This window comes from Cornus florida, unplaced genomic scaffold (genome assembly GCF_030987335.1).
Source record: "Cornus florida cultivar Cherokee Brave unplaced genomic scaffold, ASM3098733v1 CherokeeBrave_3.0.0_Hap2_Chr02, whole genome shotgun sequence".
NCBI classification, from domain to species: Eukaryota; Viridiplantae; Streptophyta; class Magnoliopsida; order Cornales; family Cornaceae; genus Cornus; species Cornus florida.
The window spans coordinates 2,555,906-2,627,260 of record NW_026775572.1 but is presented as its reverse complement, the minus strand read 5'-3'; the positions used below and the strand labels follow the sequence as shown (position 1 = coordinate 2,627,260).

General features: G+C 33.4%; 8 protein-coding genes across 8 annotated transcripts; 4 read left to right on the top strand and 4 right to left on the bottom strand.

Moving 5' to 3' along the window:
• Positions 1-5,127: 5,127 nt before the first annotated feature.
• Positions 5,128-6,907, bottom strand: LOC132284942 (peroxidase A2-like). Its single transcript, XM_059787087.1, has 4 exons — positions 6,454-6,907; positions 6,162-6,356; positions 5,715-5,880; positions 5,128-5,612 (listed from the first exon to the last, which is right to left on the bottom strand). Exons 1-4 carry the CDS (start codon positions 6,670-6,672, stop codon positions 5,200-5,202), a joined length of 993 nt encoding a protein of 330 aa, XP_059643070.1. The 5' UTR covers positions 6,673-6,907; the 3' UTR covers positions 5,128-5,199.
• A 14,013-nt stretch (positions 6,908-20,920) lies between these two features.
• LOC132292953 (uncharacterized) lies at positions 20,921-23,403 on the top strand. Its single transcript, XM_059790414.1, has 4 exons — positions 20,921-21,454; positions 21,671-21,747; positions 22,216-22,286; positions 22,445-23,403. Exons 1-4 carry the CDS (start codon positions 21,191-21,193, stop codon positions 23,113-23,115), a joined length of 1,083 nt encoding a protein of 360 aa, XP_059646397.1. The 5' UTR covers positions 20,921-21,190; the 3' UTR covers positions 23,116-23,403.
• Positions 23,404-26,268: 2,865 nt separating this feature from the next.
• LOC132284931 (protein VACUOLELESS GAMETOPHYTES) lies at positions 26,269-27,227 on the top strand. The gene has a single exon (XM_059787077.1). The coding sequence runs from the start codon at positions 26,315-26,317 to the stop codon at positions 27,032-27,034; it is 720 nt and encodes a 239-aa protein (XP_059643060.1). The 5' UTR covers positions 26,269-26,314; the 3' UTR covers positions 27,035-27,227.
• A 1,147-nt stretch (positions 27,228-28,374) lies between these two features.
• On the top strand, positions 28,375-35,587 carry LOC132292923 (protein NCA1). The gene is made up of 8 exons (XM_059790412.1): positions 28,375-28,642; positions 30,741-31,082; positions 31,205-31,436; positions 31,618-31,763; positions 33,338-33,425; positions 33,567-33,713; positions 34,814-34,963; positions 35,054-35,587. Exons 2-8 carry the CDS (start codon positions 30,754-30,756, stop codon positions 35,117-35,119), a joined length of 1,158 nt encoding a protein of 385 aa, XP_059646395.1. The 5' UTR covers positions 28,375-28,642; positions 30,741-30,753; the 3' UTR covers positions 35,120-35,587.
• Positions 35,588-35,985: 398 nt separating this feature from the next.
• Positions 35,986-43,053, bottom strand: LOC132292937 (nudix hydrolase 23, chloroplastic). Its single transcript, XM_059790413.1, has 7 exons — positions 42,583-43,053; positions 40,356-40,487; positions 39,397-39,473; positions 39,040-39,175; positions 38,816-38,956; positions 38,663-38,721; positions 35,986-36,744 (listed from the first exon to the last, which is right to left on the bottom strand). Exons 1-7 carry the CDS (start codon positions 42,865-42,867, stop codon positions 36,684-36,686), a joined length of 891 nt encoding a protein of 296 aa, XP_059646396.1. The 5' UTR covers positions 42,868-43,053; the 3' UTR covers positions 35,986-36,683.
• A 6,599-nt stretch (positions 43,054-49,652) lies between these two features.
• Positions 49,653-53,686, top strand: LOC132292906 (actin-like). The gene is made up of 5 exons (XM_059790411.1): positions 49,653-49,811; positions 51,075-51,147; positions 51,314-51,707; positions 52,479-53,092; positions 53,382-53,686. Exons 2-5 carry the CDS (start codon positions 51,088-51,090, stop codon positions 53,445-53,447), a joined length of 1,134 nt encoding a protein of 377 aa, XP_059646394.1. The 5' UTR covers positions 49,653-49,811; positions 51,075-51,087; the 3' UTR covers positions 53,448-53,686.
• Positions 53,687-58,172: 4,486 nt separating this feature from the next.
• On the bottom strand, positions 58,173-60,658 carry LOC132289145 (probable protein phosphatase 2C 43). The gene is made up of 4 exons (XM_059789913.1): positions 60,370-60,658; positions 59,090-59,454; positions 58,644-58,880; positions 58,173-58,550 (listed from the first exon to the last, which is right to left on the bottom strand). Exons 1-4 carry the CDS (start codon positions 60,656-60,658, stop codon positions 58,173-58,175), a joined length of 1,269 nt encoding a protein of 422 aa, XP_059645896.1.
• Positions 60,659-63,464: 2,806 nt separating this feature from the next.
• On the bottom strand, positions 63,465-64,322 carry LOC132284921 (VQ motif-containing protein 25-like). The gene has a single exon (XM_059787067.1). It carries the CDS (start codon positions 64,311-64,313, stop codon positions 63,618-63,620), a length of 696 nt encoding a protein of 231 aa, XP_059643050.1. The 5' UTR covers positions 64,314-64,322; the 3' UTR covers positions 63,465-63,617.
• Positions 64,323-71,355: the final 7,033 nt, after the last annotated feature.

Here is a 71,355-nt window from a genome sequence, read left to right as displayed (position 1 = left end):
ATAAAAATTATATTAGTAGGTGCAAAGAGTTAAAGCCTAACGCTTCCAAAATTCAAAATCTACTGAATGAACTAAGTATTGGGCTATCGAGATATCTGCGTATGTACACTTCACATAAAATAAAATTACTTAGGTTATGTGATAAGTAGTTTTTTTTCTTGTTTTTAGACTTTGAGTCATTATAACTTATGGGACTTAAAAATATTTTTTCCTTTTATAATTTGAAAAAAAAAAAAAAAAACTATTTGTTATTATTTTTTTTCTTGAACTAAATTAATTTTTTGTAATTTTTTTTTTAAAAAAATTCAAACTACTGTCATAAATAAAATTAAGTGCACAACGATGGCCTTAGGCCAATAAGTACAAAAGCAGGCCAAATGGGCTAAGCAAAGTAAGCAACAATGGGGGATAAGCTCAACCATCAAACAAAACGGATAACCACCATAAACGGCTTGTTAACTGCTAATTTTGGTTGTCTGCTAAATCATTCTAGTGATGAACCCTAAGAACAAGATGTATTGCCGGAGGGAGAAGGTGAAGCTCAATCCGGCAGCCGGCGTGGAGGAAGGCAGTGCGAAGAAGAAATGTTCCAGATTTGTCGCAGCACCATAGTACCAAAGCTTCCCAATGAAAATTCTGCACTTATATTTGATGAACCTCCAAATTGGTGAAACAAATGTGCAGTTTAAGAATAAGTGGTCATGAGATTCGGTTGAAGCCTGACACGGAGCACAAATGTGATTCAAATCAAAATAATAAATGAATTTGATTCAAATCAAAACTGAGTCCAGCTATTTCAATACTCAATAATATCTTACCCTTTAACTCATGCTCTCAAAAGTCCTAGCTCAACCTACGTTTTAGATTTTAAATTTTCAGGTAAAAAAATGGCATGCTGAAAAGCAAGTCGTGATTAAATTACATATGCATACAATTCTAAACATTTATTGTAAATGTATAAATGCCATTAACAAATTTATAAGAAAATTTCTCCAAATAACTAATATACAATAAATTTAGATATAAAGGAAAATAAACAACAAGAAAAAAAGATTGATCATGACTATAAGTATAGAATATCTGTAAATTTAGAAATATAAAATATTCATGTTAGAATGTAGTGTTAATAAAAGAAAAAAGAAGTAGCCCGCATTGCATCTCTTTAGTTAACTAGGGACACGGAGAGATAACATTATTGTTTTTTTTTTCCTTCTACCTTAAAAAAAATATATTAATAAATAAATAAATAATTGGATTATGATTGATCACGTTAACGGTTAACTGTTTTGAATATTAACCTTAATTAGAGCAAAACGACAATTTTAAATATGTGTAATATTAAGTGCGCATACTTTAATATATAAAGGGTAAAGTAACCAAAAAAAAATTATTCAATTTGAACACTGAAATACCTAAAATGCACTTAAAAAAAAAAAACCAATGATTTCAAAATTTTGGAATTTTTAAAAAAAACTTTGGAGATTGAGGGATTTTTACAAAAAAAATAATAATAAAATATTAATAATAATAATAATTTTGGGGAGTTTTTATAAAAAATAAAATTTTAAGAGTAAAATATCTAAACTGCCCTTAAGGGTTTTTTTTTTTTGTTATTTTTATAAATATAAAAATATTCAAAATTAACAATCAATGGACAATTTGTAAGAAATTTTCAAATAATAGGATTTATATGCACATATTAAATAGTAGAGTGTTTTTTTTTTTGGGACATTTTTTTATATAATTTTTTTTTTTTTTTTGACAATTTACATATATGTATAAATATTCTTGTTTCCTTCATCATTATAATTGGGTATAGTTGTCATTTTACATGTCCAAAAACAATCTCCTTCGTCAATGTTAGGGTGCTGACATGCAAGAAGTGTAAGTTAGTAATAAGAAGAAATCCAACCCTTAACCCTCTTTCTTCTTATTTATTAGGGTAAAGTGCAGTTACATGCCCTGAGGTTTGGTAAAGGATACTACTCAAATGAAACTTACTTATTTTTTAAACAAAGACACTCCTTGAGAATTCAAAAAAGGAAAAAGATACCCCTTTACATGAGAAATTGATCAAATTATCCTTTAACCGTTTAGGAGACATTTTTAACTTTACAATTAATTAAATTGGACCAATCTACCCTCATGAACAAAAAAAAAAAACTTTATATTGTTCACTTTTTTTTTTTTTTTTTTTTGTTATTTACTTTATAAATGTCACAACTTCTTAAAAATATAGACGTCTAAAATGATTTTTTGATCCAATACATATATTTCAAATAAATTATATTTTGTTACTACTTCTTTTCTTTTTCTTTTTTATTTTTAAATTAAGATGCTTAATTATTTCATTTAAAAAAATTAAACCAATCTCTTTTTTTAAGAATAAGAAATATGGTACCAGTATAACTTTATGCATATTAAATTATATATCAAATATTATTCATTTCCCAACATAAAAGAAAATAGGTACGAATATACCTTTATGCATCTTAACTTTATGCATACCTTTGTTTTATTATTATTTTTTCTCTTTTATGTTGGAAAATGTATAATATTTGATATATAATTTAATATGCATAAAGTTATATTGGTACCATATTTTTTTATTTTTAAGAAAAGATATTGTTTTAATTTTTTTAGATGAAAGAATTAAGCATCTTAATTTAAAAATAAAAAAATAAAAAGAAAAGAAGTAATAACAAAATATAATTTATTTGAAATATATTTATTGGATCAAAAAATCATTTTAGACGTCTACATTTTTAAGAAGTTGGGACATTTATAAAGTAAATAACAAAAAAAAAAAAGTAAACAATATAAAGTTTTTTTTTTTTTTTTTTTTTTTTTTTACTTTTTTTTATACATAAATTATTCATGAGGGTAGATAGGTCCAATTTATTAAATTGTAAAGTTTAAAAAGTCTTCTAAACGATCAAAGGGTAATTTGGTCAATTTTTCATGTAAAGGAGTGTCTTTATCCATTTTTGAACCTTTAGGGAATGTCTTTGTCCAAAAAAACAGGTAAGTTTCCTCTGAGTATTTTTTTATCAAACCTCAGGGGAGTGTGACTGTACTTTACCTTATTTATTAATTATTATATAAGCACTTGCCATAATTGACAAGACATGTAAGTAGCAAAATCATGTTCTAGAGTTGTGTTTTAAGGTTGTAGTTTCCAAAATGACTTGGATTTCTTAGATTCTCTTGTTTGAAAATAATTTTATAATTTTAAAGAATTACAAATTTTAAAAGGCACATAAAAAAATTATCTGATTGACAATTTTCTGAAAATTCAATTGATGAAAAAATGTCTACTTTTCATATAAGAGGCTTTTATATAAATAAATAAAAATTTGCTTTAAAACGCTATATTTGAAAAACTTAAGCATTATTTTTAAGAAATTAAACCACACATTAAACATTTATAATTTGAAATACAATTGTTGAAAAGTACCATGAGTTAATGATTTTGTAAGAATATCACTTAACTTATCATCAAAACAAATATAAGGAGTAATGATTTGCTTCGGCATCAACAAATCGCGAAGGAAATGACAATCAACCTCTATATAATTATGCTCGTTAAGAACGTGCCCATAATGCCAAGGATAATTATCCTCACGTAAGTTTGAGTTGTTTGCAATTTTATAGGTGGATGGAAAAATCTCTTCAATATGTAGAATTCAAGAATGGGTTGTTTGCGTAATTTTGAATAATTGTTTTTTTTTTTTTCCCAAGGAATAAAAATAGTTTGAAATTAATTTTATTTCATTAACAAATTTCAACAAACTATTATTTGAAATTGAGTTTAAAAATTGTCTTACTACATTTAATTATTTTTTTGTTACTCTAGGAAAAGTATTTTCAATTTACAGTATTTTTTTTTTTTGTTTTTTTTGGAGCTCTTAAACAACCTGATAAGAAATGTGATGACAGTTGGATGTTAAAAGATGGGCTACAACTTGATCTTTTATCCAAGTAGTCAACTGACTCAGAAGAGGACAACGTCTATATGGGCTACAACAGGTGCATAAGTCGGTCCAGGCCCGTAAGGCCCAGTTAAGCGATAAAAGAAACCCTCATTCTCAGCTTTTCCAATCTGTAATATCTCTCTCTACATGTATATGTGATATATATATTCTAATCTCTAGCATGTGATAATATACACAGTATGCCCTCCCTTAGTGCCCTGTTACCCTGTACATTATTGTTACTTGTGTATTATAAACTTTTACTCATTTATTAGAAAAATAGAATTTTCTTAAAAAAAAAGATAAAAGAAGAATGTAATATTCGTTGAATTAACCACCATATTTGTTCAATGCTTTAGAATTATATAGACACTAACACACACTATTTTCTAATGCATGTCAATATTGGGATATGATAATCTCACTCCATTTGATTTCTTTTTTATAAAGAAAATGTCAAAATTAGTTTTCAAATCCTGAAAGCGATTGTATTCAGTTCTTTTCCTACCTTTGACGCTTCCATGGCTGAGGCATTTTGCCTTCTTTGGGCGGAATTTTTGAGCTTCTATAGTTGTTGGTTTGAGAGCGATTCCTTGGAAGTGAGTTCTACAATTTCAAGAGAAAAATGATGCCATGTTCTCATGGATTCAATCATCTCAGATATTCAATGGTTGTTTCGCAGGTATTTCTCGTTTCGCATTAGCCATGTAGGTAGACATGACAATGAGGTGGTCCATACTGTGACGAAGTTGACTCGGAATCATTTGACCAATGATGAAATTTTGGTCCATATTCCTTTGGAAATTCTCCTTTTGGCTGATATTCAGTTGTATAAGAATGACTCATAATTTTTGCTCTGTTGTTTTGCTTTAAAAAAAAAACAGGTGAAGAAGATTTAAGAGACTTTTGTTGGATTTGGATGTAATGATGAAATGGTGGGCTATTTTATGTGAAAAGAAAAAGCTCATGTTAAAAAAAAGTAGCCACTTTCTTTTTCTTATTCAATGGCCGTACTCAAAGTGCAAAAAGACAATAAAGAGTTGCCTTTATTTTCAAATCATATTTTTAACAAAAAATTTGACAATGCTAGCTATAGCTAGCTAGCTAGTATACTACACACGCACAAAATAAAAGAAAAAAGAAAAGGCTTAAAACTGATTTTAAAGGAATACTAGTAGTATCTGTCAAGTCTTTGACTTGGAACATGAGGTTCAATTGAAATGCTTCAATTAACCTTCTTACAATCTGATCTAATCTCTCCATTGGTACCCGTCAATGGGCTAATATTGGCCATGTTAATCATGGATTGAGCAAAGCTTTGAAAGAAAGCAGTTTGGTTACTAGCAAAGGTGTTAACAATGGAGATTGTTGCAGCACCATTTGTGGAAAATAACTCTTGATCTGATAGCAGAAGGCCTCGATTGTTTTGCAAGTTAGAGAAATAGTTATTGTCAAAGGCATCGGAGGTTGTGGGGTCAAGATTTGCGAGCGTAGTCCCACTCCCATTTTGTGGACATGTTTGGCGAAGGGTGGTCAAGTATGTTGAATTTAGTGTGGGATCAGGGTTGCCGGTGCCATTGAAATTGTAGAGCCGGTTAATGAATAATCCACATTGAGCACGTCCAAATGTATGCGCACCTAAAAACAGAGAGATAGACGTTACATTTGACATATAAGTTAGAAGACATCCATTGCCATTTGCAAGGGAGCTAGTAAAAATGTAGTTGGGTATTTAATTACCGGATAGTGCAACAAGATCATTAGTGTTGAGGCCAACAGCGGAAAATTTGGCAGAAATGGAGCTTAAGCCTTCAAATGGAGTTGGAATTGAGGTATTTGCTCCTGCCTGGTTCGCTGTCCTGCTGTCCCTTCTCCCTAATAGGACATTCCATGAAGGACCACCTGACTGCACAGATCAACCAAAGGGGCCTTAATTAATTTTGTACACAATTAATTAATATTCCCTGTGTTCCAAAAATGATATTCTCTTTGGGGAACCGTAAGTCACGGTTCCCCAAACAAGACATCTAACATACCAAAGAAACGGACTAAAGTAATTGAACGGAAAATTAAAATTGTTTTCATACGAGTTTGTATAAGGTTTTAGTAAAAGCTAGTTTGTTTTCACTTCAAATGGGGAATATAAATTTCAAAAAGAAAAAACCCTAGAGAATTTTGTTAAAGTACCAAAGAAACGGAAGCTTCAGCAGCAATGGCAAGAATGTCAGCACAGGAGACAAGAGCAGGGCAAGAATTCTCAACAGCAGTTTTAATATTGTCAACTACGCTGAATCCTCGAGCAGAATTAGTGTTAGGAGCAGCATCTTTCTCACTCTGTATGGTGGTTCCATTGTTGTCTAACAAGATTGAAGCATCACATCCCTAGCTAGTACAAAAAAATCAACAATTAGATACTTAAATATGAAAGAAAACAAGTTATATATGGGCAGGAAGAGTTTAATTAATTAATTAAGCTGACATTGACAAAACAATCATGGAAATGAAGACGAATGAGGCTGGCAGCAATGCGTGGATCAGACTGCAAAGCCTGCTGAATGACAGCACGCGCAATGTTAGAAACATTTGAGCATGTCGTGGCGTAAAATGTAGCGTTCAGCTGAGCGTTTGATTCATGGAGCACCACAAATACTGCTACAAGAATGAATACCACTGCCAAAGAAGAAGAAAATGAAACCATCCTCCTCTGTCCCAACGTTGGCTTAATTAATTTATTGTTTGCAACACCAAAAACACAAAAAAAAAAAAAAAAAAAAAAAAAATTAAAAATCCTAAAATAATTATATCTCGATTGTATAGGCCACTGACCAAGAACGTGCCAATATATAGAGAAGCTAAAGTGTCATCATATTCATGTTACTTCAGTACAGGATAAAGTACTTTTGTATTAACAATGGACATTTTCCTGATCATGAATATAATAATTATAAGCATGGTCCTCAGCAAAGTCAAAGTTGGTAATATATAGTAGGGTTAAATGCAAAAAACCCCCCTAAACTATTGGGGGTTTTGCAACTAACCCCCTTGAATTAAAAAAAAACCCCTAAACTATGAATTTGTTGCAATTTGCCCACTCAGGCCACCGGAAAAGTAAAAAGACGAAACTGCCCTTCCAAGTTTGTTATATACTCAATACAACCAAACCCGAAGCCACACACACTGCAGAAATGGAAGAAGTGGCGGCAGCACTGGTGGAGATCTCTTTGCAATTCGTCAACCGTGGATGTGGAACAGAGCATCGATCATCGTCGTAGCCGCCGAGCGAGAGAGAGAGGGGTGAAGGTGATGGCAGCCGGCGCGTGAGAGAGAGCTCGGCGGTGTGGGTTGTGGATATTTCGGCTGGTAGAGAGCTCGATGGTGTAGAACAGCGACTAGGGAAGTCGCGATTCTGGCACAAATCAGAGAATGGCACAGCGGCGACGGATCTGGCGTTGGCGACAACGGCTTTTGTGCGCCGGTGATTGATAGAACAGCGGGCAAGATGGGTTGTGGATGAACTTCGGCAGTGCTCGGATGGGGGCGAGACGGTGACGGCGAGCTTTCGCAGCGGTGGGCGACGGGTTGTGGAGAGGACTCAGCCGCAATGAGGTGCTTCACGGTGTGATGGCAGCAGCGAGCTTGCCTTCGGATGATGGTGGTGGTAGTGGAGCCACCACTAATGACGACTCATGGTGCAATTAATTTGGGGTGATTACCAGTGACGACTCGTGTGTATATCTATATATATATAAATATATCGATTGAGCTTTGGTGTTTCAGTACGAATTACTGTATTTGAATTGATTCAATTGGGAAATTGTTTGAGAAACGTTTGTGGCTACGGCGGTGATGGCAGTGGCTGGACTGGTTCACTATGAATTATTTAAATTTTTTAAAATTGTGGTTCAATTGCTTCGAATGGTGGTGGCAGTGGGATTTTAGTGTGATTTGGGTTAAACGGCTTTCGGTGTGGAAGATGGGCTTGTCGGTGTTGAACCACGAACGCCTGCTGTTGAAGATGGTGAACAGTTATAGGGCGTGTTTGGGTATGCTATGGGGTCTATGGAAATTAAGGGCATTTTAGTCCTTTCATGCATATAAGGGCAGTATGGTCTTTTAAAATAAGTAAATTATTTTTAACGGCCAAAACTTGCCGGATTTTTGCCGGATGGAGTTATCTGAAACAAAATTGAATAGTTCAGGGGGTTAGTTGTAACTTTTGTAGTTTAGGGGGGTTAATTGCAATTTTGTCAATAGTTCAGGGGTTTTTTTTGCATTTAACCCTATATAGTATAACATAATCATCTATTGGAATAGGTATGGTAAAAATTCCATACCACTACTACATTTAAGGACATGGTTGTTAAATAAAGGCTACCAGTTTGGTTGTCCATGTTGTGGCAAAGTATGCTATAAACAAATCCGGTACACGAGATTTGTTACTACTTGTTTCCAACACTAGGTCTTTCTCTAAATCACTGTAAAATAATTTCACCATCATAATTTTATCCCAATAAAAAATGACATACTACTCGATCAATTGTATTATTTATGTAACATTCGTGTTGATGGTGAATTTATTTCAGAATTTACCAATCCCAAATTCCCAATACCCCCAACCAAATCAATTTGTTGACTTATATCAACTACTGCGTACAAGTAGCAGAATTATTAAATACCACAAATATTCTTCCGCAATCAGAGGGTTTTTGGGATTTGTGGGTCCTTGTATATCACTTGGACTAGTAATAGTAGTCTGCTTATGGTGATCTCATTATTTGCCCTTTGTGGATCATCAAATATGTTTTTGAGTACCTGTGCGAGCTTATACATGTGCGTGTCGGTGTATATATGCTGTATATTAATTTTGACTATTAATAACATAGGTTTTTTTTATGTGAGTTTTATATGCTGATGTCTTCATTTGTTACATATATTTCAATAATCTAGTGATTAATACTTTCCGTAAATTTTAACATGCTAGATTTTCACTACATTTATTAAATTAACTTTTAACTCTCTTCATTTGTCAAACGAGTGTGAAGTGATGTCCATACTTTTGCTGTAATTTCACCATCATCGATAAACAAATAAACCACTTAACTCTAAATAGAAATTATATTTTCATGTTCATTTTTTTTTTTCCTTAACCAGGCCAAAAGCTTATGTTAAAGATTTATTTCTCAAAAGAATTGGTTACCGTACCTACCACTTCAATCAAATTACACCAAATACTTGGTGGATGTCGTACAGGAGCAGGAGGTTGTTGTGAATGGTTGATAATTAACAACAAACTTTGAAAAGCTAAACCTAATTTGACCATAATTAACCAATCAAATTGTCTTTATATAATGCGCGTGCGGGGTGTTTAAAATTGATTTCTTAATCCAATTGAAAAGAAAAAAAAACGTTTTTTTTTTCTTTTTTTGTTTTTTTGGTCTACACCGCTTAGACTTGGCAGTAGTAATACCATATAGATTGTGCTAGGGGTGGGGCAAATAATTCGTGAATCTGCGATTCATATCCGGTCCGATTCGATTTGTGCGGATCGGATCAGATTGCTACATTCACGAATCGGTGGCTAATTCAAAAAAATTAAATTCGTAACTCACGGATCGAATTACGAATTGGACTGTTAAAAATTCGATTCGACCCTTGAATATATATATATATTTTCCAAAGAATATATTAGTTAATTTAATTAGTTAATGATAATTTAATGTACTCTAAATATGTATTATGTGTTAGTTAATAATTATTTAAATATATGAATTAATATTAATAAATTAATTTTTTATGTATTGGGTTAGGGTTCAAAAATAAATAAATAATAAATAATAATGAATAATTTAGATAAAACTCAATCAGCGGATTCGATTCGATCCGATTTGATTCATGGGATGACGAATCGGTGGCGGATTAAAATTTTTCTAATCCGTTGGGAGCGGATCGGATTAAGATTGATGCCTAATCAGATCCGATCCGATCTGTGGCCACCCCCAGGTTATGTATCTCCATGAGCTATTTTCCATTCTAGAAAGGGGAAGTGATTCATCTAAAGAACAGTATTTTTCAATTTAAAGATTAACTAGTATATAGGTTGTTTGAAATTAATGCATGGACTATATATGCAGAAATTGAAATAAAATATAAAGTATTACTTTTGAATTTTTGGGAAACAATATTTACTGTAAAATTTTACTACTGTAATTATAAAGGGTATAAAGGGTGAACTTCAAAATATAAAAGGAGAACACGTAACGATGCGATCATGGGCATTGGATTTTTTAGATTCGGTATATTTTTTTATATTGGTATTTAAATTTGAGCTTATATCATGTTTGAAACAATTAATATTGATTTGAAATAGTTCATAACATATCACCTATTATATCACTAAATTAGTAATATTATATATTTTAATATTAATTTTTATCTAAAACAGTTCTATAACAAAATGGTTGTTTTGTTATTAAACAAAAATATAATCCCAAAAGCACGTGGCATGCCAATCGGATTCTTATTTTTCCTTAAGTCCGAATTTGAGAGGCGCCCAAGAATACGACAGGCCCATTTATCGAGAGTAAACAGTTGAAGTGGCTTGGATTGGATCGAACACAGAGTCCAAGTTAATTAAGGCCTATCATGTTTATGTTGTGCTAGAATAAAGATAGGATGCGGGCCAACCCAAAACTTTCACAAATTTGTCTGGTAGGGACGACAACCCATGTCCCAACTCCCTCTCATTGTCGCTTATTAAATCCATTTATAGCATACATATAATACACACCATTAGGACACTTCATAGACATACTCTAATTAGTATGTACATTGTAAGATTGTATATCCTTTGGGAAAAAAATTCTCTCCATTTTCTCTTTCAGTGGAGGACGTCCAGTAAGCATCTAACAGTAGTGATTAACGCCACATTTTTAACATAGATTTGTCATTGACTCATCGCTAAATCAACAAGGTAAGTAAAAAATTTACTAATTTACACTTTATTTTATCATATTTACGAATATTGATTTATACGGTTATATTTTATACGATATATTATACTATTAAAAAAATACCATTCAACTTTACCTTTTTATTTAACTTAAAATACATTTTTACTTTTTCTCTTCTGTATCGAAATTTTGTTCTTATGTATATGTTTTATAAGAAAGCTATATGTATAAGTTGTGAGACTCATAAAGTGAAAATTAAATTCATTAAATATTACAATATATATATATGTTTTATACCTAAATTGTATATATAAATTGATAGTTTGATAAATACAAATTTAATTCAAGTGCCAAGTTAGCTTTTTTACCCCTAGAGTAAATGGAGAGAACTTTTTTTCTATCCTTTGTGTAATGTAATAATTTATTCATATAATATGCATTCACACGTGCAAATGTATCGTTGTACCTTTTAGCTAAACTTATTTCCCCTTTTTTTATATATAAAAAAAAAAATTTAAAAAATTAAGGTAAACTTATTTCCCCTTTTCTTTTATATATATATAAAATAAAATAAAACTTATAATCTCACTATGGATCGCTTTTAGGTCAGTACCCTTTATTGTTTGTGTTATGGGACCGTGCTATATTTGATTCACTGAAGAGATCAATATTTTGCTACAACCTGGTTAATTTGATGACGGTAATTAAGGAATATATATACATAAATGATTTACTACTTACAGAATCATGACACATAGATCAATATAGAAATGGTCAAGGTCCATCCATAATATATAGAAAATAAAAAGTATAAATACAAATTATACAGGTCAAATTATCAAAAAGAGAAAAATAAAAAATATCGGCAAAAAGGGTCAGGTTGAATTATCAATTAGGATGGTTTAATTAAACTAAATAGATATCGAAGTCGTAGTAGCCAAATGGCAGGACTTTATCAAGTTTCATGTGGTTTATTTTTCCTTAATTAGTGTGTAATAATATTTAATTAGGTGGTTAGTACATATGATCCAACTTTTGTGATATAAAATAGAGGTAGTCTTTCAATTTCCACCCTGGCGCTGTCCGTACCATTGTTTCCTGCTGGATTCCGGTAGGCGGTGACCTCCGGATATAGGCCACTTCCACCACAACTACAAGACAGCATTCTGTTTGTGCCAGTTGTTTGTTTCTTTATTTGTCGTACTTGGTGCAACTAACAAATTAATATTTCTAGAGACAGAGAGAAAAAAAAAAAAAAAAAAAAAAAAAAAAAAAAAAAAAAAGTAGTAAATTAAAATGTGGGCTTCTCTTCTCTTCTAGTGGTTGTAAATACTGCTCCACATATATATATATTGCACCCTTTTCATCCTAAGTTGGGCCCAGTGTTGGTCGTCATCTCACACGACCAAAACTTCATTTTTTCCAAGCTGACGGGATCCCACCATACCAGACCACCACCTTCATTTATAAATTAATTTTGAGTTAATAATAATATATACATCATTTTTGGATAAAAGTTAGACTTCATTTGAAATGCGTTTTGTTTTTATAATTTTTATTTTTGAATTATTACAGTCTTAATTTTGGCAACAAAAAATATGTTTGGGGCGATTTTATTTTATTTTTTACAATGCTAAAACACTTAACAGTGACCCAAAATTAAAACACCAAAAAAATTTATTTTTATTTTTATTTTGACAACTGTTCATAGCCAAAAACCATATCAGTAACGTAATACGGCCAAAAATAAAATGCCTAAAACATTATTCCCAAATGTGCTTTCAATTTTTTTTTTCAAAACACTCCTACAGCAAAAACACTGTTTCTATTTTAGTCAAAAACAAAACACCTAAAAAAACGCATGCCAAATGAACCTTTAATTTCTTCTCCTAATCCATAGATAAAATTTACAGGAGAATAGGTGAATAGAGAGATTTGCTCATTAAGTTTCATCTTCTTGAGTTAATCTGATAAAATTAAACATGCCACAAATTAAAATGCCTGCATGACCTAAAGAAGGAAGGATAGCAAAAAGTTAAAAACCCAGGTGATTCATTTATTCAACATGATTAGTAATCTTCCTAAAATTAATCTAACTGGAGATAATACTAATTAATGTAGCGAGCTAATTAACTAGATGATATATATATATATATATATGAATGAATGATCGACAGTCATTATCAGTGTTTAAGCATAGACGGCGCACTTTAGCAAGAGCAATCGAGGGCGGTCCCAGTTGTAATAATGATTCTTACCCATCATATAAAACGAAAATCACTGGCCATATATGCAATTGGTGCACGCATATAATGCAACACTTCACTTTTTCTGGGTCCATATATAATATCCTACCTAGCTCACCCCTCATATACATGTTGTGTGGTTGTGGTTGTGGACGTGGAGGTGGATGTTCTTCAACTTATATAATATTGTCCATTTCTCTTCTCTATATTGATTTTGACTTGTCTACATCTACCTACAACAAACCAACTCTCTCTATCTAGACTTTAATTTAATCACATGACCCTATTTTTTTTCCAACATGATCCAGTTGGTGGTTTGAAAGGTTAGGTTACTGGTGGTGGTGGTGATAAACCAGTGGATTGAAGTGTTACCACCAGCTAATAATATTTGTCAAACATATTCGTACACCATATGCATGCTTATCTTAATTTATTAGATGAAGATCAACAAATATATATATATATATATATATAGTGAAAGCTCAACCTGTAAAGAGCTAGCTAGCTAGTTTGTTAACAATGGACTATAATAATAAAGTCCAAATCTATATTTTCTGCGGCCATACTATTAACTCATTGTTGTGAAATGAAACTTCCCATCGATCTCGAGCATAAATGATCAATAGATCTACCAGTAGGAATAATGGTGACCCTGAGAGAGACATTAATCTTCAATTACGTAGAATTAGTGATGGATGCGTTCAACTTCAAATGCATAATTACGTCAAATTTCTCTCTTTCATGCATTTGTGTTTATTAGATCGAGTGTAAAATATCTCACATCCAAACATAATTATATATTTGAAGAAGTCAAAATATCTCATTTGATATCTTCTCCTCCCCACGCCGGAAGTTGAGGGCTAATCTTGATTGTTAGTAATGTGTGCGTGTCTAATATGCAGGTGTTATATATAGAAAATGATCTCTTGTACACTTGCTTTTACAAATTAAAATTATAAAGTAGAGTCACAAACTTTTAATATTTAATTTTAATTACATTTGGATGGAGAGATTTGAAGGGATAGTGAGAAATATGAAAAGAGAGGATAGGTTATGGTTAAGTTGTTTAAAATCAGAGAAAAAAAAATGTTAGGCAGAGGTAGAAAGTTATCTCTCATATTGTGTCTCTACGAAAAAATGAGAATATATATAAGAAGAAAAATGATACGTAGCAGTGTTTAAGTGGTATTTTTATAAATCCAAAATTGCACACAATAATTAAAAGGAAAAAATTATTATCTCTGTCTAATATGCAGGTGTTATATATAGAAAATGATCTCTTGTACACTTGCTTTACAAATTAAAATTATAAAGGAGAGTCACAAACTTTTAATATTTAATTTTAATTACATTTGGATTGAGAGATTTGAAGGGATAGTGAGAAATATGAAAAGAGAGTATAGATTATGGTTAAGTTGTTTAAAATCAGAGAAAAAAAATGTTAGGCAGAGATAGAGAGTTATCTCTCATATTGTGTCTCTACAAAAAAATGAGAATATATATAAGAAGAAAAATTATACGTAGCAGTGTTTAAGTAGTATTTTTATAAATCCAAAATTGCACACAATAATTAAAAGGAAAAAATTGTTATCTCTGTCTAATATGCAGGTGTTATATATAGAAAATGATTTCTTGTACACTTGCTTTTACAAATTAAAATTATAAAGGAGAGTCACAAACTTTTAATATTTAATTTTAATTACGTTTGGATTGAGAGATTTGAAGGGATAGTGAGAAATATGAAAAGAGAGGATAGATTATGGTTAAGTTGTTTAAAATCAGAGAAAAAAAAATGTTAGGCAGAGATAGAGAGTTATCTCTCATATTGTGTCTCTACAAAAAAATGAGAATATATATAAGAAGAAAAATGATACGTAACAGTGTTTAAGTAGTATTTTTATAAATCCAAAATTGCACACAATAATTAAAAGGAAAAAATTGTTATCTCTGTCTAATATGCAGGTGTTATATATAGAAAATGATTTCTTGTACACTTGCTTTTACAAATTAAAATTATAAAGGAGAGTCACAAACTTTTAATATTTAATTTTACTTACGTTTGGATGGAGAGATTTGAAGGGATAGTGAGAAATATGAAAAGAGAGGATAGATTATGGTTAAATTGTTTAAAATCAGAGAAAAAAAATGTTAGGCAGAGATAGGGAGTTATCTCTCATATTGTGTCTCTACAAAAAAATGAGAATATATATAAGAAGAAAAATGATACGTAGCAGTGTTTAAGTGGTATTTTTATAAATCCAAAATTGCACACAATAATTAAAAGGAAAAAATTGTTATTCTCTTAATGTCCCATCTATTTAAAAGGACATGATAGTGATTTAATTATTATCATTTCATTTGTTTTCTCATCTCTATCATTTGCAAACGATAATCTTATTATTTATTTTATTTTCTCTTCCATCTTTCTATACATAAATAAAAATTAAAATTATTGCTATCATTTTTTTTTTTCCTCTCAAACACAGCCTCAGAAAATCCATAATGTTTTAATGAGAAAATTTCAATGGTTTAAAGGTTAATGGGTGATAATAATCCCAACTCCAGGGATTCAATCTCATCATTATTGTTTTTCCAAAAGAACAACCCGCAATCATAAAACCTTCTTCAGTAATCATCCTGCATCTTAAAACTTGACATAATCATATCCCTTAAATTTTAACCAACGTCTACGCGCGCGCGCGCACAAACACGCAGGAATTATGATCCTTAGTAATATATACATACTGTATTTAAATACGTTTTCAGTGTAGTTCAACAGGATCAGGTTCGTTGTGATTCAAATTGCTTTAATATTTTGTCGTTGTCTTATTTCAATCATTAGGAGTACATACCTATTTTTTTCCCTGGTTTTTGGACACAATACCAGTTAAGCCGAACTGTGTTTAGGATTGCTTTACAAGTATAAATCAATGTTGTTTTTACAGTTTCATTTTTTTTTTTCTCGATAAATGGTACAGTTGATTAAGCCGAACTGTGTTTAGGATTGCTTTACAAGTATAATTCAATGTTGTTTTACAGTTTCATTTTTTTTTCTCAAGAAATGGTACAGTTAAATCATGATATTATAAAATTCACGCTCTCGTAAACAAAAGCAAACTTACAAGCCTACTTTTACAAAGATTCAAACTCCCTACTTATTTTGAGAAGGTAATTTTGTATAGTATACATATTTGATGGATTTCAACATTATAATAGACGCACTTATTTTACTTATTTTTACTGACACTCAAACTCCAACCGGAATCGGATTTGTATGCAAGTTTGGCGTATTTCATCACTCTGATAGGCTGATAAGCCTGACATATAGAATTATAGATATGTGGTGTGCAATTAATCATGTAAAAGTGATGCTACAGAAGCTTGCCACGTCATGAGGTAATGCTCCACAAACATAGACTCTTTTAAGATTCCCGTGCGTCAACCTAGTCTTAGTCCGTCCGTGTGGGCCCATGAGTACGGCCAGAGATCCCCCAAACCGAGGTAAGTTTTTCCAAATACTCAGCCCAGCCCAATTCTTTGCATCCGTTGGATTTATCAATAATGTCCCCACCTCAATGCATCTAATTGGTGCAAGCACCTGGTTGAGTGAATTGTTCCAAGACTTATCCCTTTTGAAACTTTTTGCCCTTCTCTTTTCTTTTCTTTTTTTTTTTTTTTTTTTTTTCTTTTGCCTTTTGGTGGGATATATATTCGAATAAACAATAAGGCTGTTTGATTTGTAATTAACTATACAAAAAATTCTATTTGATTAAATTTTTAAAAATTCAGTAATAAAAATATCTTATTTTTAGAAAACTATCTTTTATAATTTTCTAAAAATAATTTTCTATTCTCTAAATTCTTGATAACTGTTTATAGAGTTACACTCTGGAAATAGTGTCCGTTATCAGATAACTGAAAATAGAAAACTATACAAAAACTCTGTTTGGTTCAATTTTTAAAAATTGTCTTCTACAAACTCCGTTATGAAAATGTATGTTTTCAAAGTACTATAAAATATTGTTTTCGAAGAACAATTTTCTGTTTTATGAAGTCTTGAGAACTGTTTCCAGAATTATAAACTAAGTATACTCTAAGTTTTTGAGAATTTTCAATTTGAACCTTCTATCTTTTATTTTTATCTTTGAGATTAAATTGAGTTTACATATCAATTTTTTAATTTATTTTAAACTCACAAAAGCTCGAGAATTTTTAATTTAACCTTATTATTTTATATAACAAAACGTTTGATTAATAATTTTCCTATATGCCATTGAATGACCTACCTAGTTCATACCTAATTTTATATATATTTGATGCTGTGGCCCGAATTTAGTTTCGAGTTGTGTCGTGACTTGTTCACGACGCGGTGATTGAGTTTTGTATGAAGAAAATTTTGGCTTTTTTTTTTTTTTTTTTTTTTTTTTTTTTTTTTTTGCAGGAAGCCTAATTAGTACTATTTTGTAACCAGATAAATACGGGTGTTTAGAATTTTGGGTGAAATATTGAGAGACAGTGAAAATCGCAAAAAATAGAATAAGAGCAAGAGTTAGGGTTTGTGACTGAAACTTGCAATCTTGTGTTTTTTTTACATAGTAAAAACTTTCATTTGACCAAAGTCCCAAGTGGCCAAGCATCACCTGCTCTTACTCAAGGGAGGTCTAGAGTTCAAGCCTTGATAAAAATACTTCTTGTGTTTGAGGTTGCTACTTATCTATCGGAAAAAAACTTTTATCGAATTTTCACCGGGTATTATCTTTGTTTACAATATGCTTATTTCTGTATCGTGTTTCTTGGCTAAATTTCGTGTATTATCTGTTTATGATATATATGCTTATTTCTTAATGTGTTTCTTGGCCGAATTTGCTGCATAATATCTTAATCTTAAAAAATTCGAAGAACGTATTATTGCTCATTCATGTCAAATGCTTGTCAATTTCCATAAAAATAAGTGTCCTCTTACTTTATAAATTTACTAATAAGGCCATCAAACATTTAAACACTTATTAATAACTTAAAATAATTGTCATTTTAGTTTCATCAAATGACTAATAACGCGGTCAATTTTGAAGACACTATCCCGAAATAATGCTTTGAAATTGATACTACTAATGTTAGTAGTTACTACACCCTTTGATCATAAGTTGATTGTTCATGTTACATATGAACATTAAATATATATATATATATATATATATTATCATTTTATGATCATTAATGAACTAATGTGTTATCAACAAATAACATTCTTTCTATTACATATTTTATTTATGTAAATAAAAATGTTTAATAAAAAAATATTAATCTATATATTTAATATAACCATTAATGGGTGAAAGCGCGCATCACAAGACAATTAAAAGGAGAGAGTAATTCAGTAATGCACTATAATATCTTTAAAACAATTTTCAATAATATTTTCATTCATTCCTTACAATAAAGCTAAAATATTAATAAAGTCAAAATATTATGCATTATTATATTCCAATTACTAATTAAAAAAATTAAAATATAACTCTTTTATTTGTTTGTTGATAGCACTAATAAAAATATATTAAAATTAGTTGGACATAATCCTAGAAGAAAAAGTATGAGTATTTATTGTACAAAAGATTGAATTGATTAAAGATAAGATGCTAGTGTTAGACACTAAAATTGATGGCGCTATTAATATTTTCATGAAAGTTGAAGGACACTTATTTTTATGAAAATTAATTAGTATTTAATTATTTATTTTTTAAATAAATAAATATACATGTTAGTTGTAGCGACTTGCATTGCTCAATAAATAAATAAATAAATAAATATATATATATATATATATATATATATAGATACACACATACATATATGGAATTTATAATTATATATGAAAAAGTAAATTTTTACAGTTCATTCCATTCACATCTTATTAATAAAGAATGAGTTGGAAAACAAATGGAATAGTTGGGAATATTTTTGGGAAGTGTCAATGTCATCTTTTTGAAACGTGGAGAGGGTGAAACGTTGTTGATGGTTATCTCAAAAGACACATAAGCGGTACTAAGAAACACATGTTACGTATGCTTGCACATTATCTTTCTTTCTCCTTATTTATTACAGTAATGAGGAGAGCATCTGGGTCGTTGCTCAAAGTGGTACCCACCTTTTTTTATAAATGCATAAACGATAAAATTACCCACCCCTCCCATCATTTTTTATTAGCTTCAATTCTAGAGTAATACCATACCATCAAGAACTATTTTAAATTAATTGTTTATCTTTACTATTTAAGTTTTTATAAAGACAAATTGGATATATGAGATTTATTATGAGTATTTTTAATTATTTATTTATATTAAATACAACTAAATGAATGCATTACTCTTTTATTTGTTGTATAATTGATAAATAAAAAAAATAGGTCTTGTAATTCATTATAACTATTCGGTGCAAGAATTATTTTCTTTATTATAAAATCCGCCATCTTTAACACGAATATCAAATATTATAAAAATATGTATTTGTTATAATTTTAGTGATATATCATTTTCTTATTGGTCAATGAGATATCTTCCAACAACTTATTATTAATTCTATATTGAGTAATATTAAGTAATTATATGTTTAAAAATAACTCTAGAGTTGGCTTACTTGGAAGTGATTTGGGTCTGTGCCTCATGAACATCAATTTTCATGATTGATTTTTTTAAGCATGTTTGGACATAGTCCCAACTTTATCCGATCCATATGAGGGCGGGTCTGTAGATTAGTTGGTGCAAAACCTCAGACACACTGGATATCAAAAAAAAAAAAAAAAAATTATATGCCTAAAATTCATAAGAAAGCTATTTATGTAAAAATAAAAATCATAATTAAGGCTCCTTTTGATTATATGAAAATATTAAGAAATAAAAGGAAGCTAAGAATTTTTTAATACTTTAGAAATTTGGATAGTTGGAAAAAATATAAACAAAAAAAAATTGAGAAAAAAGTAATTTTTCAAAACCAACTTAACTTTTAAATAAAAATTTTCCTACAAAAGACATAGAAAAATTTTAATTTTAAAAAAAGTATATATAAATTGAAAACAATGATTTTTTTTTTTTTTCTTAAAAAAATTCGTACTATTCAAATGCATATTGAAAATATTACTTTTCTTTCAGTAATTTCACTTTCTTTTACTTTCAATTCTCATTATAGTTTCTATTTAACAAAACAAATCCTGAGGCTTTGTTTGATTAAAAAGAAAATTTTGATTTCTTATGAAATTTTTATAGATGTACGGCAATGCCTTTTATTTTTAATAAGTCATTTCAATATTTTCCATTGAATAATTATTTACACCAAAATCTGTGTACCTTACCTTAATAATATTTCTTTTAACTACTTAAAGCGGAAGGTTGGAATTCAAATCCCTGTAAAACCAACGTGAATTTTATACTTTGTTTATTGGTTTGATACGGAGAAAATGAAAACGTTACTAGCAAATTATTATTATTATTTTTTTAATACGGAGAAAATAAAAACGTTACTAGCAAATTTTTATATTTTTTGAAAAAATAAAAAATAAAAAAGAAAAGAAAAGAAAAACTAATACTCTCTCCCCTCCACCCTGTCATGTCGTCCGTACCTTTGTCTTCCTCCACGATTCCGGTTGCCGGTCACCACCTCAGACGGTTCCACCTCACACGTGCCACACTTTCTGTATGACTGTACACAAGCCTCCACACGTGCCAACGTACCCATAATCTATTCTTCCTTATTCTGTGTTGTGTGGTGCAACAAATAAAAGTTAGAGAGAGAAACACAAGATAGAGAGAGACAGAGAGAGTTAAAGCAAAAAAAATTTCTTGGGGGTTGCAGTATCTAGGAGGTTTGCACACTCTCTCTCTCTCTCTCTACAAAAAAAAAAAAAAAATCAGACCTGATAGATCATATCTTCCTATCTATCTGCACTGGGTCTAAGCCCTTACCATCAAATTTCTCTCTCCCTCTCTCTCGTTTTTTGCATCTATCAATCTCTTTTTATCTTTCGGCGATGAGGATCAGGAAACGTTTTCCATCCTCTTCTTTCTGTTCATTGTCTCTCACAGATCCCCAACTCAACCGGCCGTCACCGGTGGTGCAACAACACACACAAGGTAGCGTACAAACTGCATACCCAGATGGAAATCTTTGTGTACAACAAGGTAACATTAATTCTCAGCCGTCCGATCCTCCTAATCAGCCTCTCCCACCGTCACGGCTGATGATCGGAAGTGGATGGTCCAGATGGCCTTCCTACCAGGAGGTGAAGCAACAGGTGCGTTTGGTTTGTTTTGGTTTGGTTTGGTATTATTCTTTTGCTAGCTTGTGTGTGTGTGGACACACAAGTGCACAACAATATTTCAATGTTACCCAAACAAGCCTTACATATGTAACTAATTCCCCATACTAAATCTGCACCCACAAGGATTGCATTAGATATATACAACTATAGATGATGTATTTAGATCTTATGTTTGCTTTGATTTTGCAGGTGGACATGGAAGGTAGCGAAGAGGTTAGTAAACAAGAGACATGGGGAGAGGAAGAGAAAAGTACTAATGATACCAGGTAAGAATAAAAAAGAAAAGTTACTGAATGATGTTCTCTTCTTTCATGAATTCTTGTAGTAAAAAGTTGAAGAGAGAGAGACACACACACCAATAGGCCATAACTTGATTTAACCCGGCCACAATATATATATAAATATATATATATACACACTTGAAGTGGAAAATACTGTTTATGGTGTTTTTATATCAGCTTTGGCTAACTAGCTACCATACCTTCCCATCCCATCTCATCTGATACACACACACACACATACACACACACACACACATATATATATATAGTGCTTTTTTCTCTCTTGAACTAAAAATACCTATCCGGTGCACATTAGCCTGGGACGCTGGTCCCCAGCTACAATACATCAATTTGTATATATATTGCACTGTTTTTATTTTTATTTTGGGAGTATATATAAATCTGATGGTATACCATGTGGTTGTGGATCTTCTGGGTCTTGCTTATTTTTAGGAAAGAAAGCATCTTAGGTGCAGAAGTAGGTACTCAGATTCTGCCACCATCTGCGAATTCTTCTCATCAAGGTAAACATTATTATTATTTGCTATATCTATCTATCTATATGTATATAACTGTTCAAGAATCTATCTCATTCTCATTTGCTTGCTAGTCTTGAATACAAGTGTAATTGTGTTTTTGGTTGTGTACAATTGCACTATATATATATATATAATTAAAATAGAAGTTGGGAGGTGGTATGAAGGAGATAAAGTTGTTCCATTGAAGAAGAGAAGAGGAAGCTTCGAGAGAAGAGGAAGCGAAGAGATCACCATACCGGAGAAAGAAAAGAAGATGAAGGCGAAAATGAAGTCGAAGACCAACAAGAAATGTGTGCAATTACAAAATGGTAGCGATGATGAATATGAAGGTTATAAAGAAGCCAAAGAGGGCATTAATAATAATAAGACTAGTAGTGCCAAAAAGAGTAAGAGAGGTAGTGTTATAATGGAAGGTTCTCGGTGCAGTCGTGTTAATGGGAGGGGATGGAGGTGTTGCCAACAAACCCTCGTAGGGTACTCTCTGTGTGAACATCACTTGGGTAAAGGAAGACTTCGAAGCATTAATGGTACCACTAGTGTTCGAAGCCGTGCCATGCCCAAGACTACTGATTTTGTTGTGCCAAAGAAGGTCCAGTCGATATCATCCGTGATGGAATACATTAATGATGATGATGAGGAGGACGACGAAGACGATGACGATGACGATGGAAATGAGAAGAAGCCATTGATGATGACAAATAAGAAGAAGAAGATGAAGCTTGGTATGGTGAAAGCTAGATCCATGAGTAGTTTACTGGGGCAAACAAACAATGTGGTTGTAGTGGCTGATAACAACAAAAACAACCGCCTATGAAGACAAATGAATGGTTATTTCATGTACTTGAATGAAGGCATGCAACATTAATCAATGTTTGATGTTGTGTTACACCTGGTGCGGTGCAACTATATACTGTCATGCGTGCTTTATATATATATATATATATATATATGATTCTGAGTGAAGAACATATGCTTAATGAATATTGTACTTATTTTTCAATTTGTTTTGTTTAATTTTGACTTTTTGCTCTATATTTTGTGCTTAATACTGTTTTAATGAGCTAGTGATGGGTTTATGCGCCCTCCGATTCGGTTTCACACACATTTCTTGTGCCTTCCTTGTATGGGGTCCAAATCGTGGAGCAAATCATTTTACTTATTGCTAAGAGAGTAACATAGAGTACTTAAATTTAAGTCTGATACAGTATTTTGTTCATGTATGTCATATTTTTTGTATATATCGTCACATTGTTAGATCTCTTTATATTTTCTGGGAAGCCACTACTTCGATCACCAGACCCTAGATTTGCATTCCTTTTGTGTTTTGACTAAGGAAAGAAAATGAATCGAACTAGAGCTGTTCACATGCAATTAATACAAATTGTTCATGAAATGAATAAAATGTTAAAATAACAAAAAGAAAATAAATTAGAACAGTTAACAGTTCATGCACCAAACCATGATATATGTTAACTTTACAAATTCATAGGAAAAGTATATGTAGTTATTTCAAATCTACAGTTATATACTGCGATTTGATAACATTAAAATAATAATAATAATAATAATAATAATAATAATAATAATTGCCCCGCCCTTCCTCTCTATCCAAGGGCGTAAGAATCGGCATTGGCAGCCGGTAAGTTGCTGAAATAAATCTGTCTAGATTGAGGGAGCTATTTTCTAGCTCCATCGAACTTGGACTGGACTAACAAGTGACATAAAGTCTAAGATTATTGAACAATTTCTCTCAAAGATACAAAATGAGTCCTTAAATAACAACGCCGTGGGCTGACATAATCTTTTCATTTTGAGCCATGTCACTTGCTCAATTAACTATTTTCAGGCATGATTTGAAAACTAAAGTTACTAAACTGGTCATTTTGTTCATTAAAATGCATGTTAATATATATATATATATATATTTGTTTTTTGGGTAAGAAAATGCATGTTAATTCCATGCAAGTGCATCATTAATAATGATGAGGTTTGAGGGACAAACTGGGATGTCTAGAGTTGAGTGCGCCCCTTCACCATGAGAAAATGACAAGAAAAAGAAAATTAAATCTCATTATCTTGTGAAATTCAAGAATTGATCCTAAGAAATACATGGTTAATTAATTATATTAATATTCTTTGTTGCTTATAAGGACATTGAAACGTTATGTCAATCACGATAGAACAATCAATTTATACCATACTAGCTACTCATGTTAATTTGTTCCTTATATTTTTCTTTGGAAAAATTTGTTAATTTGCTCCTTGGTCCATTATGAATTCGAATTTTATGGATTATTATTACTTATTAGAATGTTTACTTAATGGGGACGCTGTAGCTAGAGATTTTTTAATTAATTTTCCATGTACAATGAATTTCCCTTGATCGATCTGAATATTAATCTTAATTATTACTTGAATTTTGACCAAACTTTGTATTTATGCCAAATCTTTCTCACCAAACTTCATCCCAATTCAAAATCTGAGGTCACAGTTGAATCTAAACTTCATCGAATTTGGCAATTCTATCAAAACAAAAAAAATTAATTGAAGTCAATGAATATTATGAATTGGAAGAATATATCATAACTAGAACTATATATGATATATTTCTGTATTATTGCATATATCATCTGCCTAGCTTTTTGCCTGTTAACGCCCATAACTGCTAGACATAACAATCTTTACAAGAATATTTACTAATAAAATAAAAAAGATTTTAAATACCAGCTGATCGATATGTTTTTTTAAAAAGTAATCAACTCACAGAATTTGCAATCCTTTGTCACAAAATTAAGTTTCACCAAAATTATGCCAAAATTCGAGTTGGTAAACACAGAATTTGAACTGACCTATGAGGATATGAACCTCAACATTCTATATTTTGTAAGATGAGAGAGAGTTTGTAAGGACTTAGGAAATCAAATCCTTTAAACTTAGACATGACAATCACAAGTGGTGAATTTAGATCGAGTCCAGTTGAATCGAGTTGAGTTTAAATTTTAATTTAAGCATAACTCAAAATTACGAAAGAAAAAGAAACTAAAATAAAGTATATAAAAGACAGACAATATATGTACATAATTGAAAAGAAAAACATGTGTGAAGCCAAGGCAACTGACAGAAAATTGGGTAATGATAAGACACATCGCTTAAGTATGAAAGATACAGCAGCAGCAGGATATCCCTGTAATCACAAAATCTGTCCCGCACATCACTCACTAATCACTAACATCAGACGGATCTATATATACTCACGATGCATGGTACATTGCATTTTCGATCATACTGCAAATCATAAGGCAAACGTACAATAGGGTCACTCCATGAAGGTTGTGACCGAAAAAAAAACAAAGGAAAAGAAGAAATAAGGAAGGTATTATCTGTAGTATAAACTTTACAGTCCCCAAACCCCAATGAAATTAAAATCTGATATATGTACATATATATATATATATATATATATATCCCAAGTTCCATGTCTATTCCTCGCCCACCACACCCTCTGATACTGATTCAAACTGCAAATCATAAGACAAACGTACAATAGGGTCTGTAGCCTTTAGGTTAGCCCTTTTCTAGTGAAGTCAATATCCAAATTAAAGTTGCAAAAAAAAAAAAAAAGTCCAAATTAAAGTCAATTTATATATATCCAATGCCATCTAATTGTCTAAATATATAATGGGAGTTGACTTTATTATGGCCAACTTTTTCCAAGTCAATGGCTTTTTTTTCTGCATTTGAATTTTCAATCCGCTTGTATGAATTTGTGTGTGTTTGTATTAAATAGGAATTAGATGATCATGTACACCCAACTCCCGCAAGCATCGACAACTTGACATTTATTTTATTTTACAATGGCCACTAAGAAACGAGGAATATGCACAACTCTTGTTAGTCAAAATTATTGATAGCTTGACTTAGTCCATAATATTGGAATTGGCTATATGTAACAATGTTAGTTCAAGTCTCTGAATCAGAGCTTGAGGGAAAATTAAGGAGAGAGAGAAAGAGAGATGGAGTACAAGCATTTCAGCCACCAGCATAGCTTGATGATGTATCAAGTGCAGCAGGGTCAACAACTTCGTTGCTCCGGCTGCGAATCCTACTGTCATGACTCCGTTTACGCTTGCTGGCCCTGCAATTTCTTCCTCCACCAGCATTGTGGAAATGCAAATCGCTACGTCAAGCACCCATCCCATCCACTGCACCCTCTCATCCTCCTCCCCTCCCCAACTTACTGCAGTGCTACCTTCTTGTGCAACGCTTGTGGTGCACCTGGCAATGCCTTCTCCTATTGTTGCGCGCTTTGTGAGATCGATCTCCATGTCCACTGTGCTTTCTTGCCTCCAAAGGTAACCCATAACTCTCATCCACATCAACTTGGCCTCATCTGTACCAACCCAGCTGACAAGGTGGACCAAAACACGCCTAACTGTATTTGTAAAATATGTAACAAATTGTTGGAGTCTAAGCACTGGGCCTATGATTGTTCAAAATGTGATCTTTTTCTTGTGCATACTTATTGTGCCACCAAGGAGGTCAAACTGGGATTGTATCCGGACGACGCCGCCTCTGATTCGGAGGCAGTACCTCAGAATGGTTGTGAAGGTCAGCCGGAGGTTGAATTGACGGAAGACGCGGTGGTTGAATTGTATAAGCTTCAGCTTCAGATGCAAATGGCTGACCAGTTTGCACAAATGATGTCTTCTTTCAATCTCACTTCTTTGGCGTGAGTGACTGTCCCCAAGTCATCACAGATCCATTGGTAACATGCATCAAGTTCAGTTCTAGTTTTGCATATGTATTTGAATGATCAATAATATACATGGATCGATCTATTTGGTTGAGTCTGTTTTGTTGGAGATCAACTCTATGTCTATGTAATCAACAAGTTCTAGTTTGTAACCAGAAAAAATTTCATGTGTGACTGCAAATAAATTTTAAGTACATGATTGAAGACTTCCTCAATTTTGTGTTTTTTCTTTTTTTCTTCTTTCAGTCAAAAAGAGAAACATTTGGGTATGATTGTCAATATAATTGATTCATGTACTATGGATAGAGTACGAGAGCAAGCACATATATATATATCTGACATAATAACACACCTGTAAAGTAATTTCCGAAAAAAATAAAACACAGCTGTAAAGTACCGTATATGAAACCCTAATCTGAATTGAACTGGACACGACTTAATTGGTGTCCGCGCAATTCGACGGGCCAATCCAGGCTAAAGTTGGGTTCAATGTAGAAGGGACACAAACCAATTCCCAGCCCATTGCATATGATCCACGATTTACTGATTCATAAATAATTAAATAGTCATGTAGGTTGAATTATTTACTTATTACTCCGTATTATTTTTAAAGTAAAAATTTTCAGTGGTTGGTTAGAGGAGGTGCAAAGTTCAAATACATGTTCCAAGAATAACCCAACCATTTGGATAACATGGCAATTGTAATTGATCTTTTTATTAATTAACGTATCTTATTGTAAAAATATAAAATTATAATTAATCAGCTGAAGTGTTGTAAAGTATTATATTGTCGCCCCCAGGAGCATAATTGCGTTGGTAGGAATTCGGGAGGTAAATCTTTAATGTCTCGTTTTTGAACCGTACTCCTAACTTGAATGTTATATTTGTTATGAGGTCGATACACATGCACTAAAAAAGAAAAAAATAAATAAATATATATATATATATATATATATATATAGTTCTTTTCTGTCACATATATTTATATAAATATCCACAAGAAATTGAAACATCCATTTGTTCCTACTTTAAAATATACAGTGCTTACAAATTTAACTGGAAGTACTATGGTCCTTTAAGTGAAATTTTATTTATTTATTATTACTGTATTATTATTTTTAATTATAAAAATTATTACTGTATTTTAATTAAAAATTGGAAGCCCTGTATTATTACTGTGACTTCTTCGAGTTCGAGAGGTGAGTGGTGCACGCGCATAACCGTGGCTTGGCGTAGCGTTGCGTTTATAGGAGCTCCACGCACGCGTTAGAAGATAGCATTCACACGCTCACATAAACTACGGATATGTCTCACGCATTCTTATTCCTCGTTTCAAGACGAAATTACATACATATACATATAGATATATATCTATATAATTTCTCTCTCTTCCCCCTTCTCTATCTCCCTTCGATCCGGTTCACCGTTGAAGCTCTCAATCAAAACCTTGAAGAATTTCTTTCTTATCAACATTCTCTCTCTATACACTCTTTCTCTAGGGGCTGGGATACAACTCACCATTGAAGTTCTCATAGAAAAGTTTCAAGAAATTGCAGAGCTTTTCTGCCTCAGCCATCTTATCTAATCGGTATGTTCTCGTGTTTTTCTGTCTTCTTGTATGCTTCTTGTGCTAATTGGATTATAAACCGGTTGAAATTGTTGTCTATTTGTATTTTCCGAGTAAGTCCTGTATTTGTGCTTATATTATATTTTGAAATTTTCATTATTCACTATTTATGTATAAGTTACAATTCTTTATTAGTCTAGATTTCGAATTCTTCGAACCGCAATGTCCGGAATTAACTTAATCTTGATCAGACTTAGTAGTAATTAATACTACTCCTCTTTTCCTTGAAATTACACTATGTTTGTGTTCTGCTATGACCACTTATACATTCTGACAAATCTTTGTTTTATTTGGTTTTGGATTACTAGATCTCTATGCTTGGTCTTACGAGATAGGGGAAAAGGGCAACAAGAAGAACTGTTTTTAATTTCTAATTATGGGCTTCATTTTGTTCACAGGATTTCATGCTAGAAACTGCTTCTTCAAATATATATATATATATATATATAATTTGATTTCAAGTAAAAGAAAGGAAAGAGCCAATAAGTTCGCCTTTCTGACCCTAAGGCTGTGTAGCCTAGTGGCTAGTGGTATATCTCCTCTACCTCCCAAAGGGGATGGTGAGGGTTCAAGTCCCGTGGGGACAAATGGCTGTGTGAGTTTCTTGCCAATGAAAAAAAAAAAAAAAATGAAGAAGAAAGAAATAGTTTGCCTTTCTACAGCAATTTTATTTACAGGAATTTTTTTTTCTTAAAAAAGAAGAAGAATATAGTTTAGTTTTTTCTAGAGATCACATTGTATTGAAATATTGTAAGAAATGATTTAAGGAATGTGTATATAGATGTGCGTGTGTTTCAAGAAAACCGATATTGGATTGTGCTTACATGTCTTTGCAACAACCAAATGCGCAAGAATTGAAGAAAGGTGGTTTCATATTTTCCGTTCCTGTCAAATACTTCATGAATGCAAGTATTTTAAATGTTCGAACTTTTAATTGTGTGATAGATATTGATATGTACTGGTGCCTTAGGGCCTGGCAAGAATACTGCCAAATAGTTGTGGTTACACTATTTTCTTTAGATCCTAATTGTATTTGTTTTTTAAAGAATTCTTTCTTTTTGTACTTTCTTCTCCCTGTAGTGATGTTTCTTGTTGGAGAAAAAAGGAAAAATTAAAATAAAATAAACTGTTATTCTGATTAACAAGTTTGTTTTCCTTGGACCGTTTCAAAGATGTTACACTATTGCTACCACATGATACAAAAATCTTCAATTTCCAACTTGTTAATGGTATGATGAATTGTTAATCATGGGATTCACTTCTCATGGGACAATGCTGCAGATAATATTATGATTGTTTTTTATGTTCATCTATTTGTAATCATTACTCCAAAATTTGACAATTAGTGTTAATGGCTATTGAATCCGAGTATGAATTTGCTCTTGTTAGCCTGGGTTTTAAAAACATTGGGGAAACACCACTGTTTTGTGCTTATTTTGAACTCAATGGGAAAGGGATATGCTATTAAAGCTGAAGTGTTTGCTCTTCTGGAAGGAGAAGGCTCGAATTTGGGATTTCAGAAGTGTTTGGTTGTTTGGATGGGCTAGAGAATGTTCAGTCGGATATTGGTGATATGCTTCCCAAATGCATGAGATTATTTATTTTTTGGCTTCTTGGAGGTTGAGATATAGTGATATATTTTTAAGAGGATGATTAGGCTCTTTCCTAGTTAAATGGATAATTTGGAGAGTTTGAAAGGTGTTTCCTTACTCTTGTTGAGGGGTTTTATCTTGTTTTGTTGGGGAAGGAGTTGTATCATTTTTTTTTTTTTTTCCATCTACTGTTTTCTCTTCTTTTTCTTCTCTCCAAACACACCCCCCCCCCCCCCCCCCCCCCTCCTTTTTCCTCTCCCCTCCCGGTACACACACACATCTTCTTCTTCTTCCTCTCTCTCTCTCTCTCTTTTAGGAAGGTCTCCTTGTCCTTTAGGGACATGTCTTTCCAACTCTTTAATAAATTTATTGAGGATTTTCCTTCAAGAATGTTTCTTCGTTTCCTTTATTTTTTCTCTTTCCTGAACAAAATTTATAGAAGTTGTTTTTTCGTGTTTTTGACATAGGGTGTTGATCAAGATGACACCTGTTTGCCCTTTTGTCAAAGCTGCTCGACCTGATGATTCCTCTCAAAAAAAATCTGCTGAAAGCCAAAATAAACACCCAGCTGGGCATGAAGGCAAGGCTAAACCAGAGTCTGCAGAATCTGCCAGCATTTCTCCAAAATGTCCAGCTGGGCATGAAGGCAAGGCTAAACCAGAGTCTGCAGAATCTGCCAGCATTTCTCCAAAATGTCCCTTTGGGTATGATTCACAAACATTTAAGCTAGGACCCTTTAGCTGCATGATCTGCCGAGCGCTTCTCTTTGAAAGCAGCAAATGTGTACCTTGTTCCCATGTATATTGCAAGTAAGAAGATAATGACTAACCTGATATTTAATTTTGTTTTTTCATATATATGCTAAGAATGTACTTCTTATCTGTCACTTATCCTGATACTGCATGTTGTTCACTTCTTTTTGGAATATCAGGGCATGTGTATCACGCTTTAAGGATTGTCCATTATGTGGTGCTGACATTGAGAAGATTGAAGCTGATACAAATCTTCAAGATGTAGTTGATCGATTCATTGACGGTCATGCGAGGATCAAGAGGTCTCAAGTTAATACAGACCAAGAGAATGTAGAAGGTGAGAAGAAAAAAGTGATATATGAGGATGTGTCTCTGGAGAGAGGTGCTTTCCTGGTCCAGCAGGCTATGAGGGTAAGTTTGTCGATTGCTTTTCCAGTGTTTGGTGCTGGCGTTTTTCAAATGCACTTGTTTTCTTTGTTGAGCTGAACCAATCTTGGTATTACTTTTTCTGTTTGGTACATCCAACTAGTTGTTGAATTGCATATTCATTCTCCATCATGTTCACTTATTTGTTGGCCCATTTCATATGTAGGCATTTCGTGCACATAATATAGAAAGTGCCAAATCAAGACTTGGTCTATGCGCAGAAGACATTCGAGAACAGTTAGAAAGAATGGGGAACACATCAGAGTTGTGTTCTCAGCTAGGTGCAGTTTTGGGTATGCTTGGTGATTGCTGGTCTGTATATCTCTCCTCTTTCTGTATCTTTTACGGTAGCGTAATACTTTTCTTTGTATAATTTAATTAGTGAAACTTCTTGTTTTTTGGTTGGCACTGTGTACGAAAAGTTAATTTGTAGTAAAAGTGATAAACCATACATGTTTCTTATTTCATATATATATATATTGCTATGGAATGAAGATGTAAGAAAGTTGGAATTATGTTTTGGGCTATGTTACATGGACTTTGGTAGTACCGTAGTAGTGTTGAGTGCAGGTAAATGTCTGGTGGATTTATCAAATTCCTAAATTTGGGGACACAACTAAATACTCGTATCACTTAAAAAATTTCCTTTATTTTCTAGAGTGATTTTTTTTTTAAAATTTATAATATTGTGTTCAATATAAACACTTCACTTGTCTTGAAGCAATAATGTAACATAAGAATAGAGTTTTGTGTACAATTTCATAATAAACTTGAATTATTGAATATGTTTGTCAGGTGTGTTATCCAATTAGAAATGTTGGACACATATCTATACTTATCAAGTGTTGTGTGTTATATCTGAATATTTCAGGCATTTATACAGTGCCCGTGTATCATTAATTTGTTACAATTTCAAGAGCAACATGGTCGGTTAGGTTTCACGGACGTTGGTCGTGAATTTGTCAGATTTAGAAGTTCTTAATTTGGAGAAGGCTTCTTTAAGAATGTCTAGGTGAATTGGTTAAAACTAAGTTAATTGTCAAGGTGAAGTTAACATGGAAGCACCTAAATTTTTTTTTTTTTGATAAGTAAATCATGGAAGTACCTAAAATTAAGATGAGATCACCAATAGGCCAGTGGCCTAGCGGTACCAGGCCCGTACTTCCCATGGGGAGGTTCAAGCCTCCATGGAGGCATGCGTGTGTGAGTACCAACTAAGAAAAAAATAAGATGAGATCTCCAATACAAAGACTGCTCTAGCTAATGCATATAGGTATCTATTATTCATTTTTTAAAGTCTTATATCACTGTAGAAGAACTGCAATAGCCTCTTAGATGTCAAAAGTGATTCCATGAATGAAATCTGGAGTTTATGGAGTTAAATCTTTGAGAGCATCAAACTCAGTTTTTGTACTTATATAAAAGTTGAACCGTGCATTCTAATATGTCATGTTAGTGAACAGTGACATGTGAGTTCTGTTGAGTTGAATGTTGATCGGAGGAACATCAGTCTTTGCATAACATAATGGTATGTTACCGTATATATATATATTTTTTTGGATAAGTAATGTTATCGTATTTTGAAGCATTGTCAGTTCACTTTTTCTTGAGGCAAGTTTTACGATGAACATCTTGATTAAGCAAACTGGTCCACTGATGGAATACAATTTGCACGTTTGTGAAATAAATAAAGGTCAAGATTGATGACCTGGTTGGTTATGCAGGTCTTATGCCATCTAAGGGATATGTATGACATGAAAATGAGTAATTCTTTGCAATATAGTGTTTTGTTGCTATTAAGCTTTTTTGATGTCTGGTTATTGATATTGATTCGTAAAGTGTTTATATGAGAAAGATCTAACACATTATAATCATGTATATTGCAGTCGAGCCATGGGAGATGCTGGTTCTGCAGTCTCTTATTTCGAAGAGAGTGCCAATTTCCTTCTGAAAGTGCCAACAGATGATTTGGAGGTAATGGATTCACAATCATAATATTGTAGAGTTGGGCATTTTTCTTCTTGTGATTAAGCTTGAATGCCCTAATTGTGATTTGGATTTCATGCTTTTGTACAATTTAACCATGTCTGCCCTGATTCTTGTGGAACTTTACAGATCACGCATACACTTTCTGTTTCACTTAACAAAATCGGAGATCTCAAATATTATGATGGAGACCTGCAAGCTGCAAGATCTTACTATTTTCGGTCTTTAGATGTCCGTCGCGATGCCATCAAGCAACATCCTAATGCTTCATCCCAGGTCTGCAACCATGTTTTCAATATGGATAAGAATTATTTTCTATTTGCAATGTTGTTTGACTTCAGGTATAAAGATAATTGTGGAACATTTTTGAAGTGTTTAGTAACTTGGTAGATCTACGTAGCTTTTTTCTAGCTTGCGTTTTGAAAGTACAAAAGCAGGTCTCCTTTTTTCTGTGGATTTTCGGGAGAGCTACTTATTTTCGTATATACGGGCATAACAAAAAGCGCTGAACATGCAAAACGCAAGCTCCACAGAAACTAAACTCTCAAAAATATGATTAGCTTTCCTGAAAATCCACAGAAAAAGGATTCTTCAATATATATTTATAACAGCATCCCTTCCCTTCAAAGGAACACCTAATTATTTCCTTCCATATACATGAAAAAATGTCATTGCGCACCTGCCATCATACCTCCCGTGCCATTCCACCCAAACCTCTTTCCATAACTGTAACAAGTCAACAAGTACCCTTGGCATTGCGCACAGCATGCAGAGGAGAAGAATTAGGGCCCACAGTTCTCACACTGGACACTGCAACAATCCTTGAATTGATTATCCCCTCAAGGCTGTTATTATACATGTAGTACAAATTCGGCCATTCATGCGAAAAACCGCATGGAAAAATAACTTTCAATTATTATTTCCATGAAAAGGGAAAGGCTCATGTTGAGAAGCACTATTTCATGGAAAGGAAAAGGGGTTCATTCCAAAGAAGCGGCTGATATCATTGTTTGTTTCTTTTTTGTTGGATTTTTGTTTTTAAACTTTGCTTTCGTGTTGAATCTTTGTTTACTTACTCAGCGGGGAAAAAGAAATGGTTCTTTGTCATTCCATCCAGTTATATGATAGTACTTTCTTTCCTTTCTCTCAACCAAACTAGAGGAATGAGATTTTAGAATTTTTTATTTTTATTTTATTGGGTAAATAGATGTTTTAAATTTTTAATTTTCTTGCCTCTCTCTAAACAATTCCAGGACACCATGTAATGTCAGATAGCTAATAAAGTTGCTGTAGTTACTGTATTCAGCTGCCTGAAAAGATAATAATTTCTCACTTGCATTTCATTTATTTCCATATGTTACTTCCCATGGTTGCAGATTCTAGATGTGGCTGTTTCTCTTGCAAAAGTTGCTGATGTGGATAGGAATCTTGAACATGAGGATTTGGCAACTGATGGATTTCAAGAAGCAATAAAGTTGTTGGAATCTTTGAAATTAAATTCTGAAGAAGTCGATCTTGAACAACGGGTACGACCCTTTCTGCTCAATTTCTTTTTCTCTTCACTATATATAGTGGACCTTGAAAATGTGGTTGATACTTGTAATGTTTACATGCAGCGCCTTTCTGTGCTGGAGTTCCTTAATAAGCAGCTCGCGGAGAAGCAACCTGAGTCAACACCCTGAGGTCATGTTTCTTCCAAAACAGAGAAAATGATCAAGTATAATAAACAACCCTGTTTGTGTATCCCTTTGGGCTTAAATGTGCATTAATCACAAGGTTATTTTGTTGAAAGCGATTTCCTCAAAACAAGCGTCATGTGTACATGGGTTGAGAGTAAGTTATAGGTGCTAATTTCCACATCTTCTCTATCGAATGCACCTCTAGCCAAGTCCTCATTGACTCGGTGTTGCCAGTCGCCACACTACATCTGCATGTTATAGAAGTGATAAAAGAACCAATGTCTTTGTCCTCCACAGTCATCGTTGTTGTCTGCTCCACAGAACTATACTACACCTTTTTGGTACTATTATGTTGTACTCCTTGATGGGATACAAGATCAATGTATTCTCTTTTTCATTTTAATTTAGAGTAGCTATATATTGTGAATGGTCAATTAAATGTATGAAGAATGGCTGCTGCTTTTTTATCAATTTTACGATGCAACTGCTACCATACCTGATTGAAGCGGGAAACTATTTATTTGCGGAGGAGCCATTTTTACTCCAAAGTGAGCCAGCCGCGTCCTTGGAAATGAAGATGGCTACCATATTTTTGGCAAGTGATAATATCTGCGGCTTTAGATGGGTAACAAGAAAAAGAATAGATCCAAAAAAAAATGTATGTCTTAGAATTTTAAAAACTCGTTTCTGTAGGTCGGCATTCGGTATTTTCTCACCCCCTTGTGACGAAGCTTAAGCTGAACTTGTCTCATATTTTGACCAAATTATCAGCAACATGATGAAGCATCAATAAAATCAGCCAAGTTTTTGTTGAAGATGCCTCTAAACACATCCTAAGCATGATGAAATGGATTGTCAAACGTTTCACATAAGAAGCAAGCGGGAAAATGGATTACTATAAATTTCCAAGTGGAAAAAGGAAAAACTACAAACTGGCAATCTACAATTATTTTCCATATTTCTGCCATGTCATTCTAATTACAATCTTCCACCAAGACACTGAACCATCAGTCATTCCAATTTCCCACATTTGATTAAAAAGTGATGGATCAATAAGCCACGGTCTGGATTCCAGAGTTTACACGGATTATGATGAACCAGAAAGGGCTGAGTGAGCTCCATTGGGTTCGGAGAACCGTCGTTGAAATTGACCAACATGCAGTCGGCTCCTTCAAGTTCCGAGTTTCAAACAGCAGTAGGGCTCTGCACCAGCAAAGCAATGTAACAGATATGCAGCAAGAGGATCTTTTCTTTATGGATTGGGGAGGGAGGAGAGATGTAATTTTCTATACATTTTATAAAAAAATCATATGATTATCAGCAGGCATAGTTAACAATTCTCATTATCAACAGTATTATGCGAGGGATCAATGGTTAATATATGAAGGATCTTATTGTAATGGATCTGCTGAAACTATTGTTTGATGGCCTCAAACATCAAAGTGTCACACCAGAAGAACCCTTACAGTGATGAAATAGAGAAAAATAGAATTTAAATAATGAACATTATGCATCTCACTCTTCATTCTTCTCTTTTCACTACAAATATGAAGGAATCCCCATCTTGTCAGGACTGCAAGTGATAATCGAGAGTGTAGGCAGAGATATCAGAAGGGCTTGTGCCAGGCCTGTCAACAACCAAAGAAAAGATTCAGAACTCTTAAGAATATAAATTTAAACGTTCAAAATGCCTTTTAAACCAACTATTTGGCTAGAAAAAAGTATCACAAGTTAAAATATAAATTATCAAAAAAGTCACAGCAACCTTGTTAGATCTGTTAAACCTCCAACATGAAAAATCACACTTCCCCATTACATACACATATTACAAAAGGGCACAATAAATCGATTCGAAGTAACCAAAAAGTAAGAGGCCTGTTAATTTAACCAAACTGCTGATCTTACTAGATTTTCTCCTTTAGCTTTGAAGTCCAATTGAGAAAAGCGCTTAAGTTTCGATTTCCGAATGACTTTTCTCATTCCTTCTTTTGTACCCCACAATTTATCTATGAGCTACAATATTAAAGTATGTTAGAAAAATTTCAATATATATATTTTTTTGATAAGTAAGATTTTATTAAAAACGCTCAAAAGGGGAGCGGAACCCAAAGAAACACAAGGGCCACAAGGCGCCTTAAACCTTCAAAGAGGCCAAAAAAACAATAATCTCCCCAATAGATTTATAATCTCTCCCTGAAACCCAACAAAAAAGAGTGGAAATAATAGAGAACTTAAGCGTAGAAATAGGATTCTTCTTTCCATCAAAATATCTCCTATTTCGCTCGAGCCAAATGCACCACCAAATACAAAGAGGCGTAGCCCTCCAAGCATCCTGAATGAGAACCCCAACAGAGACACCTCTCCAAGCCTCAATCAACCCTCTAGAGGAACAAGGCATAACCCAATGGACCCCAAATAATCCAAGCATCAAATCCCAACAGTCTCTGGCCATGCTGCAGTAACAGGCATAACCAAGTAAATGATCACCCCCCAAGCTATATTTGCTACATACACCACAGATCACACATAAGCTGCGGTTACTAAGAATGCCATGGATGTTATTCAAAGAAGATCGCGAATGACAAATTTAATACTCCCTCCGTCCAGTTTAATAGTCCATTTTCCTTTCTTGGCTGTCCCAAAATAGTTGTCCAATTTGAAAAGTAAAGAAAAGCTAAATGCATCTTTCCACTAATATCCTTTATGTTTTCAAAAACTTTCAAACTTGATACTATATTAAATGTTTGTCCCCTTAAAAGGTTAAAAAACCCAAATGGGACTATTAAATTGGGACAGAGGGAGTATGAGACTCCACTTGCTGTTCTATATAACAGCCAACAAACCGTTGGAAATAGTCAACAAACACATATTAATGGACAATAAAGAGTTTCTCAAGAAGCCATGTGCCAACCCCACTAAAATATATTACACGTAAATGTGTGAACATGAGAGACAAGAGAGTGACAACTCAATTCACTAGCTTATTTTCCTTTAAAATCTCACGAGTAGTTCAAAACATTAAACTGGGAAGGCATGAGTTCACCACACACCTCACGAAAATTTTCATGCAGCTCCTTTAGAGTAATCTAAAAGAGTATGCAGACTGCTTTTGACAATATCACTGTTACATAATATGAGAAGGTGAATGCACTGCTCATGTGTCATCGAAATCTGCTCTCTCACCTTGTTTTCCTGCTAATTTACTGTTTAAACAAGTTTTTCTACCAAAGATCCATTGATCCCCATTGCAGGAAAACTTGAAAGAAGTAAAGTGGCTTAATAAAGAAAATGCAAGAAACACTTGGTGGTTTCAGCAGAATCACCAGGGAGCATGTTTTCATTTTGCACAAAGTAATTGTTCTCATACTCAAACCCGCCTTCTAATTATTAGCAGACAGAGCATTTACCATCATATAGAACGATTCCCCTTGACAAGAAAAATAAAGTTGAACTCAAAAATAAAATAAAATAAAACTGTAGGACAAGCTTTTTTCTTTTTCGTTCTCTCAAGTAAGTTCACCCAAAGCTTATAGATACTCAAAATACCTTTTATTGATGGTGCCATAGTGAAACTTGGGTCCTCCAACCTTTATATCTTCAATGTACTGCACAAAGAATAATGAAAATGACAGATTATAAGAGTTAAGTAATTACTAACATAGAAAATATAATTTCTTAATGTTTAAAACTAGCTCCTACCAATTTTAAGGTAACCAGCATTGACGAAAATGCCAAAGAATCAAGAGGAATATCATCAAGAGGGAAAAGCCGACAATCTGATGATTCTGGACCAGGTGAAAAATGGTGCCTTCTCAACTTTGCCAAGAAAATTATGTAAGTCTGCTCCAAACAAGAGACAAATGAATATGCACATATATAGCAGGAGGTGCATATAAGGTCAACAAAGAGATATTTCTCCTCACTTGGCCGATAAGAGGGATATCCAATTGAGCAAAAGGTGACAGGACTTCCACTTCTGCACCTGCTTCTTCCCATGTTTCCCTGATTGCCCCTTCTGCAGCAGATTCGCCAATCTCCATGTAACCAGCAGGAAGAGTCCTATGCGTACAGCCACAAGAAAAATGATTTAATCAATCATGGTTAACAATAAAGGCACTGGTATCTCACTTCAAAACTGAAGTAGTTCCAGTATTTTGCCTGTACATGTATTCTTTTTTCCATTTCTTTAACTGATTGATTGAAAGAACTATTTTTAAGAAGCAAAAGGTTCTTTTTTTTTGTCTTTGACAGCTTAATTTTACTTTCATGTAATTGTGTACCAAAGACCATAAGATGGTTGAATCTTTCGCTTGCAGAGTAAGATCTTGTTATCATGCTCAATGAGGCAACCCACAACCTGTAAGTACCGATTTAAAACAAATAACCATGTCAAGATCAAAATACAGAAGAAACACGTGGAGCAATGATTTGGTGGCAGCCTAACAGAAAAAGAAGACTGATGATAATTGTGAGCCCTCAATAACTAAGTTAAATGAGTGGATTATGTATAATCTTCTCACAAGTTGCTTAATAAGCAACTAAGTAAAGAAAATCATGGAAAACCCCATACTCTTAAGTCAAATGAAAAACTAAACAATCCCCCAAGTAGAACTTTGACAACCTACATCTCTTAAATTAACTGACCAAGGATATGAGAATATCTTCCTGTGTGGGTGAATATATATTGGCTATGCCAGCGTATCTCCAACACATTTTCAGTCGAAGACAAATCTTTAATAAAGCATGCAATCACTTGCAAACCACGAGTTTTCGGTATGTATGAGGATAGTTTGGGAGGTTTACACGATTTTAAGATAATGGAAGACATTAGAATTGTCAATCATTCATATAAGCCACCAAGAAGAATCATTTACCACGTAAGCATCTTAATTTTGTTGCAAATTTAAGAATTACGTAGTATACAATAATAATAATAATAATAATAATAATAAAGGAATCATGATTATAAATTAGTCCTTTTCGTACACCCCAACCAAAATGTTGTAAATTTCTCCATATATTTGATAATTTCACTTACCAAACAGATGCAATACCAAAACACTCAAAAAGAGATATTGTTTTTTGATAATAAATTAATAATATAATAGAGTACAGCACCACAATGGAGACATTTCTTTTAAGGGACTCCAGAAAAAGCACCAAAAATCATTATATGCAACACATGTTGTTCTACGAACCAATTTGCATGTCAATATGAATTTCCATTATAAAAGCTTACCATTTTTGGGTTCTCATAGGCAATTTTCCCACAAAGTGTGCAAATAGCCCTGATCTTCTCCTCACCATCAGGTATCTCGTGCTTTGTTGGGCCACCACATGATTGACAGAAATTGATCTTACGTGAGTTGCCCTACATAGCAGTAGATATTACAACAAATTGAAGAAAGATATCAGAAGAGGGTGTGAGGAGGGAAAATGATGAAAACATACACATGCATGTACTTCTGCTCGCTCACTCACACATAAATGCACACATTTGTTCAAGCTTACATGATTATGAGATACATAATCAAGAAAACACTTCTTCCTTATCAAACTAATATCAAACAGATTCTAATAATATATCAACTTAATCTGCCTCCTTTATCATTTAGGCCAAGCTAAGGATGCCAGCCCTAGCAAACACTACAAGACCTACATAATATGAATAATGTGTGTGTGTGTGTGTATTTATAAGAAAAACAAACTGCCCACTCTATGAGGTGCAGTTGGATCTAAACTGCCACTCACATTCAAAGCTCAGAGCCCAGCGCGTGCTATGGCAAGTGCATGAATAAATACACACAAACAAAACACACACACACACACACACACATATATGTAGAGAGAGATGAGAGAATGCAACATCAAACACATGGCACAGACACACCGATAAGGTAAATCATTAGGAAGCAGGTCACGAGAATGGGAGGACACATCGATCTACAATTAAGTATATTTAAAAAAATTCTTATAATATATGACACAAAATTAATTGAATTCTACAAGACAATGGAAGGTCAAGACTCAAGATCAATGAGCATTATTTACATAATTAAATTATGTGCACTACTATGATTCGCTGTTAGCTTTTTTTAAGAAAAAACAAATTAATTTTGAGCTTTATTCTGTTTCTATGTTAAAACATCCGTTGCACGGTTAACCTGTGTCGGCCGTAGGCAATCCATGATTTTTAGAATTTTGTGACACATTCAAAGTTTCTTGGTTGGGAATGATATATCTAGAAAAGGCTCCTCTTAAAAAGTGCATGCACTTTCCAGAAGAAGGATAACTAACATCCACACTATATAGCATCTTCTACTCCTTGTTAGGTTTGAGTAGCTCATTCCAAGATCTTTGTCAGATGTGTCCCACGAGTGGTATTCCAGAGTGAGAGCAAGGATTAACAATATTATTTGGGCAATGGCCCCTAGCATTTGCTTGATGTGGACATGGAAAGGTCTGGGAAAAAAATTGAAAAAAAAAAATCCATGACAATAAAAAATGTCCAATCCCAAAATTCTAACCCATTCGCTTTTTCCTTTGGTTTTCTACTTTATAATGTCTACTCTCTAATTTGAGTTGTCTGCAATCAATGTATACACTGCATCAACAAGGTCTTGCCTTTTATTTAATAAAACTGCATAAATCCAAAAAAAAATTAAACTGAAAATCACAGAAGCTACGCTTTTTCCCAACTAGGTCTTGCCCTTCGCATAATATAACTGAATAGAACCAATCAAATCTCTGACTACCTCCCTCTTAATAATAATTAAAACAAAAGAAAACTCCATTATGCATAACAAATCATCTTCAGTATTGCCCATTATAGTTTCACCAAACATCAAAATCATAGAACCCACCATAAACTAATCATCAAGATTCTTAAAGCTCGTTTCCTTTCAATACAATTCATTACCAAATTATCAAATATGTGAGGCTATAATCATGCAAATCAATAAATTAACATGATCCTATTTCAGTACATTATTTCAAACCCAGGATAACCTGCCATATAGAATGCAACAAACTCTCAAAAACTTCCAATAAAACACGACTAAGATAACACTATAAGTAACCATAAGAAAGAAGCCCAAAATGAGAATCTAATCATACAATTGAGTACAACAGAAACCCCTATTCCAGCACACTGTCAACGAATAACATATTCCCTATATAAACACACAAACAAAATGCAACAAAAGAAATTCAAGCAAAACCCATCAAAGATAACACTATGAGGTGCCACAGAAACTAATAAATTGAAAAACATAATCAGCCAATTCAATGAAAGAACTCAGCACATTGTCAGCAAAATAATCCAATGAAAGATTAGAATTCCAACTCAGCACATTGCCAGTGAAGTACAAAATCACTATAATGTATCAAAACAAAATGCAATAAACACACAAGAAATTCAAACCAAACCCATCAAAGATAACACAAAGAACAGTCAGAAAACTTACAGCTGACTTAAACGCAACAGAAGAAGAAGGAGACGACGAGGATGATGATGCGATGCCTTCTGGGTTTGACTCGGAACGTGTTAGAGCCATCCTAGATGCTCTGAAACAACGACCCTTGCGAACTGAAACAGCGGACGATGGCAAAGAAGCAGTTGTTGGTCTTCTTGAAGAGAACGAGGGTTTGGTAGAGATCGAAATGAAAGACAGCCCACAATTCCCATGGGGTTTCAACCGCTGCGAAACAAACCCATAAGAGGAACCAAGAATCTGTACAGTTTTAAGCATTATATATCTATTAATGACATAAACAAATTTTGACAACAAGATATCCAAATATTTTGATGGAGAAAATTAAAAGAAAGTAATCAATCTAGACGGGATGGTATCAGATTATACATATATATCTGTGCGTGTATATATATATATACATATATATCTTTGCGTGTTGTTTGTATTAGCGCTTGGAGTAAACAACAACCTCAGTAAAGTAATACTAGTAGTATGTAATACATAGGACCATAGATTGTTATTTTTTTCCTTTCCTTTCTCTCTTTTATTTATGGTTAATTTCAATAAACCCCCCACGAACTATATATATATAAAAAATAATAATTGGAAGTACAAACGAAAAAAATTGTTCCTATGTAGATTTTTCATCAATAAACCCCAGACTGAATCTAATACAATGAAGAACTACATTGGACCCAGAATTTATTTTTTTATATATTTTTCTTTTGTCTTTTTGTATGCTGTATTAACGGACGATAAATTACGACACAACACGACAACACGACACGAGTTAAAATGATTTGGGTTTGACATAAACAGATTTGGGTCATAAAAGGTCAACACGATTAACCCTTTTATTTAACCGTGTTGGGTTTGGGTTGAGAAATTCAACCCGTATAACCTGTTTATGACCCATTTAACTTAACATATTATAATTGTGAATATGACCATAATGACCTATGTAATATGTTACTTGTTTAAACTTAATTACTATGAATAGTTAAATCATTTCAACATAAACATTGTTTATGCCTTATGATTTTTCTTTTTATTTTGAATATTTGGTTTAATTATGACAATTTTTTTTCTATTATTTAATATTTGATTAAATATTAAATGTCTCGATTTGATAAACAGATTTTTAAATGGGTTAACACATTTATATGTTTAATAAATGGGTTGGATTAATATTAAGGATCTTGATACGATTATTAAATGAGTTTGGTTTGGGTTTACCTATTTAGTATAATACACGACACGAACACGATCCACGAACACAAATTGTCACCCCCTAATTATATACTTGTTTCAAAATTATAATATATCCATCGTCTCTAGTCCAGATAATGTTATGGTTTTAATTGATTTTTATTTACTTGATTTTTATTTATTTATTGCTTATTTCAACATGGGACAATTTGAAAAGGCACGTAGTTTTGTGAATTTTTTTCCATTATCATTTTTTAAAAGAGATAAAGAGAAAATCATCATTTTTATTCATTGTTAATACTCAGGTAACACTTTGGCCTTATCCTATTTTCCTTCCTACACCAAAAGAAAAATGAAAAATCAGGCATAATTGTATATTTTCTTAAACATAATTTTTTTTTGCTAATTCTTAAAACATAATTGAAGGCGCCTCTTTTAAGGTAAAAAAAAAAAGACCTAGGCTGTATGTTAATTGGGTGGATATACCAATAATGTGGTGTATGTTAATTGGACGAGCGTATCAATGATGTGGTATGCTCGACTCATCATATATAGGCAGCCAATTAAGGGATGAAAAAGTTTGACATGATTCATCAATATGATTCGAACACGATATGAGTTAAATGGGTTTTGGTTAATTTTAAACGGATTCGGGTCGTAAATGGATCAATAAGATTAACTCGTTTATTTATTTGTGTCCTGTTCAAGTTGAGATAGTTCAAGCCGTTACGTGTCATAAACAAATTTATATTTAAGTTTCAAAATAACTATTTAAACATGTGTCTTATAATTTAGTCTTTTGTAGACTAAAGGCTATTTAATAATTTGATTGCATTGAAATTTATATTTGTCTAGTATTTATTATTTGATTGAATATTATTAATAATTTAAATAATATTATTTTTTATTTTGTAACCGGTTTAATAAATAGGTCCAGTTAGTTTTGAAGGTTCTTAACATGAATATTAAACTGATTGTGTTTGAGTTGAGTTATTTAGTATAATAATTCTAAATCGACACGATACGATTATGACTCGCGAGCACGAATTGTCACTCTAATCACCAGCAAGCCCAGCACCAGTATATTGGGCCAAATAAGCATAATTGAGGCCCGAGTAGTATAATCAGATCTAGAGTAGCTGGGTCTAGTGATCAACCAAAACCCTAACAATATTTTGAGATCGTTGAGGCCCAATATGTCCTTTCCAACTAGTGTCACTATGCTCTCCTACAAGACCGGACCTCTTCACTCGAATTCAAGATTATCAATGTTGTAACTTCACGGCCCAATCCATATTCTCATCTTTAATTACAGAAAAATAATAATAAAAATAAAAATCTTCATACATATTAATGCAAGAGACATCTTCAATGGAGTCTTCATACTTTATAGTTGGATGACAAGTGATCCTTTTTTTCTTAAAGAAATAAAGAAAAGTTCTCTTCCGCACCGCGCCACCACCACACATGCATGCATGCGGGACCAAAGTAGACCATCAATTGCGACCACACCACCACCACACGCAGCATTTACACACACACACACACACATACATGTATATGTAGTAGCACACATGCAGGATCAATATTTATTTAGAAACCATGATTAAATATCTAAACGTTCACATGAATGAATAAAGGTATCCAATTTAAGATATGGTTGCTAATTTAATGATTAAAGTTCAGACACAATGCTTACTGGCATGCCACTAAACAAAATGATCATCTACCAGCTGTTCACACCAAGTAATTGATCACTTAGATCACCTAATTAAGGACCGTACTTGTCAATTCATCGGCGAATAAAAAATTCATGTTTACCTCTAATGTGCGCAAAATTAGTGGAACACATGTCCCTATAATATAAAATAATAAAAATTAAAAGATTTGAGAGATTATCCGGATTAAACGCAATATGATCTAAATCTAACTCTCTCTTCCTCTCTCTCTCACGCTACATTAGTTTTCTCTTTTGTCTAGGGAGTGAATGAAGAGGGGATCTAGTCGGGAAAAAAAAAATTAAGCTAAAATTCTTAAATAAAATAATAGTACAAGATATAAATAAAGTTCTGGATGATAAATAAAAAGAAGAACTATAAATGTAATGATACATAGATATTTGTTTTCCGCCAAAAGAAAAAGAAGACAAAAAAAAAAGTAACAACAATTTATCTTGCAATCAATAAATCATTTATCAAATCATGTGAATCAGATTTTATATAATTTGGTATATTTTAGATAAAAATAATTAATAAGTATACATAAGGATTACACATTAAACAATAAAAGATAAATAAAGTCAAAACTTCTAATATTAGCAAATTAAAATTTTAGCGAGTAGTTTGAGAGAAGGAGTGAGTTAAATTAGGATTTGATTTGCATTCTTATGGGTTGACCCGATAAGTATTCAATTTTTTTTTTTTTTTAAATTATTTTCTATTCTAGGAACACTTGTCACATTACTTTTACGTCACATTAGGGGTAAGTGTGAGCTTCCTACTCACCGATGAGTAGGCTAGTATTGTCCCCTAATTAAACTCTTGGTCAGTCAATAGATAATATTCTTTAATTGTGTGGTCATCCTCTACATTTATTCTTAAATTAAACCCTTCAATGTTTGAGTTTGTGGTGAAATCACCCAATGATATATGCCTAATGTGTTACAAGTATATTTGTGTTGTATTCGTATGGTACTAAGTGCCATGTATGTTCCTAAATTTTATTTATTTATTTATTTCATTAACAAGAAATATATTCACACACCCACAATGTTCATATGAGAACTTGAATCATCAACCTTTTCGTTTGAAAGATAAGAATGTACCATTAGACTACATCGCGTTTGGTTTATGTAACACATTATTAATATGTGTCAATTAACTTCGAAATATCAAATTGTCGTTATGTATAAGATTTGGTAGCTTGATACCATTTCATAAAAAGTAATGCTTTCAAGAGATCTATCGCAATTCAATAATTAGATGTGAAGAACTCATAACACTGCATTATTCTTTCATAAACCGTTGATCACCCCTTTTATTTTTGGAGTTTGATAGTTGAACAAATTCAATTAATTCCACGTGAGTAAGACTAATGACATCTTAAAACTATTAATAACGTCAACTTTTACTTACATAAATCGATTAAAGTTCAACTAGGACATTCTGACTCCAGAATTATTTTCCTTTTTCTTGGAATTAACTGCAAAGAGATTTTGACTCCAAAATTACCTTAGGGTGTGTTTGGTAGGATTGATTTGGAGGGATAGGGAGAGAAAAAAAAGAAAGAAAAGATAGTGTGAGAGTGTGTTTAGGTGGGTTAAGTGGAGAGAAAAGAGAGGATAAGGAGAGATAGGGAGGGATAACTATCACTATCTATTCCTTATATGATTTATCTCCCAATTTGAGAAGATAGGGAGAGAAATGATAGTGAAATAAGTTATAAATTATTAATATCAAAAATGCCTTTTACAAATCAACATAGAGAAAAGTAATTCCATTTATGTCCTAATATGGAATGGAAGGATGTATGACAATGTTAAAAGTTATTAAACAATTTAGGATAGAAAGGGATTGAGTCCGATAGGTATAACAGATACAACAAAAATAAAATTTTCACATGCTCATAAAAAAGGTTAAAGACTATTGTTACCTTCAACCATATTGAATGGTTCATCTTAACCTTGTAATACTTTTTTTTTCTTTTTCTTTTTATTTTTTACTTTTGTTTTTACCCACGGCATTGAACTATAAAAAAGAAACAAGATTTTGGAAATGGATAATGTATGAAGTGGTTATGAAAGGGTAGGACTATTTTTTTTATTTTTTTCTCTCTTCTCTGTCTTATCCAAATAAGAATAACTATTATTTTTTTCATTTATTTTACTTTCTCTCCTAATTAATACGATCATTTATTTTCTTTTCTCTCTCATGTATCCAAACACACCTTATTTTCCCTACAGAAGATTTATTCAAGTATTTGGTTGTTGATAATGCTTGGCACGTTAGGATAGGAGACCTTTGACCGGTTCTGTAGGTAGATAGAAAACTTGGTTCAAGCGTCGAAAGCACGGGGTAACATCCAGGTGTGGGTAATCGCACATGGAAAGAAACAGGCGGGACTGTTGGAAACGGGATGGTGCTGAGTTGGGAATGTTCCGCTTTTCCTAATCATCCCACGTACTGTATCATTACTCACAGCCAAGTCAACCCCACTAAATGGGAAAAATGAATATAAAGTTAATATTTTACCTTTTCTCATTGGTAGGGCCATTCTCATAAGACAAATTTGTCCCTCCATATCAAATATATGACAATCATAACAAAAATTTAAAATTAAATACTAAAAATTTTAAGAACTAAATTTTAAGTTCTGAATTTTTAATTAATAATTAAAAAATAAATATTGCGGTAACCTTGTGGGGTAAGATGCACTCAAACTACCGAACGTGTTACATATGTACAATCCTATATTTCTAGGGTGTGGAAAGGAAAAATGCAATATATAGGATTTGTACACTGATAACTCTTTGAAATACAATATAAAAACAAAATCGTGCGGGTTCGGGCATAAAGCAAATAATATTATATCATGTGGTGGAGTGAGTCATTACAAATGGTATTAGAGCCTGACCCAGCCAGAATTGTTTCCGACGCAAAACTACAGGGGTACAATCTCACATCGCTTAAGATTTGTATACTCTAATAAGTATAACGTATGAGACCTTTTGGGATAAAATTCAAGAACAAAAATTTTAAGTGGTGCTTACAAATTGAGTTATCAAATAGCACCATTTTCCCTATTATTGATATTCCATCTTTATTTTATTTTAATATCCTAATTAAAATTTTAATATCAAATTTCTAAAAATGCGGATAAGATATCAACCAAAGCTAAAACCCATGCTAAAAGTACTGGTGGGATTTAGGCGATTTGGAATCGCTAAGGGGTTAGCCCACGCCAAACCCAAGGTTCTCAGACCTCAGTTCGTGCCAAGCCCACGTCCCAAGGAATTCATCATATCTCATGCATTTATCCAAATTATAATATCCTACTAATAAATAAATATTAGAAAAATACTAAAGTATATAACTATGTACACTTGAGTCACTTGACATAAAATAAAAGGGATATAAATTAACCAAACAATGTTATTAGAATCCAAAAATTTGTGGGACTTAATAAAATTAATTCTAAAAAATTTGTGGGACTTAATAAAATTAATTCTTATTAGAATTTGGAAATAACCCAAATCTTATATTCTTTATTATTTTGTTTTCTCAACTAAAATTCAATTAGTATAATTTTTTTTTGGCAAGTGTGTCTGAAGCTAGGTGAAAAATCTACTATAAAAACTAAATTATCCATACAACGTATAACATTAAAAACTTAAAAAAATTATATTTTTCTTGTATTCCGGGTTTCTCAAATTGTTAAGACTAATAAAATCTAATCCCAAATCCCTCCCAAAATAAAATTCGGGCTCTAATGTTTGAACCCATGTCATCTCATAAATACAAGAGCATTGTCTACGCCTATAAAATTTTCGGACTGGAATCCAGTTGCTCGGGTTAGGCCCGCCTAAGTCCCAGCACAAGGGAAAAACAAGGATTTCGATCAATGACAGTGTCCTAAAACTGCTTTTTCTGCAAAACAAAAAAGAAAAAAGAAAAAAATTAGAGTTCTTAAAAAATTAAAAAAGGAGACCCCGGAGAATTGGTGGTGATTTTTACATATGCAGGGGTATATTTGTCCTCACGGCTAAAAAGACTGAAAAAGTGAGCCAGCTATTTCCTCCATCAATGTGACGCGTCATATCAAATGCAAACATGATATATTCTTAAGCAACGATTGCGATTCAAGAAATATGAATTTGAGGTTCATTTAAGCTGAATTTCATTTGAGGTTGAGTTTCATCTATATGCGTGCCCGTGTTTCATTTGAACTAGAGGGCGGGCTGCTCAGCAACAGAGACCGTTCAGAGACGAGAGAGATAGAGATCGCCAACAAAGGTACTCCATTTTTATCTGAGTTTCAGTTTCATTTTCACTGTTATGTTATAGTTTTATGTGAAATTGGAGAGGTTAGATTGCTGTGATGGGTCTCTTATCTACTATATTTGATTGCCTTGTTGAAAAATATTGGGTTACATTCATCCATGTAAGATTTTACCAAAATGAGATCCAGGGATCTTCTTATGGGTATCTCGTTATATACATTTATACGTGTGTATGTGTTTATGATTATTGGTCCCGATTTTAAGTTTGATTGTTATTCTAAAAAAAATTTGTTGAATTTTTTATTTGTTTTTTAATCTGAAATTACATGGGTTCTCGTGAGAATTGGGTCACAACAGTTTATGTACATGCATTTGGAACAACCGATTTTTAAGGATATTTCAAGTCTTATGTGTGTAGAATGTTGGTAAATTCAATACCTTACCTTGATGGATCCTTGGGTTGATTTTGATTATTTCAGCTATTGTATCAGTTTCTTTTTATTTTAATTTTTGTGGATTTGAACCTGAAATCAATCGAAAGTATTGAACACATTGATGGATGTTTCAGCTATTTTATTCATGCTATGTTTGGGAGCACCGAATAGGCGGCTTGGATTTGGAATTGAAAGAAATTTAGTTAAAACTTTGAACTAAGTTTCCTCCAATCCGAAATTTAAAGCACTGATTCGGTGCTACCAAATGCAACAAAAGATTCCATTTATTTGAAATCTGCATCATTGCAAAGCAATTGTCAAATTATTTATTTGTTTGTCTGCACAATGTTTGGACTGTTGAACTATCTATCCTGCCTGCTTCTTTAGAATATAGATGAGGCTTTTGTTGGATGGAATCCTAAATAAAGCTCTTTATGGAGATCTTTTAACCATATAAAATAAAGTAATCACTTCTAATCCGTATACGAGTCAAATCAACTCAACTAAACAAAACCTTTCCCATCTATATTATCAGTTGGACAACAGTTTTTGCATTGGAAAGGCTAATGAACATAAAGGGTTATGCTTCACGTCAAGTTGAACAATTCATTGGAAAATAGAAGTAGAATTGTACATCTTTATATGGTCAATTGACGAGGTTTTTGTTAGATAACATTTTAACATGCTTTTCACATGACTAAAGGATTTTGTTAAACATACTATTAAAGCAAGCTGGAATGTGAGATTGTTTAAGAAATATTCAATTAAAAGCATGATTTTACTTTCTGAGTCATGGGTAATATTTTGTGAATAATAATACGTTGATGGTGTCTTTCTTCCAGAGCACATTAAGAAATGGCAGAAAATGAGGATATTCAGCCTCTTGTATGTGACAATGGAACAGGAATGGTCAAGGTAACAATTCAATGTCCAGTTCTTTTAAAATATTATCATTCATGGATGATACTTTCATTTGACCACCTTACATATTATCATGAGTTAATATAAGTTCGTTTCATTAACCGTACTGCTAACACTGGAACCTGGATGCTGCTATTTACATTGGATCTTAATTATTCAGGCTGGTTTTGCTGGAGATGATGCTCCAAGGGCCGTATTCCCTAGTATTGTGGGTCGCCCTCGTCATACTGGTGTAATGGTTGGTATGGGCCAAAAAGATGCCTATGTTGGGGATGAGGCTCAATCCAAGCGTGGTATTTTGACTTTGAAATACCCAATTGAGCATGGAATTGTTAGCAACTGGGATGACATGGAGAAAATTTGGCATCACACCTTCTACAATGAGCTCCGTGTGGCTCCAGAAGAGCACCCGGTTCTCCTTACAGAAGCTCCTCTCAACCCCAAGGCCAACCGTGAAAAAATGACTCAAATTATGTTCGAAACTTTCAATACTCCTGCAATGTATGTTGCTATACAGGCCGTTCTTTCTCTTTATGCCAGCGGTCGTACAACTGGTAAGCAAATCTATAACTGAAATTGTGATGCATGAAAGCTAGAACCTTTTAGAATGAAAATTCCAGAACAAGGTTTCTAAGGGTTGATTAATATGCAATACCGTACGATGGAGATCATCTTCTTAATTCTTTCGCTTCTCTAAATTTTAGGAGGTAAAAAAAGACAAATAACAATATATGCCTGCAGTTTTGTAGCCACTATAAATACAACCCCAATAAATAAACAGTATGTTCCATTAAGTGGTAATACAATCCATTTCTCATTAAAAAAATAAAATCAATAAAATTAACCAACCCGGCCCTTCAATAAGAACAGAAAAAAAAGAAGGGGGGGGGGGGGGGGGGGGGGGGGGGGGATCCCACATTATAGATATGATGAGACCGATTATTAAGACATGGTCTACTACATATGATATTCTCGTTACTGTTTTTCTCTCAATAATTCCCCCAAATGTATCAATTAAGTTCCATCTTCCTATTTGATTATTTACAAAAAATAAAAAATAAATGTCAATTTCTTGTGCACTCTGTAGGTATCCCATGGTTGTCTCTAGGACAGAATGCAAGTTTCAGTGTGCTAAAATTTCACAAGCTTTGGCTTGTAATGACCAGAAACTAAGATATGCTAATGAAAGTAATTAAATTTGTTTGTTGGGACTTGAACCATTTTGCTAAAAAGTTGAAATTCTCTCTCTCTCTCTCTCTCTCTCTCTCTCTCTCTCTCTCTCTCTCTCTCTCTGCATAGTTGTGATAGTGCTTGTTGTTATATAGGTATTGTTCTAGACTCGGGGGATGGTGTCAGCCACACAGTTCCCATCTATGAAGGCTATGCCCTTCCACATGCAATCTTGCGTCTCGACCTGGCAGGTCGTGATCTCACAGATGCCCTTATGAAGATCTTGACAGAGCGTGGTTACTCTTTTACCACAACAGCAGAGCGTGAAATCGTGAGGGACATGAAAGAAAAGCTGGCATACATCGCCCTTGACTATGAACAAGAGCTAGAAATGGCAAAAACCAGCTCAGCTGTGGAGAAGAGCTATGAGCTGCCAGATGGGCAGGTTATCACTATTGGGGCTGAGCGATTCCGCTGCCCAGAAGTCCTCTTCCAGCCATCCATGATAGGAATGGAAGCTGCTGGCATACATGAAACCACATACAACTCAATTATGAAGTGTGACGTGGATATTAGGAAGGATCTATACGGCAATATTGTCCTCAGCGGTGGATCCACAATGTTCCCAGGCATTGCGGATAGGATGAGCAAAGAGATCACAGCACTAGCTCCAAGTAGCATGAAGATTAAGGTGGTGGCTCCACCCGAGAGGAAGTACAGTGTCTGGATTGGAGGTTCCATTTTGGCATCCCTCAGCACATTCCAGCAGGTACTGTGTTCATATTTGATTTAGCATGCATGAAAACATTTCATATTGGTGGGGTTAATTGTCGTGTTAGGAAACTTGGCACTAATGGTTAACCATCGTCACAATAACAAAAGTAGGATGAAAATGTGATTAATATTATAATAATGACTGTAATTTGAAAAACAAGAGTCCTCCACTGTGCCAGGTAACATTGAGTTGTTAGAGCACAACGATAAGTTGATTATTTGTTTCAGGTACTTTTAAGAATCCCTGATGGGAAAATTTTCTTTTTCTTTTTGTCTGAGCGCAGATGTGGATAGCAAAGGCAGAGTATGACGAGTCTGGTCCGTCAATCGTTCACAGAAAATGCTTCTAATACTGGTGCATGCTAAAAAAGAGGTTAATGAAGAGACTTACATAATTTTGCACACGAAGGCTTCGGATCATGTGATTGCAGAGATTGCTGCTTTTCATTTCCAATTTTTTGCCAAATTTTTATGCCATTGTTCCTTATCTGCGTGTTGCTTTTTAAGTATGGGGCATTAAGTATGGGGCAATGGACATGGAAGAGAACTGATAACCCCATAAATTCAATTTTTTTTTTTTTTTTTTTTTCATTATATTATTTTGTACAAGTGTTGTTTATTTGTAGTGTTATTATGTTTGGATTGAATCTGGGTTTCTTATAATTAGTGGAGTACTTTATTAGAAAATAATATATTCAATTATTTAAAGTACAATATGTATCTTCCATGTGAAATGTCGTGTCCAAGACACCAAAGGACTCAGATCATCACCATACAAAGGACTTTCAAAATGAACTGAACATTGCGGTTTATTTATTTTTTTTGGAAGTTAAAAGTACCTGACTGATGGAGTGGGGATTTGAACCTAGCTTTTGATCTCAAGGTATACATGCCTTGATCACAAAATGTACATGCCTTACTACTGGACTATCACATTATCACACAATTTTATCTCAGTTTGAGACTATCTAGTTCATTTTCTATAGTGGACGTGTTTGGGTAATTTCATAATCTATCTTCATGGCCGGTTTCAATTGAAGGGTAGAGCAGCATTCTTTCCTCTTTTAATCCCAAAATGAATTAAATAAGTAGGAGTATGTTCAACACTAGTACTTATCAATTTTTTTCTTCTTCTTTTCAGGACTATAGATAGTCTTAAGTAGAAGAATAATGAAATAAATATGTAAAAGTGAGACCATTTATTTCCTTTTTACATTCAAATATAAAAAATTAATTAATTATTTTTCCTTCAAATAAAAAAGTATTTCATTTCATTTGAAATTTCAGTTTATACCAAACACACCATTAAAAATCTATTTTAATTTATGTTCTCCTCTCTGTTGCCCAAAATCTACATGGACAAAAAAATAATTTTTCCACACAAATAAACTAAAAAAACAAATAATCAAATCCCACCTAACACTTTAAAGGGTCTTCCACATAAGTTGGTACTAAAAAATATAACATGCAGTTCATATAAGGTGCATCAAGGCAAAGAATCCTCAAACAGTCAAATCATAAACTATGACATATTAATTAATTATAAAAATAAGTAAAATATTTATTGTGAATTTATCAGCTGATCGAATACCACCTTTTTGAACAAATGTTACCAGGAATTCTAAGTATTACAAATAAAAGTAACACAGAAACAAGGTGGTGGATCTTGGAAAATAGGGTGTGTTTTTTTTTTTTCAATGGATACTCTGTTCGTGTTGGTGGGTCAGGTAATGGAAATCCATTAACAAAGAAACAAGGTTGCCCGACAACCATCTTGAACAAAACCATTGTTTGTTTCTTTGTTTTTTTCTTTTCTTTTATTGTTGTTAGTCATTTGGATTTGGCTTTAATTATTTGAACTAGAGGAATGAGAGAGAGTCCGTAGAAACCAAGAGCAAAATCAAAGAGAGAAGAAAAAGAGAATTTTGTGGGGGTATGATGTGGTTATGCATCATTGCTCCAAAAGGATGTTGTAGAGAGAGAAAGTGAGATTGTAAGACAGAGAGACTGCGCGTGTGTGTGGAGAGAGATGAGAGAGAGAAAGAGATGCTGTTGAGAGAGTGCGGGAAAAATGATGTAAAATGTTGAGGGTATTTTGGAATTTTTATACAAATTAGTTAAAATTGAAGGTCGGTCAAAAGATTGATAATAAGATTGATAATAAATTATGGATAATGCTTAGGTATTCCCGTATAGGTAAGGTGGAGGTATTCACTGGTGAGTAAGGCCAAGCTACTAACCGTTATGTGGTCCAATAATAAAATAATACATTACCTTTAATAATAAAATAATTAACATCTAAAAACATTATGCAATTGATTCAAGAAATGTGTGAATTATTTTATTATTAAAGGTAATATATTATTTTGTTATTGGACACTTAGGGGTGGGGTGAGTAGTTTCATCTTACTCACCACACTGAGTAGCTAAATATTGTTCATAAATTATATACACCTAACCATTCTAGAGTGCTGAGAGAGAACTAGAGGTGATGAAGGAAATTAACAAAACTAGTAGGTAAGTGGACCCTGTTGAGATGCTGCATGCAGAGGTTCTGGATCCCCTCTCAGATTCAGATTCAGATTCAGATTCAGATGGGAACCGTTGCCTCAACCTCCTCAGTTACTTCCCAGATGTGCAAGTCCCGTTCATGCACTTCTCTTCTCTTCTCTTAGACGATAACAACAATAGAAACCTCCTTGTGATCCAAAGGCTCTGCTATCTTACAATATTGACACTGGAACATGGCATGGGACATGTTCGACGAATGGTTTGGTCGTTGCTGCAGTGATGACATGTCTGCAATTGTGGATGGTGTGCTCTACTGCTACTTTGAACCCACAATTACTTGGTGCTGCGTGAATGGTTTCCGGAGCCAGTGAGGGGTCAAGATATGCTCCCCAACCGTGTTTCATATAGCCGGTGGTACACTCTGCTTGTTTTGGTGTATTATTTCTCCTGATTGCCGCCCACTCACAACGGCCGTTTGCACCATATTCACAGTTGACACAGATTACAATGTCAAGATTGAATTAACTGCTAATATAGAGTCTGTGACTCGCCTTTATACTCAAGCCAATGCCTATGTAGGGAGGCTACTACTACTGCACATTTCTCTTCATCTTCCTCATGCACCATCTAAGTTGGATTACATGGGTTGTAGTTGGTTTCTACTTCTTGATCTCCGTCGATATTCATTTTTAGGTATATACACTTCATTCATTTCTAACAATTTCTGATTAAGCAGAGAAATTTGATATTGCGAGTACAACAGATAGGCTGTCTTTTAACTGGAATCTAATCATTTACTTTGCAGACCAAACCTTTGGGTTGTAATTGGTCGGAAATATGTGTACAAATTTCAGCAGTTTGAATACCAACTTCCACCATCCAACCAATCTTGTGGTCTAGATTGGTTGATGTCCTTCGCCCCAGATTGCTCATTTCAGTTCTAGCCCCAAAGAGCCTCTGAAAATCACCACCTAAGTAGACGAAAAACTCTCGCTAGCTCAGTGTATGCAAAACCCTAGTAAAGATTTGGCGAACAATTTGTACCTCTTGAGTTAATTTCAGAGATTTCTAAAGACCGAATGCTGTAAAGGGTTGGGGTTTAGTAATGGAAGAGCAGGCCAGACTGAGGTGGCAAAGGTTGGGAAACAAAACACAATAAGCGTGGAGATTAGGATTTGACTTCAAGGAGAACCAAAACTCTTCTTCTTCTTCTTCTTCTTCTTCATTAGCTTCTACCATCTGTCCTCGTCCATATTTTGGGACCATCCTATCTCCTACTACCACGACTATGCCCTCCCAAGGTTCCCAATTTTGTTTGATGAATGGTTTGGTTGTACTTGTATTGACATGTCAACAGCTGTGGATGGTGTGCTCTACTGCTACTTGGAACCCCAATTCTTTGCCTATGACTTGTTGAAGCGTAAATGGTTCTTGTAGAGGTCTTCCAAGGAAGGTTATGCTCCCCACTGATGACAACCCTGTTTACTTATTTCATATAGGTGGTGGTAGATTCTGCTTCTTCTGGTCTAATATTTCTCCTGCTGGCCGGCCCCTGACAATGGCCGTCCGTTTGCACTGTATTCACAGTTTACATGCCTGATCACTTAATTGATAATATTGAGTCCTCGACTCGTTTTTATGGTGACGACAATGGCTGCGCGGATTGTGTTGCTATATAGTATAGGGATGTGTACTCTACATTTCTTCATCTTCTTCTCTCCATGCACCATCCTTCTTCAGTTGTCTTTGATTTTACTTTTTTGGCTGCCAATTGATCGAATCTAGACAGCTATAAGCATAAATTTTATTACAAGTAATTTTAGCCATGGGTTGAAGTTGGTTTTTTTTAGATTGACCTTTCTAGTTCTTGAATAAACCTCTTGCTAAGTGATCTTGGTGGTACTCTTTTCTACTGCTTGAGATACTCTACTTTTAATTATTTATTTCTTATTAATCCAATCTTATATCTCCTCCTATTTGTTGTATTTTTTTCACAATTCATCTAATTGTACTTCATTAGTTTCTAACCAATTTTTTAATTTCTAAAAATTTAACCTTAGTTGCCAAAGGGAAGGGCTCAATATACATTACGCACTATATATGCAAAAGTGAAGCAAAACTCTTAAAAAAAAAATCCAAAGAGGACCCTATATTCCGAAAAAAACAAGAATTATCAAATGCACAGCAACAGTTAAAACAACTCTACATACGTTACTTTCAGCACCATATATATATATATATATATAGCTACAAATGCCAAAGGAATAAACTATATGCATGATACAGAATCCAATCTGGTATCAAATCATTTAATTATAAACACACACAAAATTAAAAAGGAGAGAAGGAAAAAAAATAAGTTTTTCTTTATTTTGGAGTGGCAGAGAAACCAAATTGAAATCAAGGTAGAAGAAAGACAGGAAGATAAAAAGGAAAAGCTAACAACCATCATGTGTTTCAAAAAATTTCATGAAGATGTAAATTTGCTGAACCTGGCCTTCTCTAAGTAGTTTGATCTATTCAACTAACAAGATTTGTCTCAGAAAACAGTCATTGCACTCGTATCAATCCCTTGCAGAATGTTGAAGTTTTGATGATCCACCCTGTTTTGAAGAAGATTCACCCTGTTTTGAAGAAGATTCACCCTGTTTTGAAGAAGATTCACCCTGTTTTGAAGAAGATTCAACCTGTTCTGAAGATTCACCCTCTTTTGAAGAAGATCCAGCATTGTCCATGAACCCTCGTATTGACAGATCGGGTACAGATATATTTTTACCCCTTTCACCCATCGAATTGTTGTCTATAAAGACGACAACAACTGTAATATCATCATGAAATGCCCGTCTGGCATGCCTTTCAATCTTCTTAAGTTCACCATACTTCTTACCACTATTCTTAGCTGCCACAGTTAGAACTTTTTTAAGAAGTCTTCTTGCAATGCCCTGATATTGAAAAGAACAAAGAAAAAAAAATGAGTGCCTAGAAAAGAAAGGGCTACAGATGCTACATAGATGCCACAAGATAACATAACATACTCTTCGCGGATTCTTATGCACGACCTCAACAGCCTCTTCGCTTGTCATGTGTTCCCAGAGCCCATCAGATGCAAATATGAGAAAATTGTCATTGGGTTCTAGAACTCTTGACATTATAGATGGTTCAGCTGTTAAAATTGGTTGGCGCAGCGGTTCAGGAAGATGGAATCGCGGGTGTGATGGACTAATAGAGAATTCTGGGATTTTCAAGTATGCATCCCCTATAGCTCTAGACACCTATCCCCAACACAAGAGAAGGCTTACAAGTCATAAAAAGTTGTGGGTGAAATTTGCTAATTAATGTCACAAGCAAACAAATTCTATATGATCATGACAATAAAAAATTTAAGCAGGCTACTACTGAGTTATAAATGCACAGAAATGAGTATCAAATCTATAAACATCATACTAATATCAAGTAACAACTACAGAGAAAAGAGAGAAACCTGAATGATGCCTTTGATACGCCACGCACCATTCTTCACAAATACAATCTCCGGATCATCTGGATGTGAGGCCATGAGTTCTTGTCTAACCTCCTCTATACAGACATTGTGTTCCTTAGTCAATTGTTCAGCAACAATTTGATTGGATCCATCTAAATAACCCAATACAGCTCTAGAATCACCCAGGTTGGCAACATATAGTGTTCCTTTCCAGATGACACCAACCAGACAACAAGATCCAATGGTTGCAAATAGCTGACGTGTATCATATTTCTCACGCACAACCGAAAGAAATCCATCTTCTGTAGTAGCTATGGCCCTCCTCAAAACGTCTTCAGATAGTGCTCCACTACCTTCAACAAGCCCTGTGAAACAATACATAAGGTTCTAAAATTTCTAAATATGACTTTCTGAACTAGCACTTGACATGCAATGCATAAAATACACATATCAAGCGAAAATTGACATTATAAGTCAATTTCTTAACAAAAACAGTTTGCATTCTAAGTCAATTTCTTGTTTATTTTGTTAAGTGCTGATCATAAGGCTAGCTATATGCTTCACACATGCAAATAGCAATCGTACTTTAGAGAGGAATTTCCACCACAAATTGACAAGAAAATTGTTGCTTCTTCTATAAGCTTGTTGCAGAGTAGAGAAAAAATTGCAACAGACCCATAGTTTAGATTAAAACTGCTTTGTTTTATACTAAATCTTTCTTTTTCAATTATTAAGTGAAAATCAATGTCCGAACAAACCCATCGTCCTATTAATAGAGACTTACACAATACATTAATTAACTTCTGTTAACTGTGTTCTTTTAACCCCTGATTTTTAATTTCATTTTTCAAAGCTGACCAGTACCAAATGTGTTTTTGTAAGCAGCTCTGATTTTCTTTCTTTAAACTTTTCAAGTGCAAAAATATATTTTAAGCCCTAATTATATATTCGCCTTTCACAATCAACTGAAACATGTGGAAATAACAATAAGCGAATTAGATGAAAAAATTCTCAAGCTATTAATTAATTAATCAAGAAATAACAGCAAAGATCATGCACTATATAAAATACAACACAAAACAAGACAAAGAATAACAAAGAAATTGATCAAGAACACCCATCATTGGCATCGATCTTGGTTCAAATAAAATCAAAATAGCAACAAAGAAGTCAACGTTCATACACATTAGCAACAATTTAATTAATACACTTAAATTCGAAGAAAAATTATTATATGTAAAAAGAGAAGAGAAGAGAAGAGAAGAGACGAGAAAGCTTACTGATAAAATGTGGATAAAGGTTTTCATAGATGAAATTAGCGGCTTCAGGGCCAGCATGGCCATCATAAACACCGACGAATGTGGCATCGCTGCCACTCTCGACCTGACTCTGATCCTCAAGAATCGCATTGCCCTGGACTACCGCAAAAGATAACTCGCCATAGCGGTGCTTCTCGAGGTCTCTGTACCAGACATGCGGGTCGTTGGCACCGCCCAATACTGCGTCATCCTTCAACTTGCGACCGTATCGCTTTATTTCTGTTCCAATCTTTCTAAGCCAGGGCAACATTTTTCATCTCCCTCTGAAACGAAACCCTAGAAATTTCAAGATTGGACACAGAGTTTGCAAGAACCAGGAAATTGAAGAAAGCGATATCAGTAATCAACCCCAACAAACAACTGATCAATGTAGAGAGAGAGAGAGAAACAAAAATAGTGGAAAGAATTGAATGTGATATCAAAAAGTGTAGAGACAATGAAGAAATGGCGGTTGAGTTGATCCACCAAAAGTGTAGAGAGAGAAAACGAGGGAGAGAGGGGAAGAGTGAAGAAGAATATTCGCCTGAAGAGAGAGGAAGTAGAGAGGGAAAGTTTGAAGTTATATAGAGCGAGAGGAGATAGTTGCTGAATTAGAAAGCGTTGTGACTCATTTTTAATCCACTTTACATACTCAAAACTAATTAAATCCAAACCAAAATTATTTCTGCCGAATTCGGCCCACACATACTTAGACCTACTTATTAATAATACATAATACGTTTTATACTGTAAATTACTTAATATAAATTCTATCCTATTTTTTTGTTATATGATGGATATATGGGTACGTATAGTTTATATAATATCTTATACAATATATAGGTTAATAAACATATTACGTTAAATATGCTGCTAATATATAGTATAATAATGGATAATATAATATGTATTATGAATAATATATTATGATATATAATATTATATATATATATATATATATATATATATATAACTCTTTAATAAGAGTAATTTGAAAAAATATTTAATTTCATTCATTATGACTTTATAACTAGTTTACCCATGCACTAAAATATAAATGTTCGCGTCATTGTTTTCATTTTATATCAAGTTGCATTTCTTTCATTTTCTTCTTACATTACAATTTTGAATTTAATTCTTTTCTTTCAAGAAGAATTACTTTTATTAAAAAAATAAATAAAGCACATGGTAGAAAAAAATCATTCTTTTTATAAGAGCAAAAATAATTATTATACAATTTTATTTATTCATTATAAAGTGCATAAACTCCTTAGCAAAGATCTTATGGCTCAGAAGTATTTCCTCTACTTTTCACCCAAAGTGAAAAGTGAGAATTACTATTCCCCAAAAAACCAAAATGAGTGTGTATTTCGTGCAAAGTTGTTTAATGCTCCACATCCACTTCCACACTCATTACTCATAAAATGAAATTTTGATATATTTTTGTAAGAACAAATAATAAATAATAAAATCTTTAATTTTGAAGCACGAAATCTTCAATTTATCATGCATTTCCAACCATTTTTAATATCAACGCATTCTCTAATAAGGTTAGTCTTCAGAACTAGTGACAGGTGAGGCACCTTACCCAAATAAAAAAAATAAAATAAAAATAAGCAATAATAATAATCATTGAAATTGGTAGTGTAGTATTTGTTTTTGGTTTTTTTTTTCCTTGAGAAATTAAGGCAAGTTGTATTAAGTACTGTATAAAGAAAAGTACAGTATTGGGCTAAAAGTAATGTTGCTAACAGGCCCATGTTTGAAAAGCAACCGAAGGAAAATAAAACAAGTAGACAATTAACAAGTGAACAAAGCCCAATTGGCCACATGCCCAAATCTTAATTTTGCTTATTTTATTCATATAATTATTTCAAATTTCAATTTTGTAGTGAGTACTTTGCAAATTATGAATAAAAGAGACCAAATGGACCTGCCCAAGTAAAAAAAATTCAATTATAATCCTTATAAACAAACAAAGCTTGTCAATTTTAGACACACCTATTATTATAAAGGGTTGTAGTCCACTAATATTTTTTATTTTAAATAAAAGTTAAAGTTTCAAGTATCCAAGCATTTCAGTAATGTTCTATATCTTTTAACATTATGTTTTGAAAGAGAAATATCTAGCATTAACCTATAATTATCAAATGTGTGTAAAATTCAAATATTATGTTAATGGTGGTGATCATCACTATTCATATGTAATGATTAGTCAAATACAAACCGGTGAAGATTCGTATATCCACCGTTTAACAAATTATTTTACCAAGTCAGAATGGATAAATGATTTTGCCATATGCAAATTGGATACCTTAACCATGCCAAAACCAGATCAAAGGAGCTCAAACTTATAACCCACCACCATGCCCAACTCTTACAGGTTTACTTGGATTGTTTAAATATTCAGAAAATAGGAGTGTTTGGGTGAATTTAACCTCCCAATAAACCTTAATCCATAAAAATGTAATTTTGCTCTTTTGTACACTTCATCTTTATGTCAACAATGGTAGATCTTAAATATTGTTTGTTTTTTTTTAAATTATTTTTTGGCCTAAATGGCAGAGAGGGTAATACATATATAATACCGAAACATGCTGAATCTAAATGGCAGAGAGGGTAATACATATACATATACATGGACTTAATTAGTGCGAAAAAGACCTAGCGTTTCCAAAAACAATTCTAATGACAGGTTGTAAAATCTTGCAAGAAAAGTAGTACATTTCTCAAATGTTCCAAGTTTCGCAAAGTCCTACTTGCTTTGCCAAAAATAAATTGGCCGAGAGAGAGAGAGAGAGAGAGAGAGCGCGAGAGAGAGATGGCCGCTCAAGAAAGAAAAAAAAACAAAAGCAATTCAGATAGAGACAAAACCCACATATATATATATATACACACAAACGACAAAACCCATATACAAGTCTGGATTGTATGAAAACAACTAAATATTCAACTACTACTTGATAAACATCCAAATGGGGTATGAAGAAATGAGGGAAATTTTACTGCAGAAGGAAAATAAAAATATTACTAATACACTAATTTAAGCATGCGTTCAACACATATTTACAGAGAAATTGAAAGAAATTCATATAATTAAATAGAGAGAGAACGAACAACAAAGAGAGAGAGAGAATGAAATTTGAGTTAATTAAACAGCCTAAAATGAAAGCAATAACAAAAGATTGAATAATTAATGAAATTAAGAGTCATAGATTAAGATGAAGCAGCTAGATAGCTAGGCAAGTTGAAGACTCTCCAAAGGCATCGACATGAGAAGCATCCAAAGGAAATTGATTAAGCTCTTGCATGAACCCATCCAAATCAGCAAATCCACCTAAGAATCCACCACCTCCTGAATTCTGATCACCATTATTATTACTCCACATCTCTTCTTCCCCCTTAATTCTCTCCCTAAACCCTACAAAATGATACCCCTTTTGCACTTCCATTTTCTTAGTCACCCCCGCCGCCGGCTTCTTCAAACCCGCTCCATTTCCTTTTCTTGGTTTCTTCTTGCTGCTGCTTTCTGTGGGTTTTCCGGTGAGTCTCTGCACCAACTCTCGGAAGTTCGCCACGTCTGTTTTGATGATCTCTGGCGCAAATATGTGAATTATGCGAATCTTTGGCTTCACTTTTGATATTGTTTGTGAATCTCTGTGCATGGCTACTGCTGCTGAAGTTGGCTTTGAACCAAAATTAGTTTGTTTGTTCATCATACCCACCTCCATGGTTAACATCAAGTTTAGAGAGAGAAAGAGACAAGGGGGTATATCTATATATATTTTGTTGGTGTATAAGTTTGGAATTGTAACAGAAGAGAGGGATATATGCTTACATATATAGGTGATGAGGAAGTGATACTTGAAGAATTGTTTAATGGAAGGGAAAAAAAAATTGGTGAGAGCAAGTAATGGATGAACCATTGTCAGACAAAATGCAGGAGAGAGAGAGAGAGAGACAATAAAGAAATACTATTCAATGGTCCCCCCAAATTCCCCATATCATATAATACGATTTTTGTGTTTGAGAGAGAAAAGTAAAATATATACCATCTTCCTCACCCAACTTAAAATGACAAAACAGTCCTCCTCCTAGTATTTAGCCTCTTAAATTAATAGTAAAATATGTTGACACCCTAACTCCCGACTCTCAGATGAAGGGGTTGGGAAGGGCACAGTAACATATCCAGTAAATGATCCAAGGCACAATTTAACATATCTTGTAACTGATCTAGTAAAAGAGTACGTGAATTGTGAATTCATTTAGAGCAGTGATGCAATGCCCTACACTCCAATCGTGAGAGGGAGAGATTGTGTGATCCATCTATCCTTCAAATTTATGATATATTTTTCGGTATTATTGCACTCCTGATTTCTTCTTTATTTCTCAGCACTATAGGAGCTTACATGTGAACAAAGCTATTCAATTAAATTCAATTTCATTACAAATTATATAAGAAATCCTTTTATTACTTTGGGGAAGACATGTTAGTATAATCTTTTGAAAGGAAAGACAAATTATTCAATTTGCATTAAACTCTATAGTCTCCCTCAAATTTTAAGAGACCCCTTCTTGTTCATTGATCAACCCATTTAATAGGAAGAGACTTGTGGATTTTCTTTTTTGCCCTTTTCAATTAGTAACTAGAAGAGTTAGCATTCGTGATTCACATGATAGAAAAATGAACTAGGCACATTCTAAAGTCTATGTAAAACATAATTGGAGGGCTTAATTACAACAAAATGACAAAATTTTGTTTACGTAATCAAAGCTGAAGCACGCTAAGAGAGGAATGGTTTCAATAATTTCGATTTTTAAAATGTCCAAATCTTAGACTATATAATTATTTAACTTCATCCAGTTGACAGAAAGAAAAAAAAAAAAAATGTCTCTTTCATCTTTACACAAACCCAACTCATTCATTCGTAAGGATGTAAAGTCTCAACAAACGATCCATGGTAGGGTCTCTTTTGCAAACCCAAAAATGGTAAAAATCTGACTACATGCACATCACCCATGTTCTCAGATTATGAAGCTTGATAACACTGCAAGGTTTTTATGGTAATATCAAATATATCTATATCTATATATATATATATATATACGCATATATCAGTGTGCATACGTGATTCCACGCTTGCCTACTACACGAATCCGCGTAGTTGGAACAAAACCTTACCAAATGTCATGGTTTTGCATAAACTATGGCTGTACAAATCCGCGTTTCAGTGCAAATACAATTCTAATACGTTATTTGTATGTATTATTAAATTAATGTATTATTAAATTGTAACTAAATTTGCTTTAATCCCATTTCTTTTGCTTATTTTCTCATCCCCAAATATATATTTTGTTGTGCACGTAAATCGCAGTTGATTAAATTGTATAATCCATTTCCATTTTATGCGTCTGTCAATTTGCATTTATCTTCAGCTTGAAAGCTAACGTGCCGGATGTAGTACGGTCACTAACTAATGGAGCTAACAAATGCCAACAACCATAATCTCCAACGATCACACAATACCCCTAAAACAACTTAATTAAATTCAATTTCACAAACCCGATCTTCAAGGTTGTGTTTGACGACATGAAATTGGAGTTTTGAAATTGGTAAAAAGAGAAAATTTTTTTTTTTAATTTTCTTAGTTATTTTTCTCTAATTCCCTAATTCTAATTTCAAAATTCCAATTCTAAGCATGCCAAACGAAATATAAAAGAACTCTTTAATTATTTCATTCTATTTTTGGTTGATGTAATTACATCGAGGTGTTTATTTTATTTTTGGCTTTTCTTTGGAGAGCATCATCAACAATAAAAATATGACAAATTATTCAAATTTCTCTCAAATTTTGATTTAAACTTGTTAAAAATTTATTACAAATTGTTTTACTTATCAAAAAAAAAAAAAACTTGTTAAAAATAAGTTTTGTCATCCTTTGAGATTTGTTTATTGGTAGTGTAACAGGTTAGCGCTTGCCCATTTATTCAAAAAGCTTAAATTATCGAGTAGTACTACATACCCACCCATTTATACCCATTTCACTTCCCATCCGAATCAGATGTGGGACAATCCCTTGTTTACATGGTGGCGTCGATCTCCGACGTTTGGAAACTAACCCACGTCAACAACCGCGGCAAAACAAACCCCATAGAGAACCACCACATGAACTTCTCTGTCGCCAAATTAGTCTTGCATAAGCCTGTGATACCCCTCGGATCCGAGACACGGGTTGATCAGGCTCAAGCCCAAACCCGAGGGAAATATCAAACAATTAATATGTAATACGAACACAGATAACAAAATGAATTTGATAAATAAAGTTTAAGCTGGAAGAAAACTAAATATATATAAAAAAAAACCTTTAATATTAAATATACTTAAATCCTAATAATCCAAAACCTCCATAAGTAAACAACTCGGGAATCCATCTCCAGTGGACCCCTAAAACCAAACTGAATGAAAGTAAACTGAAGATAAAATCCAAATCAAATATCTGGAAAGAAGTCCTACATCGTCGGTAGAATGGAAGATCTTCTCTGCCCAGCACGAACAAGCTTAAGCCTGGAACTGACGTACACTTGGAAAATAGGAGTGGGTCAGGCCCACGAACAAGTTCTAACCTACTACAATCCAAGCAGAGACTCGATACGCATATACACTCTAACCAACTCAACAATAACTATATAAGTCGTGTATATATATATATATATCCATACTAAGGGACATTCACTGAACTACAGTAGGGGTCTCAACTTGAATAGAAGGCAACATGGGAAAACGCACCCAAAGGTGAGCATGAGTACCTAGACCTAACAGGGTACACCTCAATCTACTATAGCCAGCTACGCATCCACTGCATATACGCACCCTAACCAACGAGTCTGAGACTCAAGCTCCTTTCGTGGTACCATAAACATATATTTAAAATCCGTTCATAACAATCCATAATAAATCTAGTAAGTCGTTCAGCTTATTCAACTGTATAGACTTAACATAGATAACCAGTAATCCAGCTAGTCATTCAGCTTGTGCAGCTTCTTTGACTTAGCCTAAATATAAGTAGGATTTATTTTTAATCCATTCCCTTATTCCGTATAGGTAGGATATAGCAATTTTGAGCCACCTCCAAACCTAGTATGTCACCATCCCATACTGGTGCATACAATCCAATCCATTCGGCAGTTAATAGAATAAATAAAAATATAACTATCAACCAATCCATACATTCCACAATTGACAATAAAACACTAAGTACAAATATCAATTGTTCCATATTAAGCATGATAAAATAATTGTCAATTAACAAGTTTAATCCATTCTACTCTGCAAGGTCCACTAATTGATAATAATACATCAAGTATAAGCACCAATGATTCCATAATAAGCATGTTAAAATTCTATAACTTAACAGGCTTATAACTACTACTTTCCAAGATCCAATATCTGATAATTTATCATATACATGCAAACATCAATTATCCCCACAAAACATGCTAGAGCAGAATATATATATAAAAACATACTGATTTAAGTCTACTCTAACAACCTCTCATAATTGACAACACATCTAATGTATGCAACTGTCAATCTATCCACAACAAGCAAAATTAAATATTTGTAACCTTGCATGCTTATATAGAATTTCTGAACCATAATATCTGTATTCAATTCTCAAGAATTGCCATATAAAGACTTAGCAATTTAACATCTTTTACATCCGAAAACTGTAATCTAGTTTAGTTAAACTTTACCCATTATTCAAGAATGAACCTCAACTTGTTTAATTTGTTTTAGTTTGTTCCCTGAAGTTTTTATAAGCTTTTAGAACATCACTAAACACTCCATTACAGCCTCCAACAGAATCTGAAATTACCAAAATCCAAGTCTCGTAACCCAAACGGTTGCCCAAAACTCAAAAAAATGGAAAAACTGGAAAGAGCCTGCTCCCTCAAAGAGGGAGCCTGCTCTTTCTTTCTTGGAGCCGGCTCCCCACCATGGGGAGCCGCCTCCTTGCCTTCTAGAGCCGGCTCCCTCTAAGAGGGAGCCTGCTCTTTCTTCTGGGGAGCCTTCTCCCCTTTTGGCTCTCCTCTATTCCTCGTCTCTTCCACCTCCGGCGGTTCTCCGATGGCCTGTCCTCCACTCCTAGGGTGTCTAGGTATTTAAACCAAGTTCCAGCATGTTCAAGAGGCAACCTAATTCGTTATACAACTACCCACATCAAACTAATCAAGTATTGTATACCAAGAACTGCAACCGATTACTTTAGCATTCAAATTTACTTACTGCTTCAGACAGTCCAAGCTTACAAACAAATTAATTTTAATGTTATTACAAGGTGTTTCAGATAAATCTAATCCCTTATACATCGACAGACAAGAACTAAATGAAGACATGTGGAAGAAACAATATACAACAAATAATTCAAAACATACAAACACGTTCAGTTTTTTTTTTTTTTTTTGAAGCATCCAAACATATATTAAATTTTGATTTTAAACTTGATTAAATCCTGGAGTTGCATTAGGAATGTAAAGAACACGAGCCTAAAAGATAGAGATAGGATTAGAACTTGCCTTACACCGACGTCTTTTTAAAATCCTCCGGCGAACTCTCTGTTTGCTCTCACTTTGCCTCCACAGAATAACTTACGTTTTGTTTTATTTTGTTTTAAACCCTAACCCATCGTATTATGCATATTTATAGGCTTTGACATTGAACCCTAATCCATGCATAACTATAGGTCTAGCTACAATTATAGTCGGCCCAACTAATTAATTTAAGTAATTAAAATAACAAAAATATATAATAAAATTAAAACTATTTAATTAACCCAATTACACTTAAACCATTAATGCCAATTAAATAATTAAAACACTAACAAGTAATTCCAATTAAATAACTAAAAACAAATATCATTTAAATAAATTAAATCACCACAAAAGAAAACAATTAAGCACCTAATAAAAAAAAAATAATGACACATAATCAAATAAAATGCACTTAAATAATAAATTAAATACCATTAAACACCAGGAATATCCTTTTTAAAATTAGGGGTATTACAAAGCCCGACCTCTGCTTAATCTTCACACTTCGGTCAAATCGGGTCCTCGGCGATAAAGACATCGACTACGTTTCTGTCTTGCTGCGAGACCTCCTCGCTGGTAACGCCGCCTCTGAACGCGTCATCGAGTACCCAGTCAAGAAACCCCCCGAAAAGCCTAAAAGTACAATGCAATTTTCGTACAAGCTCGATGGGAAGTTTACGCCGATGCCGATGGCATCGCTAGTGAAAGGGCACAAGCCTGTGACGACATATCCACAGCTGACTGTCGCTTGAATCACCATCGATCACTTCTCTCTCAAAGCCAACATCAAGCACAACCGACACTACAACCGTTTCTGTCCCAAAAAATAGGTCTACAGAGGGGTTAAAGAAAGTAAAGAAGACTTTGGAAATCCAAATATATATATATATATATATATATATATATATATATATATATATATATATATATTAAGGTCAGCTTGAGGGTATTTCAGTAAATTAAATAGGACCGTTAGTCTATTTGACGGTCTGTCACTAAGAAGGGAGGTCTGTGTAATGTGTCATTTTCATGTGAGGTCTGTATAATTTTTTAAATCATTGGGGATGTCCCTAAAATTATGGCAAACCATAGGGGACGTCTGTGTAAGTTACCCAAGTAGTATATATATTACGGGATACAGATCCTCTTCTTAGGATATCTCTCTCTCTCATGTTCTCTCCAAAACTAATCTGAAGGCTAATATTAAGATACGTCATTTACCACATCTCCCTCTCCTTCTTTTTCTCTCTCCTCAATCTCTTTCTCTTTCTAAATCTTAAATACAAAACCAAATTTTTCTCTTCCATTTTCAGTAACTTTCATGCAATTAACCTACCCACAACCTACTCTTTCTCTCAAATCGTGAACTTTCTATCTCCAACCTAAACCAAACCACACAGTCGTCATGTTTGGCCACTTGCCGACACCATGCTTGATTACTTCAGTGTGAAGGATTATTGTTATTCCCGCAGATGCATTTGCAGTTGCAAGCCCATCCATGCTTATATTGACCATGGATATTTGAATCTTCTTTGGATATTGTTCCTGATTTTGTATCATCTTCAAAACCAACAATTGAGATTTTAGATTTTGCTCAATTCACCAGGGAATAATCATAAATATATGTTGAGTTAAAAAAAAAAAAAAAAAATCATAACAAATTAATAAACCAAGAGATCAATCAAGGAATCCATTGGCTCTCTCTGAAAATTAATTAAAGTTTTAGATTTGGCAAAGGTCATGCCGTCGCAGCCGACCAACCATGACGAGGAAGATGACGATTTTAGATCACTCTCTGCATGAGAAAAACAGAGAAGAGCATATTCAGTTCGTTCCAGTCCCAACTCTAACAGTGAAGAGACTCATTTTAGAGGCGTAAGGAAGTTCATCAATATCGATCTTAACCTTCCTTCCCCGAAAGTCACCTAATCTCGCTAGCTCGAAAGTTACCTAGTCTAGTTGGAAATATCATTGTCGCCTCCATGCAATTTTTTTTTTTTTTTTTTTCAGAATTAATCATTTTTTTTTTCTTTTATTTATATATGTGTGTATATATTAACTGTAGCACAAATTGAAGAAGCTGGCAGATTTCGGAATTATTGGAGAGGTCATGTAATTATGATAAACCATTGGAGTGTAATTTACCCAATTAGTATATATAGTCCGTGTATATATCATGGCCTGAGATACGTATAATGATGATCCGTGCAAAAATTACTAACCGTAACATATGCACGTGAAAGTGAGATGGTGGTATCGTGATTCGTGCGATCATGCCCTCCAAAACAGATCTTGAAGCTTACATCAGTAAAGTATTTGAAAAGCAGAAGCACACACGAGAGTCGTGCCGGGCCAGGGCCGGCTGGGCCGGCCCCA

Bases quoted from the DNA above. Each gene is read 5' to 3' on its own strand.
- LOC132284942 (XM_059787087.1), bottom strand. From the start codon at position 6,672: ATGGTTTCATTTTCTTCTTCTTTGGCAGTGGTATTCATTCTTGTAGCA. The intron at 6,357-6,453 runs GTCAGCTTAATT...TGTACTAGCTAG, and splicing joins TCCATGATTGTTTTGTCAAT to GGATGTGATGCTTCAATCTT. The intron at 5,881-6,161 runs GTACTTTAACAA...TGATCTGTGCAG, and splicing joins CTGAAGCTTCCGTTTCTTTG to TCAGGTGGTCCTTCATGGAA.
- LOC132292953 (XM_059790414.1), top strand. From the start codon at position 21,191: ATGAGGATCAGGAAACGTTTTCCATCCTCTTCTTTCTGTTCATTGTCT. The intron at 21,455-21,670 runs GTGCGTTTGGTT...TTGATTTTGCAG, and splicing joins ACCAGGAGGTGAAGCAACAG to GTGGACATGGAAGGTAGCGA. The intron at 21,748-22,215 runs GTAAGAATAAAA...GCTTATTTTTAG, and splicing joins AAAAGTACTAATGATACCAG to GAAAGAAAGCATCTTAGGTG.
- LOC132284931 (XM_059787077.1), top strand. From the start codon at position 26,315: ATGGAGTACAAGCATTTCAGCCACCAGCATAGCTTGATGATGTATCAA.
- LOC132292923 (XM_059790412.1), top strand. From the start codon at position 30,754: ATGACACCTGTTTGCCCTTTTGTCAAAGCTGCTCGACCTGATGATTCC. The intron at 31,764-33,337 runs GTCTGTATATCT...TGTATATTGCAG, and splicing joins GGTATGCTTGGTGATTGCTG to TCGAGCCATGGGAGATGCTG. The intron at 33,714-34,813 runs GTCTGCAACCAT...CCATGGTTGCAG, and splicing joins ATCCTAATGCTTCATCCCAG to ATTCTAGATGTGGCTGTTTC.
- LOC132292937 (XM_059790413.1), bottom strand. From the start codon at position 42,867: ATGCTTAAAACTGTACAGATTCTTGGTTCCTCTTATGGGTTTGTTTCG. The intron at 38,957-39,039 runs GTGAGGAGAAAT...TGTTTGGAGCAG, and splicing joins ATATCCCTCTTATCGGCCAA to ACTTACATAATTTTCTTGGC. The intron at 36,745-38,662 runs GTATTTTGAGTA...GGTTGTTGACAG, and splicing joins TATGGCACCATCAATAAAAG to GCCTGGCACAAGCCCTTCTG.
- LOC132292906 (XM_059790411.1), top strand. From the start codon at position 51,088: ATGGCAGAAAATGAGGATATTCAGCCTCTTGTATGTGACAATGGAACA. The intron at 51,148-51,313 runs GTAACAATTCAA...TTAATTATTCAG, and splicing joins ATGGAACAGGAATGGTCAAG to GCTGGTTTTGCTGGAGATGA. The intron at 51,708-52,478 runs GTAAGCAAATCT...GTTGTTATATAG, and splicing joins TGCCAGCGGTCGTACAACTG to GTATTGTTCTAGACTCGGGG.
- LOC132289145 (XM_059789913.1), bottom strand. From the start codon at position 60,658: ATGTTGCCCTGGCTTAGAAAGATTGGAACAGAAATAAAGCGATACGGT. The intron at 59,455-60,369 runs GTAAGCTTTCTC...ATTGTTTCACAG, and splicing joins CCTTTATCCACATTTTATCA to GGCTTGTTGAAGGTAGTGGA. The intron at 58,551-58,643 runs GTATGTTATGTT...TTTCAATATCAG, and splicing joins TGCATAAGAATCCGCGAAGA to GGCATTGCAAGAAGACTTCT.
- LOC132284921 (XM_059787067.1), bottom strand. From the start codon at position 64,313: ATGGTTCATCCATTACTTGCTCTCACCAATTTTTTTTTCCCTTCCATT.